Source organism: Etheostoma spectabile, chromosome 22 (genome assembly GCF_008692095.1).
Source record: "Etheostoma spectabile isolate EspeVRDwgs_2016 chromosome 22, UIUC_Espe_1.0, whole genome shotgun sequence".
NCBI lineage: Eukaryota > Metazoa > Chordata > Actinopteri > Perciformes > Percidae > Etheostoma > Etheostoma spectabile.
Genome location: NC_045754.1, coordinates 3,046,420 through 3,118,508, shown reverse-complemented (window position 1 = coordinate 3,118,508; position 72,089 = coordinate 3,046,420). Strand labels below are relative to the sequence as shown.

The 72,089-nt window shown below is 41.0% G+C and overlaps 3 protein-coding genes and 3 long non-coding RNA genes across 8 annotated transcripts in view; 4 read left to right on the top strand and 2 right to left on the bottom strand.

Moving 5' to 3' along the window:
- The window catches only part of LOC116671907 (glycogen debranching enzyme), a 51,618-nt gene extending 44,049 nt beyond the window's left edge, over positions 1 to 7,569 (top strand). For all 3 annotated transcript variants that reach the window (XM_032503390.1, XM_032503389.1, XM_032503391.1), the window contains 7 exons: positions 145 to 280; positions 2,115 to 2,227; positions 2,516 to 2,727; positions 5,404 to 5,501; positions 6,690 to 6,777; positions 6,864 to 6,997; positions 7,184 to 7,569. In XM_032503390.1, the coding sequence (XP_032359281.1) occupies positions 145 to 280; positions 2,115 to 2,227; positions 2,516 to 2,727; positions 5,404 to 5,501; positions 6,690 to 6,777; positions 6,864 to 6,997; positions 7,184 to 7,301 (899 nt within the window). In that variant the 3' untranslated portion in view covers positions 7,302 to 7,569. The remainder of the gene's footprint in view (positions 1 to 144; positions 281 to 2,114; positions 2,228 to 2,515; positions 2,728 to 5,403; positions 5,502 to 6,689; positions 6,778 to 6,863; positions 6,998 to 7,183) is intronic.
- Positions 7,570 to 9,571: 2,002 nt separating this feature from the next.
- Positions 9,572 to 37,224, top strand: LOC116671909 (putative ferric-chelate reductase 1). Its single transcript, XM_032503396.1, has 15 exons — positions 9,572 to 9,949; positions 20,271 to 20,407; positions 21,184 to 21,281; positions 21,401 to 21,536; positions 23,348 to 23,557; positions 24,727 to 24,828; positions 24,990 to 25,134; positions 26,391 to 26,498; positions 29,614 to 29,729; positions 30,418 to 30,504; positions 33,430 to 33,521; positions 34,704 to 34,762; positions 34,889 to 35,032; positions 36,877 to 36,896; positions 36,977 to 37,224. Exons 1-15 carry the CDS (start codon positions 9,757 to 9,759, stop codon positions 37,064 to 37,066), a joined length of 1,737 nt encoding a protein of 578 aa, XP_032359287.1. The 5' UTR covers positions 9,572 to 9,756; the 3' UTR covers positions 37,067 to 37,224.
- LOC116671919 (uncharacterized) lies at positions 12,359 to 12,721 on the top strand. Its single transcript, XR_004327407.1, has 2 exons — positions 12,359 to 12,432; positions 12,463 to 12,721. It is a non-coding gene; the product is annotated as an uncharacterized LOC116671919 (long non-coding RNA).
- On the bottom strand, positions 16,303 to 17,198 carry LOC116671917 (uncharacterized). Its single transcript, XR_004327405.1, has 3 exons — positions 17,121 to 17,198; positions 16,591 to 16,605; positions 16,303 to 16,315 (listed from the first exon to the last, which is right to left on the bottom strand). It is a non-coding gene; the product is annotated as an uncharacterized LOC116671917 (long non-coding RNA).
- Positions 37,225 to 49,690: 12,466 nt separating the features above from the next.
- On the bottom strand, positions 49,691 to 63,881 carry jcada (junctional cadherin 5 associated a). The gene is given in 4 exon segments (XM_032503400.1): positions 49,691 to 52,039; positions 55,206 to 56,022; positions 56,025 to 58,796; positions 63,726 to 63,881. Coding segments are annotated over 3 exon segments (3,327 nt in total). The 5' UTR covers positions 63,773 to 63,881; the 3' UTR covers positions 49,691 to 52,039; positions 55,206 to 55,514.
- On the top strand, positions 60,904 to 63,521 carry LOC116671918 (uncharacterized). Its single transcript, XR_004327406.1, has 2 exons — positions 60,904 to 60,972; positions 63,393 to 63,521. It is a non-coding gene; the product is annotated as an uncharacterized LOC116671918 (long non-coding RNA).
- Positions 63,882 to 72,089: the final 8,208 nt, after the last annotated feature.

Genomic DNA, 72,089 nt, shown 5'->3' with positions numbered 1-72,089 from the left:
CAAGCTGATGGAGGCATACACAGAGTGTGAGCGGATGTCTCAAATGGTACAGACATAGTTTGTATGTTTCTTTTGTGAGTATATGTCACCTGACTTGCTGCTTACTGTAACTCTGCTAATAGTAGAACATCTCACTACCACCAGGATTCAACATAGAGGTTGGAGTGGACCAGACCACTGGCTTCACCTATGGAGGAAATCGCTTCAACTGTGGAACTTGGATGAACAAGATGGGTGAGAGTGAGAAGGCGCACAACAAGGGAATACCTGCTACACCCAGGTACAGTTTCTCCATCTGTGTTTGTTTGGCAAACATCCATCATTATTCATGCAAGCACCATTGGTACAATGACTATTATTCGTCATACTTTATAGTCTTGTTCTTCATCTACCGCCGCATTTCACACATCTCACATCTAACAGATCTACAACTAGATTGTTTTTGAAAACTGTAACTAAGCTGGCTAGCTACTGCTAGCATTAGCTGGTAAATTAAGGAAAAATTTGCCAATTTCCTGTTCTGCTATACATGCAGATGAATCTCTCCAGTACCCAGAGGTCTGTGTTTATCCGCCGGTAAATCTCCCGCTAGATGACTCGCTTCAAAGGGTTGAAAATCGGCCACTTTCCCTCTTTGGCATTTAGCTTAGCATGGCGCAATAGCAACTGTCACTGCGCAATGTGAGGAGAGTGCAGATTTGAGTTGCGCATGCGTCACTTTGCGACAAGTAGCATATAAGATAACAACAACAGACTTCTGTAACGTCAATACAGTAAAAATGGACCTAAGTAACGAAGTTTATTCACTGCTGGCTACAAGTTAGCATCAAACACAGCAAAGGGCTGTCAGCTGAATGGCGTTTTGAGCTAACGTTAGCTATCAAACAACCCTAGATCTGCCGCACTTTCTCCTCCTGCACGGTCTTTATGTCTTTATCTCTCCTCAAGGCCATACTGACCTGAACTCTGTAACATCAACACAGACAGTCTGCCGCCTCACACCTCATCACACACGCACACACAAACCCCCATAAACACACAACCCACATACACACATACACACCCCGTCCCTATCCCTACCCCCCTCCGAACTGGCTGCCTCTGGGACCTTCTTTTTGTTCTCTCACCTCCCTGCCCCAGTCACCTAAAAAAATGCCTTCATGTGACCACATGTACTGTGTGTTGTTCTGTGCATCATCATTGTGTTTTGTGTTTTGTGTTTTGTTTTTCATTATTCTTGTTTTCTCCTTCTCATGCTGTATCGGATGCTGGTAACTTTAATTTCCTTGCGGGAGTCATTCCAAAGGGATTAATAAAGTCTAAGTCTAAGTCTAGATAGCCAAAACGCTTTTGAAATGACTGATAGCTTAGCTAGCTACAAGCTAGCCATCAAACACAACAAAGGCTGTCAGTTGAATGGCATTTTAAGCTTAGCAACCAAACAATCATAGATAGCTAAAACGTTTATGAAATGATTCCCCTCTTCTGTTGTTGTTTATAATGAGAAAAGTGTATTGTTTTATGGATTTCCCAATCAGTATGGCAGTCATGTCATAAACCGTTTACATCTGAGCATGCGTTACTCAAATTTGCACTCGACTCACATTGGGCAGTGACAACAACCATAAATAACACTGGCTCTAGCCGGTTTGCTATTTCCTGTTTGGTGCTGGAGGGAGCCTACCTTGGTTGTTGACAGTGTTCATGTGATTGAACTTCGCTACCATGACTTCAAACTTAGGATAATATCAAACACTTTTGATTTTGTCTGAACGGCCAGACGGGAGAAAGACTAACTGGGACTGAGTATAATAACCTTACACCAAACAATGGAGGGGGCGGGAGCACCCTGACTTAGCGAGACTCTCAGGATTTCATTCTGATAATATGATACAGTGTAATCTCTTGAAAAGTCGTTTTGGTGTAAGTTCGGCATAACATTAAAAGTAAAACTTACAACTTGCATGCTAGGTTTATAATATCAGTGAGATGGCCGGTAGGGGAGCAACCCACACAGATACATATTTTTACGTAGTTACAACTTTTTCAGCCTTGTTATTGGTAGCTTGCACCAACACTTTGTATATCTGTGTGTGTGTGTGCGTGTTATCCAGGGATGGCTCTGCAGTGGAGATAGTGGGCCTTTGTAAATCTACTGTACACTGGATTGTGAAGCTCCATAACGATGGGCACTTCCCCTATGCAGCAGTCAACATTCCCAGCGAAGGTACAGTTACTTATCCATCACAGTCTCATAGTGCAGAAAAAAGACTGACTAGTTTTTGTAGTCTTTACCATAGCCGTTCTAAATAGGCTTGCAGTGGTTGAAAGAATCTTCAAATGATCCCCTCCTGCTTAAACTATTGGTAATGACACTTAATCCCATTGTAGTAAATGAGCAGTTGCAGGAAGCATCTTCCTTCCTACTATTGTTTGTGTCAATTTAACTTTACAGATGAAGGGATTCTAAAGTCTCAACAACCATCTTTAAACCACGTCTTGTTCATCCTTTCAGGACAGACATATTCTGTGTCATATGTGGAGTGGGATTTTAAGATCCAAGAGAACTTTGAGAAGAAGTTCTACATTTCCCATGATCCCCAGGACCCTGAGGAGAAACAACCCGCGCTGGTCCACAAAAGAGGCATCTACAAGGACAGTTTAGGGGCTTCCAGCCCCTGGTGTGACTACCAGCTCCGGCCTAACTTCCTCATTGCCATGATGGTGGTAAGTAGCTACAGTCACTGTGCCACACTACTCTACATTTAGGAAACAAAAAACTAATTTTTTAGGGTTCCATCCAAGTATTGGGTATTATTAGCAACTTTCTATTTGGTAAGTACTAATCTCTACTTTATTAATTTTGGGGTGTCTTATTCAATAAAAAGCGTTAATTCTTAATTTTGGTGGGAAGACAACACAAGGGTTAATAGGCCTATCTGTCATGATTTAGAAAAAGGTCGGACCCAAAAATGCAGAGATGACAGGGCAGTGTTTAACGGAAAAAAAAAGGTTACAACAAAAAGAGTCCTGAAGTAAGCAGGCAAAAATTGTTCAGAAAAAGCCAAAAGACCAGGCATCAAAACTAAACAAGAACATCTGGACAAAGGGGGTAGAAATAAACACACAATGATCTGATAATGACAAAAGACTAAATGCACAATGTAACAAAAGTGAAAGAAGGGACAGGTGACACGAGGGCTCAGGAACTGGTGAAACACATCATGGTGGGGCAGGAAAACACAAGGCAGGAAGTAAAACAGGACATAACACAGGAGAAACAGACTACAAAATAAAACTGAAAACTGAAGTTTGAAACATACACAAGGATGAAAACAGAGTAAATGCAACAGAGAACACAAGAGACAGTAAACAACCATGAAATGGGGAATACATTAACACAATAAAACAGGAAGAACTACAACAGAAAATTGCAAATATGACACTATCTCATTGCTTTTAATTTGCGATGTTGAAAACATTTGATTTTCTTCACTCCTTTTTTTTCAGCTGTAACTTGCTATAAGGCCCAAAGGAAACGTGCTTTGTTATCTGTTCCATGTGCTGCCAGCCAGTGTATTGTCTGCAAAGAGTTTCTCATTTTAAATGTTTTTTTTTTTTTTATAAATGTTAAATCTGATGTGATAAATAAGCAGATTTGAAACTGGATGAATTGGAAATTGGAAAACATTTGATAAAATCACAATAGGCACCAGTGCAAGTCTTTCAGCCTAAACTGGGATTTGGTGAATGTGTTGCACTCATGTGTCACAATAATTAATGGGCGCAAATGATACATTAATACCATGAGACTTATTATTAAAACATGTTACACCTTGATTCCAAATGTAGTTTAGGGGATTTTCAATCCAGCTTGGAACTTTTGCCTTTTTCAGGGTCGTTGAGCATTAAATCCAAACTGTTACATCAAAGATTTATCCACTTGATGTCCATAATTTATCACGTTTTTGCTTGTTTCTGCTGCTAACTCCTTGATCCGTGTCTCCTCTCTGTCTGTGTGCCTTCGCTTTCGTTTGTTTAGGGAAGTGAAGGCAAGCATTATGCCCATATAAGGGCAACAGCGAGAGCAAAGAGTATAGAGTCAAAAAGAGATAGTAATCCTTCCAAGTCTGGAAAAAAAATGTATGTATTTTGTCAACTGTATAAGTTATAATGTTTATTTCTTCACAGTGTGACTCCCAAGACATATGAAAAGTATTTTAGAAGAGAACAATGACTTGTACTGCTCTGTGTGTGATATCAATGCATATCTGTAAGATTCATTTTCCGTTTTATTTATTTTTTACTTTAAGGTCCTACAACCATTTTTAATATTCAAGTGACCTCAATGCAGCAAAAATTCTAATAGCCTAATTTGTTCTGAATAAAATTATGTTCATATCTTGAGTGTGGACAACAGGGTTTATGTTTTACAAGCTTTTTTAGAAAAAAATAAAAATAAAAATAAAATAAAACCAGACGGACAATGAATTGTAAAAATGACCTTAGGTCTCTGATAGTTAAAGAAACTGGGATCCACTCGGTTTTCATCATCACTGTCTCAGCAGACCACAAGACATCTCTTGCAAATTTGTTAACCCTTTCTCATTGGATTGACACACTTTCCCCACCCTTTTGCAGAACAATTAACAAGGATGTCATTCAAACAGTCCAAACTCCATTGTTTTAGCTACGGTAACCAAAGAGAAACCATCTGTTCCTAACTATCAGAAACTACCTACATCAGTATGAAATCACTGAAGCACCTGTTTGACACTCCTTCAAACAAATCTGTGGAAGGGAGAGAAGTCCGAGTGTGAGGTGGCGATATAGTTGGAAGGGCTCAGGTTTCTGATGATATTCGGGCGACTGTCATTGATCACGTTATCAATCATAGCCTTTCACTTAGAGAGGCTGGACAAAGAGTCCAACGTGTTGTGAACAGAAACACTGTCGCATCCATTGTCAGAATTTTTCAGACAGAAAAACAGGTCATGTTTCTGTACAGTATATACAGAAATATCTTCAGTGATATACTTAATGTAATTGTTCCCTCATTCCAATTACATGTATTCTTTATAGAATCCAAAGGCTACCATTCTTTGGTGGTGTAGAAGGAGATTTTTTAGTGTTGAGCAGGAGGCAGCCGTTGTGAACATGGTTGTGGCAAACAATGCCATAAGGCTGCGTAAAATCATGGTAGGAGTGATTGCAGATCATGGGACGTTTAGGAACATCTACAACGTGAGCGTGACCACTAGTGACCGCAGGGTCGAAGAAAGAACCATATGGCCAAGAAGCAGCTCTAAAGAGTTCCATTTCCAATATGTGTGTGTGTGTGTGTGTGTGTGTGTGTGTGTGTGTGTGTGTGTGTGTGTTTGTGTGTGTGTGTGTGTTTTGCAGGCTCCTGAGCTGTTTACTGTGGAAAAAGCCTGGGAGGCTCTGGGTGTGGCTGAGAAGAAGCTGATGGGGCCCCTGGGGATGAAGACCTTGGACCCTGAGTTAGTTGTCTGCTTGAGGGCTGAAGGCTGTTTGGCTTTGGATGGTTAGGTGCAATAACAAAGTCAGGAAGTGCAGTCTAAAATGAGCCAAATAAGTAAATTAATTTTAAAAAAAAAGTAAATCTTACATAGTAAATCACCAATTAATCCCACATGTATTGATTCAAAATGTTCCTTAAAGGGATATTGGTCAAGTAGGTAATGTTCTTATTAACATAGTTGATAGGAGAAAGGCTTTTTGTAAGTGTACTGTATGTCTGTTTATTATTGGAAATCAATTAACACAAAACCATAATAAATATTGTCCAGTAACCCTAACAGCAGTTTTTACTAACAGATGAAGGTAACCTGGCTCGTTAAACAACAACGCCGCAGCTACAGGTTAACTCAGAGGTAATAGAAATGAAATAAAATCTGTAACAACCTGAAACAAAATAATAGCTCTCTTTTCAAATAAATAAAATAAATAAATATGAAATAATGTATATGACCCATTCTGTGTCAGCTTAAAAATTCAGCTTCAACTAAATATCTCTTGAAACCCTTTCAATGTAATAAGGTTTTTCGTGTCCATGTGAGCTCAGAGATCTCCAGCACCTTCATTAGACACTAAAACAAATGTGTTAGCATAACATATGATGAAATATAATATATATAAGGCAGCCTCTTGGGAATTACGTCACGCAACAAAGTACCGTAGTATTGTGTGCAAAGCGCCAGTCAATTTAGGTACACGCTTAATGCTAATCGTTCCATGAAAAACAGTGAAACCCCCCCCGGGCAGTACGTAAAAAGTGGACATGTCCAAACAAAGAGGACGTTTGGTCACCCTAGTCTAGTAGTTCTGGTTTTAAAAGGTGTACTTACATATGTTTGTTTTGTAATGGGAAAACAAGAAAGGCAAAGTCTTTTCCAACAGAAAGATAAGATAAGAAAAACTTTACTGTCAGTCACATGACACGAGACAATCCTCTGAGCTGAAGTTGCAAAAACACCCAAAACTCCAGTTCATCCTACAGAGCCTAAAAAGACTTTGCATTTGCGTTAACACTTTCTGCTCATGTTCAAAATCAACATTTAAGAGCAAGATCACTGTCAAGAACATGCTGTGTGCTTGAATACAAGATGCGACTGTAGGCGATCGATAGAAGACAGGTGATGTTCTCCTTCTACCTTGTTTTTCTGCAGTGACATGGTGTACTGTGGAGTCTACGACAATAACCTGGATGATGATAACTTCAACCGAGCCAAGGGCTTCAACTATCATCAAGGGCCAGTAAGCAAGTGTACAGTAACCCCCTCCACAACAGCAGTGAGTCAGGCTGCCATTTAGTAGCGCTGACACCTTTTTCCCCCTTCCAGGAATGGTTGTGGCCCGTCGGCTACTTCCTGCGAGCCAAACTGTACTTTGCCACAAAAATGGGAAAGCGGACGTATGACGAAACTGTAAACCTGGTGAAAAACATTGTGTCTCGTCACGCTGTGCACTTGGAAAGGTATTCACAATCAACATGTTATTGCTGTGACTGATCTTCTAACCTGGCGGTAGTATGTTAAAGCTAATGTATCTGGTAGGACCCACGAAGGTAGAAAATCAATAAAAAGTATTGATTCCCATGAAGGAATCTGTTTCAACCATGTTTGTGATAAATGGCCACTTTGCTCTCAACGTCTTCCACTAGGTCACCGTGGAAGGGTCTTCCTGAGCTGACCAACGAGAATGGCCAGCACTGCCCGTTCAGCTGTGAGTGCCAAGCCTCAGCCATGGCTACCATCCTGGAGGTTCTGTATGACCTTTGACCCAACAACCTTAACAGCACCATAAAGAGTGACCGCCACCAGCCTACAGCAACACAACATCTACTCTAAATCCTAAACAAGCTGCACAGTGTATGAAAGGCTCACTGACAATCAATCACAGGCTATTTGTCATTTCCTACTGCACAACTATGCACCATTTTTCCTGAGAGCATGGTGTAGAGTTGGGTATCAAAAACCACTTATGCATCTGAAATTAACACATTCATAAGAATTCAAGGATTCCGGAATAAACAGCATTTTCACTTGTGCTTATTGATTCCTGAAAGAAATCCTAAACCGACTTTTCCTCCTTCTACTGTAACAGTAATGAAAGTGCTTAACTACTCTGCATAATTTGTGTGTAAAAGTCCATCACCTCAGGGTTAGTGGAGGGCTGAAGCATTCCTGGAAAACATGGAAATATCCTCTATGAGAACTCAGTCTCCTGCTGACTAGATTATCTGAAGCCTGATTACAGAGCCAAGAGGAGGTGCATAAGTCTAATTTTCTCTTTGATGACTTGAATTACAATGTGTTGATAGATTATTATGGAATTTTATTCCACAACAATGCCAACAATAAAGACCTTTGATGCCTGAAAGTTTGGCCTCTCACCGGAAGAGTGGAAGCACTTGTCTACACATGCTGTTAAAAATGAACTAAGGAACTTATTATATTCAACATTTTATTTCATGTAATAAATAAAAAAAAATAACAATGCACAGGTGTCTACTTTACTATTATTGTTTTGTGTGTGTGTGTGTGGCGTGGCCTAGCATGCTTGGCAGTTAGCTAACAGTTTCCCCAAGACAAAGAATTAAGCTAGTGTATCTTTTCCAAACTTTAATTAGGAAGCACTGTAAAAACTGCAAAGAACAAATAATACATCTTAGTATTTCATTCAGTTACAGACGTTTAAGAACAATATTGATATATTGTCTGTTAAAAACGCATGAAACAAATGCGCTAGCTTAATGCTCACCTCCATGGGAAGTTCAATGACAATGCTAACGTTTAGCCTATGCAATCAAAATACACATATAAAATGGACTTAACTTCATAAACAATGGACATCAATACTAGTATTTTTAGTATTTAATATCAAGATAACTGTATGAGCTCGTACTTACGGGCAAAACCGCTCGTACAACATTAACATTGCATAATATCACATTAATCACAAACCTCGTTAATTAAACCTCAAGTTTAATTAACATGGTTTGAATTAAGTAGGCCTACCAAAAGTGTTTTGATTCTGCCTAGACCTTCATCAAGTCAAAATGACCGTAAATGATGCCGCTTGTTCATACGCCCAAGGCAATTCACATCGCGGTGACCAGTGGTGTGCCGTGTTCAGTCTTTTGCGTGCGAAATCAAACATCTACGTCAATCATTTGATAGTCCACGATGTTCCACTTCGGGGATTGCCCTCATCATGCCGGAAATTCCACCGGAAGTCACTGTTTTCAGATGTCCGTTTTCAGAGGTCCCATTACCTTCCGCTTTTCTCTGCAGGGTAAATCCAGAGCGCTAGCTAGACTATCTGTCCACTCAGAGTTTTCTGTTGCACGACCTTTGAACATACATATGTTCCACCAAAACAAGTTCGTTCCCGAGGCTAATTTGTAGCGGCACCGTAGCTCCACTCGGCGCTTATCCACCCAAGACAGTTGTGATTGGCTTAAAGGTCCAGTGCGTAACTTGTTTAGTTGTTTATTATCAACATCTGTGTTGCCTGTTCACAAACTTATTCTTCTTTTTCATGAATATTTACCACCATCATCAATTCCAAGTATTCCTTTTGGCTTGAAATTTTATTTTTGCATGAACCGGGGTAGACGCTCCATGTTCATGTTTTATTAACAACAACAAACACCTTAACACAATACGTTTAAGGTTACAATTACGCATGTAGCACTAGTTGCCCCCTTTACCTCATTTGGTAGAGCACGCACCCATATGTTAAGGTAAATTATGATTTGATAAAAATGTAATGGCTTTAACTGTTGGGTGTAGTTAATAAGAAATGATGTAAGGGACCTGCAACACAGCAAGGCATACCTGCTCTTTAAATGTGGATTGGTGGTGTCATGTTGAATCAACTAGCCTACCAACAAACAGCCATTGTCTAGCAACTGCAGTGACACACACAGCTCTCTCCTCTCTCTCTCTCTCTCTCTCTCTCTCTCTTCTCTCTCTCTCTCTCTCACACGCACACATATGACACACATAAACAAAATCTCAAACAAAGAGATACCTCTAAACTTTGCACCTCCTGTGTCACATTACGTGGAACTGGTTGCAAGTATTATAACCGGTCCTCCCCCCTAAGTCATTATTTCCTAAACAGACTCCACCTGGTCTCAGCTGAATAACAGCACCATAGGCTACTACATCGTCTCTGTTTTCCACCAGCTGTATTCACGGAATAGTGTTAACTGATCATTTCATCGCAATGGACCGTGTTGTGCTGCTGCTGCTGCTGCTGTGTGTTGCCCCCCTGGTTCGATGCTACTCTTCAGGTGAAGTTATGGACAGTTGTCTTACCTTGCTACCGGGACACTCTGGGCAGAGCCCGCAGACAAAACCAGCACCCTTCACTGTCACGATGAACTCCACCAGCTACAGACTCGGAGATAAGGTGAAAGGTAAGCCTGTATGCATGACGTATTAACATTTAATAGCTAGAATGGACACTTACTGCAGACATGCGTAAGTCAATTTTTCCTTGTCAAATGGAACATTTAAGATATCCTGAGCATCGTTCTTTCCAGGACAAATGGCATCGCTTTTGGTATTCATGTGCATTAGGCTTTCAATTTCAGATATCTAAAATGTCTTTCCTCCTATCCAGATTTAACATTCTAGAAATCTGCAATCGAATTATTACTAGGAAGAACTCTAACTCTAAGAATAGCTACAATCCATTTGTTACTAGTCATAATTTAAATTTCAGCTATCCAAAATGGAAACCGGCAATTCCGGCCATCCATAACGTAATTTAAAATATTGAAAATACATTTTGACTGGTAAAATATTATGGTAAATGGATATTTATAATTAGATTTCTGTGTAGAAACAATGCAATGACTGATACCCACCAACGTATCTGTATTTTCTTTTGTGGATATTTGATTTCCATTTTGAATATTTAAAGTTATGACTTGTACCAATTGGATTTTAGATATCTGAAATTGTTCTTTCATTATGAATTTTGTTCTTGAATTATGGATAAATGCAAAAAATATTCAGTTTAGCTGTTAAATGTTTAAATGGCCACTTGTACTTTTTACAGATTTAAAGATATCTTGCAATTCTTTTAGCTCTCTCTTCTTCAGTCTTCTTTGTTATGAAGTCATACTGAAGCACACAAAAAATAACATTAGAAGATAAATTTATAAAAAATAATAATACAGTGTTTATTACATTAACCAATCAGGACATTCATTTATCATCGAATAAGAAAATAAGCCAAGGCATCAGTTAGATCCCTAAATCAAAGCAGGTACAAACAAGAAGCAATGGTCCTGTGTTTTCAGATTGCTTCTCTGGTTGTTTTGTTAATAATATATTTTATATGTAACTTTCTGCCGCTAACTGTTGATGATGTTGCATGGAATTATGGGAGTTGTAGTTTTTAATGTTTAACACCGTCACTGATTAGAATGCATCTATTCACGGACAGTTTATTCTTGTTGAGTAACGTTTATTTGTGTCATTCTAATGAAATAGCTTCCCCAACATAATTATGTTTATCTTGATTTGAGTTGTATTAGCACCTGACCAGTTAGCTAGTGAACCAGCAAGCTAACATTAGCCAGCAGCTAAAACCACACTATCAAAATATATTTCACATATCAATGTCACCTTTTGGATGTTTTTAACTCTGGGGCGGAAGGGTTTTGTTGTAAAATTACTCAAGGAGGCTGAGAGACGGGATTGGGGATTTTGTCAGGTTTATTTAGCTAACTGTAAAGTAAGGTGACCAGATTCTCAGACAAAATCCGGGGACATTTTCAGCTCAGAAGTGTATTTACCTCCAAAACAAGTAATGTTTTTATTTTTTTTGTAAAACTTAAAACGGGGACACTAGACCTAGAGCTGTTCTTATTAGGGGCTGAGCCCCCCCCAAGGTATGATCCTAGACCCACCCCTGCTGCTACTTCCTACTCCACTCCACTACACCTCAAGATAGAAAGTCCTAATATTTCAAGATAAAAAATCCATCCTAATATTTCAAGATAGAAAGTCTTAATATTTCAAAATAGAAAGTCCTAATAGTCCTAATATTTCAAGATAGAAAGTCCTAATATTTCAAGATAGTAAGTCTTAATATTTCAAGATGAGAAAGTCTCAATGATGATGATTCATAATGTTGTAATGTTTACTGAACTGCTGACAGCTTTGCTTTCTGCTCCAAGGCTTGTTTCGCAACAGCTCATTGAGAATCAGATACAACAAAACTACTGAGGACATATTTCCTTTGACATTGATGCATATTAACGAGAATCGCTGCCAATGTAAGTTCATGGATAATTGTCCAGCTTGTATTAGTTCATAAAAGTGCTCGTTTAGCTGCTAACAGACTCAGATTAATAATCTAAGTGTCTGACAACATTATGGGAAGGATTTCTAAGGAGGTCAACCTTTCTGTTAAGATTAAGATCCTTTTTAAAACACAAAAGTCCGTGAAATTGCGTTCGCTAAACGCACCAGACTCCATGTAATAATCATGATTTTAGCATCGTAAAACACGGCTTCTAAAACCTCTCTGAGCAGCGCTGGCTCTGGCTGCCTGGAGCCCGCGTGTGTTGGGTGTGCGATAATCGGCTACGTTTTGTCCGTTTTTTCTTTCTTTCATTCCAATTTCGGGTCTTCCAGTCACAGTGAAAACCGGGGACATTTCTGGGGACAGATCCAGCCGGGGACAGGTAGCCAAAATCGGGGACTGTCCCCGAAATCGGGACGTCTGGTCACCCTACTGTAAAGACAGCTAAACGCGAAAGGGGAAGAAATTTTGCAGGGAGATTTTCGGCACGATCACGGTAGCACTAACTGAGACGTAGCTAACGTTACAGATGGATGCTGTTCTGACGCGGGTGCCTGGGTCAGATATGGTCTGTTTCCCTACGTTTCATTAAACTGCCGTTAGCGTCATAAGCACCGGGACCTGGAGTAAAGTGCTGGCCGGGTTCGGTTTGCTGTAATGATGGTGGCTGGCTGCTAGCTGGCTAGGGGCTAACAGTAACCACATGTCCCGTGGCTGCTGTAAGCTGTCATCCCGACTGAAGTCTTTCTGCACCGGGGGAGTGAGGCAGACGGACCGGGGTGTGCTATCTGGCTAAATTAGCATTACATTAGGCGTCTATCTAGACAGCTAACGTTACTGGTGAACTTATTTGTGGGTTAGCCCAGTGCTGTTAACCGTGGTCAAAACAATAATTCTAAAAATAACTTCATCAGTGTGTTTAACGATGTTGTCACCTTAAAATGTTACCCACCAAGCATTAACATTAACGTTAGCGATACTTTGACCAGCACATTGTAGTAACGTTAAGCTGGATCAATAAATAAGGTCTCTCTTGTATTACTGAGTTGCCAAGCGGCATAAAATTAATCACAAAATGATGACCTGTGGCAAAAAAAGTGTTATGGTCAAAAGTATTAATTTCTGTGATATTGTATGAATTGCAATTACTCACTAACGTATCATCCTCGGTGCCTGTGTTTTGATGGAGTAACTAGATTATGACGCCACTGAGAGGCGACTAAAGGAAATGTCCAAAGCACAGAGACATGTGCAATGTGACATATTGACTTTAAACAATGTACAATCTAGCATGATTCAAGAGCCCAAAGTATTACATCTCTGAGGCCATTCACATTGTAAGCTGCATGCGTTGCACTTGCTGCTAGGTTGCATCCTATTCCCAAAGTGCTTGCCTCCGGGCTCAGCACAAAATAGACAAGACTTCCTAAATTTACGTCATGCATGCGCCAATATTTGAATGCACATCATGTCTGCGTCCGATGTTAACTTCAGACGTGTAGTACACGCGACATTGTGTAGGATACACAGATTCCAGTAGCAATTTGGTGGCGAAGATGTTCCTGTCTCTCAGCCAAAAGAAAGCCTTGGCACTTGCCCTGGTTGTGAGGATATACTGAGGAAGGCAGCAGCAAGAGGGGTGTGGGTGAACGAGACTGTCAGGTCCAGAGAGCAGTTGGGGGAATTCCGGCTGGCTCCGCTTTCACTGGGACCGGTTCCAGGGGTTATTTTGGCTCAATAGGGAGCAATTTGACAGTCTGCCGACAAGAGTCGGGCCTACGATTTTGCAGATGGGTTATGAATGGGTTTAGTTTCTATAAAAATGTTGCATTTCAACATTGTGTCATTGCATGTTTACAATGCAGTCAGGTCCATAAATATTGGGACATCGACACAATTCTAATCTTTTGGCTCTATACACCACCACAATGGATTTGAAATGAAACTATGAAACAATGAAACAATATGTGCTTTGACTGCAGACTTTCAGCTTTAATTTGAGGATATTTACATCCGAATCAGGTGAACGGTGTAGGAATTACAACAGTTTGTATATGTTTTCCTCCCACTTTTTAAGGGACCAAAGTATGGACAATTGGGGTGCTCAACTGTTCCATGGCCAGGCGTGTGTTATTCCCTCATCATTATCCCATTTACAATGAGCAGATAAAAGGTCTAGAGTTCATTTCAAGTGTGCTATTTGCTATTGGAATCTGTTGCTGTCAACTCTCAAAATGAGATCCAAAGAGCTGTCACTATCAGTGAAGCAAGCCATCATTAGGCTGAAAAATCTAAACAAACCCATCAGAGAGATAGCAAGAACATTAGTTGTGGCCAATCATCAACTATCAACTACTGGAACAACACCGGTGAGCTCAGAAACACCAAAAGACCCGGAAGACCTCAGAAAACAACTGTGGTGGATTACCAAAGAACTCTTTCCCTGGTGAAGAAAACACCCTTCACAACAGTTAGCCAGATCAAGAGCACTTTCCATAAGGTAGGCGCATGTGTGTCAAAGTCAACAATCAAGAGAAGACTTCACCAGTGTGAATACAGAGGGTTCACCACAAGATGTAAACCATTGGTGAGCCTCAAAAATAGGAAGATCAGATTAGAGTTTACCAAACAACATCTAAAAAAGCAGGATGAATTCTGTAGTGTTTCGGGTAATATTATCTGCTCGTATTCAGCCAAGTGCTTCAGAACTTATTGGACGGCACTTCACAGTGCAGATGGAAAATGACCCGAAGCATACTGTGAAAGCAACCAAAGAGTTTTTTAAGGGAAAGAAGTGGAATGTTATGCAATGGCCAAGTCAATCACCTGACCTGAATTCGACTGAGCATGCATTTCACTTGCTGAAAACAAAACTGAAGGGAAAATGCCCCAAGAACAATCAGGAACTGAAGACCGTTGCAGTAGAGGCCTGGCAGAGCATCAGGGAGGAAACCCAGCGTCTGGTGATGTCTGTGCGTTCCACACTTCGGGTTGTAATTGACTGCAAAGGATTTGCAAACAAGTATTAAAAAGTGAAAGTTTCATTTATGATTGGTAATCTGTAGCATTACTTTTGGTCCCTTAAAAAGTGGGAGGCACATATACAGTACGAACTTTTGTAATTCCTACACCGTTCATACCTTTAAATTAAAGCTGAAAGTTGGCAGTTAAAGCACATTTTGTTTGTTTCATTTCAAATCCATTGCGGTGGTGTATAGAGCTAAAAAGATTAGAATTGTGTTGTCCCAATATTTACGGACCTGACTGTACATAAGTAAGAGGTCTGCAGTTATTGCAGATGGGTATAATAAAACTAAGAAAAACATATACACATCATATTAACATACAAATATATCCTATAAATATGGAGCTGTATAATCGTAAAAATGTGGCGAAAATTGATTTTTTTTTTGTGGCTGTTGACACCATATTCTGATTCATGCAGGGATGAAAGCAGATATCCAAAATCCCCTCTGTAAAACCTTTGACTCTAATATATCAACAAATTAAAAATAATGTTGAACCTGGCTATTCTCCAATGTTCACATTTCTCCTCTGGAAATGTATGCAAACTAGCGCATATTTAACAAGATAATGCATATTTTCTATATTTAAACATAAAATTCCAAAAAACTTGTAATACAAAAGATATTTGTCTTGATTTAAGTAATCTACTGGGGAGGTTTCATGGTCCTATCTATTAGTTGTTGTTTTTTTACCTATTCACCTGCTTCTTCCGTTAGCTGATTATTACAAACAACTAATGTGATGTAGTAATAAATATGGTTTTTACAGTGTACTGTAACTCACGTCAAATTTAATATGACAGTATATTTATTATAAATTTCATATGTAATTTCAAATATAAAAGCTTGATATCATGCATTAAAAGTTTAGCCGTGTAGAAAACAAAGAAATGCCAGAATTGTTTCACAATTAATTATGAACTCCGTATGGATAAGGTTTACATGTTATGCAGAGTGAATGCATGTGCCTCGGTACATCCAGCCCTAGCCTGGTCATGAGCACCTGTTACTCAACTCTGTACCGTTTGCAAATACCAAGTGGCTATGTGTGTGAGTGAGAAAGGAAAAAAGACGAGAAAGTACAAGGACTTGGCACTTTTCCCCTCAATGCAAAATGAAAAACCATAAAGTAACATAAGATAAAGACCTACTATGTAACAGAACACCACACCAGATTCCATTCTTGAATTAAACAAAGAAAATATGTAATATTATTTTAAAACAAAACACACAGCTCCCAACATGAACTCAACCCCTGTGACATAACATTGACATTTTCCAATGTGTTGCGGTGAGCTGCATGGTAAGATGCACTCATTAGACGGAGTTACTGATTTCCAAGCCATGTAATTGACATTGAGCCCACTCTAACCGCCCAGAGGTTATCAGTCCCCACCAGGGTCTCGGTCATGCTACAGCAATAAACGTAGATAAACATACTGGGGCGGCTGTGGCTCAGTGGTAGAGCGGTTGCCTGCCAATTGGAAGGTTGGTGGTTCGATCCCCATCAGTCATTGTCGAAGTGGCCTTGGGCAAGACACTGAACCCCGAGTTTACCCCGGTGCTGCGCATCGGAGTGTGAATGTGTGTGAATGTTTATCTGTACGGCAGCCTCGGCCACAGTGTATGAATCATGAATGTATCCTGTAGATGTAAAAGTGCTTTGAGTAGTTGTTAAGACTGGAAAAGCGCTATATAAATACAGCACATTTACATCAACTAAATCAACCTCACAAAGACCAAACCCAGATCACATAAATGCACACCCAAAACGTTAACAGAACGTTATTAACACACATTTTTAACTAGGACAGAAACTGTTCTAAACATCTTTTTTTCCACGGGCAACAGTTCAAATGACCCCATACAGACACTTAAGATCTTTAAGTTATCTCTGCTATACATGATCTGTGCACTGCATACTTAAGTTGATCAGTAAAAAAACAACTAATGTGATGACTATGGTTTTTAAAAAAAACATGAAAGAATAAGTATTGACCACTAAAAAGTAAAACTAAATCTGGGTGCAGTTCTGATTTAAACAAGCAAAGAAACATAATAACTAAAAAACAATAATCTACTTATCACTACTAACAAAGTATAGCTTTAAGAATATTCAATACATTTACTCCAAAAAAAATGATAAAGCAATATTGTAGTTTTCCAATGTAATGTACTGCATAGTTAGATTCACTCAGGGGACAGAGTTTGTGATTTCTAATTTGGGGTCTGCCTAAAAACAACCATACAAAACTAAAACCAAGATAACATAAATGCACACACGAATCATTAACAGAACATTATTAACACACACTTTAACTAGGACAGCTCCACAAACAACCAATGTGATGAGAATGGTTTTTAACAAAAGATGAAAGAATAAGTAGTGACCACTAAAAAGTTTAATAACTAAATTCAATTCAATTCAATTCAATTTTATTTATAGTATCAATTCATAACAAGAGTTATCTCAAGACACTATACAGATAGACCACACTCCAGAATTTACAAGGACCCAACAGTTCTAGTAGTTTCCTCCAGAGCCAGCAACAGTGCGACAGTGGCGAGGAAAAACTTCCTTTTAGGCAGAAACCTCGGTCAGACCCAGGTTCTTGGTAGGCGGTGTCTGACGGGCCGGTTGGGGTTAGAATGAAGAGTGGCAATAAAAATAGAAAAAATTAGTAGTTTGTAGCAGTTCTTTGTAGTAGTTCATGGCATAGCAGGACGCTGTGCGGCATTACAAGGCACAGCAGGACGTAGCAGGACGTAGCAGGACGTAGCAGGACGTAGCTGGACGTAGCTGGACGTAGCAGGACACTGCAGTGTAGCAGTTGAACATGGCATCACAAATCTAAATCTGGGCTAACAGTGTTATGTAAAAGGCATGAGCACTTATGATAAATAACAAACATCTAATAGTATACGTCTCTCCACTAGGCCTTCCAGAAAGCTCACACACTTGCAAACCACTTGTATGAGATTTTTTCAGACGCTGCTATTCGCCATCTCACAAGCCTAGACCTTGGCCACAAGGTGATGCCACAAGCCTAGAATTTCAAGATGTGCGCAATGCTAAGGGCAGCGCACTGCGTAGTTTGGCGGCACTGCTCTCCTCACCCCGTAGAAGAAAAAATGTACTATTTTCCAAATATGTATCATTATCTTTTTAAAAATCCACATGATTAGATCCAATATACAGCACTAATTTACTATTAGTTATTTCCTTCTTCCAAACTCATCACACCAGGGTTACATTCCATCAAACAATGAGAACATAACCGTATTGTTCTCTCTAACTCAATGTTTTGTCCTCAATTTTAACTGTGATGTTTGCCCACTGGATATTCTCTGGTCCAGCTTAGCTAAAAGTAAAACACCGAATCCATCAGAACGTTAGCAAGTTGTTCACTACGGGGCTTGTTTGCAACCGGTAGGCTATGCACAATATTATCTTCTAAAAAGTGTATTGACAGAGCACTGTACGTGCTTTTTCTCCCAGAGCGTCTTGCAGTGTGCACAGTGTCACCAAGTTCTCTGCACCCATCATGAATTTGGACTGTAATGTTGGGTCCAAGCAAACAAACAAACCAGATGATTTTTTTCACTTTCTACTGCATTGTGGTCATAGTTGGGAAAGGCTTTTAGCACAAGACGATTGATGTCTGCACTGTACATATCCAAACTTTTATCTTTTTCTCAAGGGCGAGCATTTACAACGGTTTGGAATAAAGGCAGGGAGTATTTTGGTCCAAAAACATCTATTTCAGTTTTCCCTTTACCAAACTATAGTCTCTATGGGTTAAATCTGACAAGCCTATTCTTGGATTGAAGCAGCAAAATCCTAGCACATTTGGTGCCCTATAGGCAAGGTGCAGCTTTTGGCAGCCTCAGCATCCACTAGATTGAGTGTTTGAACCACAAACAAAGCCCTTGTCATATGACTACCTTCTGCAGAGGAAGCTGTACAAAACATTGACCAATGTATTGTGGTGAGCTGTATGGAAAGATTCACTCAGGAGACTAAGTTCTTAATTTCCACACTATTTATTTGTCATTGAACATAAACGTAAGCAAAACGGTCTTGGTCAGAGACAACAATAAACACTAAATCAACCACGCAAAACTAAAACCCAGATAATTGAGTGTATCAACCCAACAGGTCACAAACAAAGCCCTTGGGTGTTTTGTGCAGTAGCCTAGTCTGTCCTTCCTTGTTTGTCGCTCTCATGTTCGCACCGTTGTCACAGAGTTTGACTGCCCTCTGCAGTCATCAAAGGGAATCTGTAAATCCTGTAGCGCTTTCAAATCTAGTATGGAAAAAACTTTCCCCAGTGGAGTCCTCTGCCACAGGGAATCGCATGAAGAGCTCTTTTACTTAAATGGTCTTCATTAAGTTTCACATTTTTGATTAACCCCCTGATTTCCACCGACTGCAGAACGGCTGCGGTTTTGGCTCCGCCGTCCCTCAGTACCCACCAGGTCCAGATTTGTCGCGGAACGGCTGTGGCCATGACTGACTGCTGAAGTCACAAGGACCCACAAATTCCCGTATGATCGTGCACTGGCTTATGTTCAAGGTCATGCCGTAAGAACTGAGCTTTTAACAACATAGACAGTCTGACGCTCACATTCACACAAACAACTCATTATCTTACACACACACCATACACTCCCCCCCCCCCCATCCCGCCCCGTTTCCGTCTGACTGCCTTGGTTTCGTGTTTCTCACACCCTCCCAAGCCACCTCAAAAAATTCCTTCCTGTGATCACATGAACTGTGTGTTGTCTTGTGCATTATGTTGTGATGTTGTATTGTATATTGTGTTGCTGTCTGCATTGTTTCCTTTCGAGAAACAAACAACCTTTCGAGCGTGTGGTGGCGCTGTTCCATAGCTGCCGCCCGGAGGCTTGCTCCAAGTTAAATTCCTCGTCTGTGTCTTTATACCTGACGAATAAAGATGATTCTTATTCTGATGTGCTTTCTAGACCACAAAACCTGTGGCCTGTTGACCTCAGGCCCCATTATGACATTTGTAAGGCGTAGTGCAGGGAAATATGATCCGCCGTGAGCACGGTGTATTTTATGTTGAAAATTAACAGGATGTTTTATTTTGTTTCTAATCTTAACTACTACTCAATGTGCTTTTACACACACATTCATATACTGTGGCAGAGGCTGCCAAACAAGTTGCCACATGCTCATCAGATGAACGCTCACACACATTTACACCCCGATGCGCGGGTGCAACTCGGGGTTCAGTGTCTTGCCCAAGGACATTTTGACATGGGACTGCCAGGGATTAAACCTGTGCCAACCTTCCGATTGGGAAGCGACCACTCTACCACTAAGCCACAACTGTGTAAATGTGCTGTTGTGTTTTTTTTATCCCCTAGTTACACTCCAGGCTCCAGTCAACTCAATATTCACTGGTTTCCTGTTAGTGGCTAGAGAGGTGGGGGGTTCCTCTCCGGTGGGCTCCTTCTCCCTGATACCAGCGAACGCTCAGACCCTACCCTGCATCAAGAAACCTGTAAGTTTTCTCCTAATCAGCAGGCTTTACTGTGAACAAAATGCAGGCCTACAGCAGCCAACATATTATACTATGAGAGATTTTCGAGATAATAGGCATCAAGAATGACTCCTGGCCAATGACTACATTTACTTTTATACTTTAAGTAAATTTCCAGGCTTGTTACTTTTACTTGAGTAAAGAAGTTAAATCAGTACTTCTACTTTTAACAGAGTAATTTTGGAACACAAGTATATGTACTTCTACTTAAGTATGAGTACTTTTGCCCTCTCTGGTATTCATAGTTGGTGATGAAGACCTGTATATATAAATATATATAGAACACCTTATATACTACCTTATCATAGTACACCTAACACCTGTGCCATTCAATGTAAACTGAAACTTAGATATTTCATCTGTCAGTGTCTATCTATCAGGTTGTTCTGGGCTGACCTTTCCCTTCTAATCAAATCCAAAAGTGCTAATCCAAACAAATGGGCGAAGAGATGGAGCCAAGGCACCCACCTGCACTCTGAATGGAATCCCCTTAATTATGCACAACTTTAAGTCTGAGTGTAATTGAAACTTGTGAGTTTTTGGCACCGCCGCGTTGGCTTCATGTTTCAGCAACAGGATTGGTGTCGCTTGGTGGCAACACAGGATCCTTTCAGGCACATTAGGTGATAAACGTTTATACACAACCTGTGATGACATCCTCTTCTCTCTCTCCTCCTCTCTCTCTCTCTCTCTCTGTGTGTGTGTGTGTGTGTGTGTGTGTGTGTGTGTGTGTGTAGAACTCAGCTGTAGCCCACAATTCAGCATCTCCTAAGAACTCCATTCAGGTGACATGGACACCAGATACACCAGGAAACGCAAAAAGCATCCAGTTCCAGTAAGGTTGAATTAAACTATTTTTGTTCTATTTCATTCTGTTCTTTTCTAAAGCCATGCTCAAGTGGGTAACCAAAGTGATTCATTAATTTGCATAATTGCCATATGTTTCATCTGCAGCGCATCCTTCGTGCGTAATTTCAATACATTCTGGGTTGGTGTTACAAGTCCTGCCATGACCTTCGATAATGGTGTTGCTGGTGAATCTACAACTCTCCTAACTACAACAACCACATCACAGCAGTTTGCACCACCTGTTAGTAATTGTTTATTTATTTTGGGATAAAGAAGTTAGAAGGTGTGAACATAGCTGTCTAACTACAAAACCACAAAGTAGGCTGACGGGTTGGCTACTATACACAACAGAAAAAGTCTGGAACATTGTTTTAGCATGTTGGGGTTGTGCACAACATTGTGCAGGAAAACAGGGCGCCATAAATGTAATGATGGAGCCAGGTGACCCGATGCCCAGAGAGCCGTGTCCAGTACAGCCCCAACTGGGGCTATACCAAGGAGACAGGATATTACTCCTCGCTTTTAAAAGGTATAGTGTTATGGTTGGCAATGGTATTTAATACAGGAAACATGACCATGCACAACTTTTTATTTATTCTTCAGCTGTCAGGAGACGGGCTGGAGAGGGGGTGGTCCAGTACGGGGGGTGGGGGGGGGTGACACGCGCTCTCCCTCACAGCTCACGATTGCCTAGCTTAAAAAAATGTATTTAAATATAGGAACTACATGTAGGCCTAAGAGATTGCAATACAAGTCTGTATATTACTATCAGGAGTATACATACTGTTTGTCAAGGATGTTGTATTAGTTAAATAAACTTCAGCTGGAGTCCGATTTACTACGGCAACACTGTTAACCACATCAGTAAACTCCTTCTATTCCGCATTGTTTCTACAGCCTTAAAAAACACTTTTTAGGCTGCCAAATAGTACAGTACACACGTTAGTGCAAGTGGACCTGAGATTTCAGGGTTTCAATCTCCACCGGATTACATCTCGCCATGTCATAAATTGTAGGGGTGAGGCCTCAAAATCGAGAAAATATTGGAGCATAATATTTAAATTACAATTCCTACGCTCTGATTGGTTTGATACGAACGTTTCATGAATCACACGTGAAGCCTGTGGTGAGATGATTTATGGCATCACATCTGCGCTTGTTTCTACGTTGATAAATTACGGCCAGTGTTGCTGGATTCTCTTTCCAGTCCCACAGCAATCCTTAAAGAGGGTCAAAGGGATGGATGTCTTGCCAAACCCAGACCCTTGGAGGGTTCACATACATTGTAGGTCTAACATGTTTTACATTTAGATTTGTATAAATATTTATATAGTTATCTACCCCTTCACCCTGGGACCCCCATGCAGATATAGTAGCCATGATGAGGAGTTGAAAGAACTTTGTATCCAAGATCTCATACCATCTGGGTTTACACCATTATCTAGAAATGTACTGTTAGCGTCATTAACCTTTGGTCTTTTAGCTCTTGCTATCATGCCTTCAAACTGCTGGTTTTACTAGACATGGCTTTGACAAATTTATATTTTTTAATATAGACTGCTAGATTTTCTACTCCTTTGAGAGCAATTAACAATTCACCAAAGCCATTAATGCTCTCTTTCTTGTTTGGTGCTAGCCTTAAATCCAGGGCTGGAAATTGAATTTTAACATTTTTTGGTGTCCATAGACTGATGTAGGCTACTGTGTCTATCTAAGTACCCAAAGCTCCCAATTCAACTGCTAGTTTAGAACGTTTATATATACCAAGCCCCAGAGAAGAACGTTGATATTAAATGATTTTGCAAAAGTCAATATTACATCCAATTAAATGATCTCGGGTCCAATGTCCCGATTATTTGTGTGGTTAAGGTTAGGAAAAGGCTGTAGTTATGGTTAAAAAAAACAAACATTAAATGCATGTCTTTGAAAGCCAACACAATACACTACATTTGACAGTATGCAAAGTGAATGCCTGTTGTATACTGTCATCATTCGTACCAGCTTGAGTTGTGTTCCTCTGGTTATATTAACATGATTATGTTTTTCTTTAAGTCTTCAGACCTGCAGAAGACTATCTCCAGTGCAAATTGCAGCGTCACCAAGGTGTGTTTCAGTCAGCCTTCAAACTGTGACCCAGCCAATGCTGACTGTTATTTCATGTCAGCCATGGTGGCGTCTCCCACCGGTGAAGCCATTCACTATGAGATGAAAGGGGCTTCTGATGGATACATCGCTTTTGGATTCTCAGATGATCAGAAAATGGTAATTTGAAGACAGCTTGATTCCATGAAATGTTTCCTGCTTTGTAGCAATACAGCTCTTGGGCAGCATACTTGCGTTCTTACTTTATGTATGCCTGGAGGATTAAAAAATATATCCATCAGAGGGCAGAGCAGGCAGAACACCAACATGTTGAGAATCTCAAACTCTCGAGTATCCTACTATGCAGTTAATACATGTTCAGTGACCTCTCCACACATCCTGGTAGATACTGCCCCCGCAGTTCATGTTCCTAAAATCATGTTGTGAATACATAGCGGCATGTCATGATCCTAACATGGTCAGTGAGCTCTGTAATACTGTAAATGGCCTATGTCCTAATGCCATGACCCATATTAAACCCTTGTGTGGTATTCGGGTCAAATTGACCCATTTCAAATTTTTGCAAGAAGGAAAATGGTATACATTTTTTCTACCTGAAAATCGATGGCCTTACCTTATTTTCTGTGATAAACATGTATTCTTGACTCAATTCAGAAAATTGTTCTGGATATGACCACTCGTGTTTTTTCCATAGTGGATTTTTAACATGAATTATAACCTTATGACCAAAAACAAATTAAACTTCCTTTTTTAATTGTGTGCTAGTAGAGACTGATTGCATTCCCTAAACTTATATCTCAACTGTTTGAAATTGAGATAAAGACAATATATTATATTAAATCTTTATTTCAGAATTGTTTTTATAACCCCAAATCAGTTACGGATTAATTTGACCCGAGGGATACGAGAGAGTCCCGAAAGTGAAGACAATACAAGGGTTAAAAAAATGCCCCATGGAAAATCAAGAATCAGCACGTTTTTGCCTTGCAAACAGAAAGGACAATGGATGATGATGATGGTTTGTCAGTTGATCAGTGTTTCCAACCATACCATATCTCAAATGTGATTAGCTTAACTAATTAACTTAACTTGTTGTACCAACTTCTTGCAACACAATTTCTAATTTGGACCCAAGCAATCTCAAAATCGAATGCAATGACTGAGCACATTGAAGAACCTCCAAAGATGACATTTGTGATTTCTCGCCCTGCCTGACAAACAATCCTGATTATGTTCTGTTGACTAGTTCCTAACTGGGCTTTATAGAATATCCAGCTGTATTGTTATTCCAACCAAACATGGGTTTTTATTCTTAACTCTCTCCGCAGGGAAATGATGATATTTATATTTGTGGCATCGCCAGCAACGGCATGGTGGGGGTGCAGCATGCCTATTCAACAGGACGAAGTTATCCAAATATTCTTCCTCTGGTATTTAAGTTCCTCTTATAGCACTGATTTATATCTTGACAAGGTGAAAGGCTAGACTGTGAAATATGTAATGCCCTGTCTTTGGCCTTACAATGACTGAGCTGCCTGTGTAACTGTGTGGATTCCACATGACGTTTAAATGATTTCTAACTGTCCACCAGGGGAACATTACTAATATAACAACATCAGTGCAGAATGGGGTGATCAGCTGTACCTTCACCTCCATGAACATTATTTCTCTTCAGAGGACCACTGGCTTCAACAAAGCCTACTATCTCATGTTTGTCCATGGACCCAGCAGCAATGGTAATAAAGACATTGTAGGAAGCTACTTATCTGTGTCTGGGATGACAATGTGTTGTTAGAACTAGAACAAGGGTCATCAAACATTTCATGCCACATTAAGAAAAACATATGGAGTCAGCAAGTCCATGGGTCTTTTAATGTAAGAGATTTATCTTAAATCTAATAAGAGTTTGAAGCAATCTGTGATGTACTACTGAATCGGTTGTATGATAGTTTTATCACTATTTAATTCACTCAGTAGTAAACATCACTCCCAATAGGGATGCTGGGCCTTGAACTGAAGAAACAGAAAAACTGCTATCAGCTCAAGTCTAGTAATGGAGATTCACAGTACATCACAGAAGTGACTTGGCCATTGGTCTGCTCTTGTAGAGTCTATAAACCAAATATGTAAAGCCAAACCAACTGAGCATCCTTTTTCCTTCATACTCTTCTTTAAAGAGTATCATCGGTGCCCAGGTAGCTCACCTGGTTGAGCTTGCACCCCATGTAGGTTCATCCCTTAGCGTAGTGGCTTGGGCTTGAGTCCGACTCATGGCCCTTTGCTGCATGTCGCCCCCCCCTTCTCCCCCTTTCCTGTCTTTAGCCGTCCTATGAAATTAAGGGAAAAAAATCTTTAAAAACAAATGAAATTATCATGACGTTGCATAAGCCCCGCTGCGCATCTTCTTTCTTCTTCTCCCTACAGAAAGGGAGAGAAAACATGTTAATGTCATTCAAGTTTTTCAGCAATAGTTATGTAAAATGAAAGAAATGGTGCATTTAATGGGGAATGTTTTCAGTGGCAGATTAATCCACATTTGGTCCTCTAGTGAGTATTTGGGGCAGGTCAAGGTTTACAGACTGAGGTTTTTGGACAGGTTCGACTGTGACCTACTGTTGTTGTGTGATTATTGGGCCACCTTTAGGACCTCCAAATAAAGTGATTTAAACAATAAACCATGGATCGTCTGCTCCTGCATCTTGTCTGAAAGAAACACAAGCATGCTGTAAGACTCTTCTGTCAGACATCTTTTTATTTATGTCACTGTTTTCCCAAATCTAAGCTAGTACAGCGTGTAACATAACCAATACATAAAGTAGCGTTTTCCCTAGGTTTGTGAAAGGCACATATTTTATGGGGCGGGTGTTAGTGGTTCTTCCTCAAGAACAATTAGGGTTACATTTTTCAATAAATCAAAATGATTTTCAATCATTTTGGTATTAGTACCTCACCTGTGTCTAAAATGCATTTGTTTTATGCATCTCTTCTCCAGGAAAAATCCAGTTCCATAGAGAAACCTTCATCAGCACTAAGAAGATAAACATTTCCAACCCTGAAGTTGTCCAAGATGCCAGTGTACCTACTGTCTTCAAAGCCCATGGTGAGATCCTGTCCTGAGGGATGTCCACAGTAGCACCAACTGAACCCACTGCTATCGGCAGTATGTAAGCATGGTGATGATTGTCACTAGGTTTGTCCAACACCTTGACAGCTACTGGATTGTGATAGCATTTGCTGTGAAGTGTCAAGGTCCTTGTAATTTTGACGCCCCCTGACCTTGACTTTAGCACTTGCATCCAGATAGCACTTCAACACATCTCTCAAAGATCTGGAGATTGACAAATAAAAAATAAAAAAAAGAGTGGGCGTCCTTCCTAAATAGTCATCACCAACTATTCAGTGGAAACAGGGAAAGCAATTTTAAGAGTATGCAGCTTTGCAAATAAGAAACCAAAACTAAAACCAATTTTGCACTGCCCGTAATCTTATGCATAATTTGAAAGCACCAGGACCCGATGGCTTCCCTGCAGAGATCCATGAACACTTCTCCTCCATTCTAACTCTTTAACAAAAAAAGAAACACAACTCAAGATCTCCATAAAACATGAACACAACCACAATTCCACTCTTCCTTATTCTATTTTTTTTTTATTTCAGCCCAGTCTCATGGTAGTTTGTAAAATGGTGACGTTATTTGATCTATTGATTTGTGTACAGGGACACGATTTTCACGTTTTTTTTCGCGGTGGTGAGCAAGAATTTTAAACTAATGTATTTTAATGGGAAGCATCTTTTGTGATAAAAGCATGACTACGGTAGCGAGTAGTATTTGCAAGCCGAAAATCCACTTAAGGAGGTTGGTTGGAGTGGTGGATGGGTCAAACAACACAGCCGTTGTTGTCACCGTCTACCGCATGTCAAGTTTCATTTCCTTGTTGTTGCGTCCCCCGGAGCAGCCCAGTGTCATGGCAGCTGTCGTCGGCATGTCGCGTTTCATTTCCCCTTTGTCGCATCACCCAGTGACCGTGGATCGTGTCCCGGTGGCCATTGTTCATTTTCTAGTGACCACCACGAAATAAACAAGAAAATCGTGTACCTGTCGACAAATCAATAGATAAAAATTACATGACCATTTCACAAACTGCGATTGTTAATTTTTTTTTTTATTTTACCTTTATCTAACCAGGAATATACTCATTAGGCCCTATTTTGCACCCGGCACAGCACAGCACAATGCCCAACAAAAAGTGTCTTTGCTAGTTTAAGACCCACACAGCTAAAACGTGCCTGTCTTTTAAAGGGGATAGGAGATGACACCCTGATTGGTTTATTGCATGTTACACCCAAAACACCCCTATGATTAATTAAGACACTAAGTACAACCCTTTTGAACTATGCGCGTGGCACACAGACCCTTTTTCCGCTGTTAAACTGGATTTGTACATGCCCTAAATGCATCTCTGCCAGGCACGTAACGCTGTGCGCTTAGATTGTTAAAATAGGGCCCTTTAAGATTAAGAATCACTTTTTACAAGAGTGTCCTAGAAAAGATATGAAGAGAGTTTCAGACATAAATCATAGAACAATTCACAATGAAAACACATAAGAAATTACAGGATCATAAAATGTCAAGATATTCAACAATGTTTGCCAGAAGTCAACTAATTCAGGGATCAAACAGATCAATCGGTCCAAAATGTTTCACTGTACAACCAGATGTGCTTGCCCCCATGTTGTTTAAAATTTCTTTAAAAACATCTAGTGAGACCAGCTCACGAATGTTCAGGTAATTTTGCAAATCGTTTCACGCAGAGGGAGCAGCATATTTAAATGCCGTTTTAACCAGTTCATTGCAGAAGTTAGGTACATATGACAGGAAGAAGCCCTTTTCTCATGGATATAGCACTGTAAGTTTGACAGAAGCAGAATAGCTTTTTTAGTAAATAATATGCCAATGTTTAAGTCTACAATGCAGTGGACCATGCAGACCAGTGTACAAGAAACAGTTGTGAGAAAGGGTTATAAGATTAGTAACCTAACCTAACAAAGACCCAATCAATCATCAGAAAGACGCTTGTTCACAGAATAAAAAAAAGCCACTCCATGCATAATTCACTGAGATCAAACTGCCTTGATCAAGGTAGATATTCATCCAAGCTAACTCTTTAATTTATTGCATAACTTATCATCAGCAACTTTATTTGGAGAAACAGCCTTTGGCAAAGTAAACTGGACATTCCTCTGTGCCAAATGACAATGTTTTGGCTTAGAGGAATAATTTATTACCTGGGTCAAGATTCTGTAAACCTCACCTTCAGCCACTGTTATCACCAATGGACATGTCTCACAAAGCTTCACACTCCCGCCTTCTATTTACCATGATATTGAACATTTAGCTACATCCATTCACCAGAATGTCTACATAAAAGGAATCCAAACAACCAACTCACATAAAAAAAAATCTCATTGGCTTCATATTTAACCACTGGAAGTTACCTTTTGATTAGGAGGCATATCAACAATCCACTTGACCAAAACAACAATAAATTACTCCTCGTTGCTGTTGTGACTGCCAAGAAAACTATCTTCACAAACTGAAAATAAAAAAAAACCCTATAGAGTACATCTCAACAACAACTAATATCTCATGTCCTGTATTCACTGTTTTTGCTTGTTTTGTTATTGTTGGTCATCTAAAGCTATAGTGCGTAGTTTTTGGGAATCTTTAAGTAATGACAACAAACCGCCCCTCCATCTCCTCTACACGGTTGCTAGTAGCCAAGGAGGACACGTAGGATAAAAAAAAAAAAAGATGGACTCTTCAAAAGAGATCATTACCTTCACAGGAGTTTCTGCGCGGGAAAGTCACTGGATGCCACAATCTTCTGAGAAATAAAGAGAGAGTTGTGTGGAGCTGATATTCTTAATTAGCTTTGTAGCAATTCATTTGGCAATGGATGCAATGTAACGGTAAATTCATTAACATCACATAATCCTCCATGTCCTCCTTGTAGATGCACAGACAGCGTTGTTGTTATTACTTAGAATTCCTGATGGGAGAGTCAGAAACTATGCACTAAAGCTTTAAAGTTTTGTCTTTTGTCTTGCAGTAAAAAAAAAACTAATAAACTATTAAATAAACTATCCATGGCCACCTTACAGAGAGAGGTTTTGTGTTGGGACAAGAAGAAGAAATTAATCAAATTGTGTTTCAGGGGCACTGATGCTGATATCCTGGATGACCCTCGGATCACTGGGAATGATGGTAGCTCGATATCTGAAAAAAACAACGAAAGGAAAGAAACCGTTAGGCAAAGATGTCTGGTTTGTGGTAAGACTTCATAGATACAACAATGCACCACAAAATATCTTTTTTAAATATCCCATTTTTCATCAGGTTGTCTTTTTCACTAAGATGCGAAAACAAAAAACATTTGAAAAAAAGCACACAAAGATATCCATCCATCCATCCATCTTCATCCGCTTATCCGGTATGGGGTCGTGGGGCAGTAGCTCCGAATACGCCGAGGTGGGTTTCCTCAGGAGGGTGGCTGGCGTCTCCCTTAGAGATAGGGTAAGAAGCACAGTAGAACCGCTGCTCCTTCACGTCGAAAGGAGCCAGTTGAGGTGGTTCGGGCATCTGGTAAGGATGCCTCCTGGGCGCCTCCCTAGGGAGGTGTTCCAGGCACGTCCAGCTGGGAGGAGGCCTCGGGGCAGAGCCAGGACTAGGTGGAGAGATTATATCTCCAACCAGACCTGGAAACGCCTCGGGATCCCACAGTTGGAGCTGGTTGATGTGGATCGGGAAAGGGAAGTTTGGGGTCCCCTGCTGGAGCTGCTGCCCCCACAACCTGATATCGGATAATCGATTTAAGATGGATGGATGGATGGATCGACCTTGAAAAAACAGTATCCCTAGTCCAAGCCTGTCCTCTCTTAGGTGCAGTTGATCTGCACGTCTCCTGAGCTCTGTACGTCTTCTCTGTATCAAATTGCATATTGCGTTTGTGTTTCCCAAGGTCCACGTTGGCGTGATGAGTTTGACGGTTGCAGCAACACTGATTGCCTTCATCATCATCTTCTCATACGAACAACAATGGTCCGGGGTCAGTACTCCAGCACTGCTGTGGGACTCTTTTTATTAATTATTTTTTTTAGCCCTTTTTTGTATTGTTGAGGCATTATCTTCGGAAGCAGTCTGCTTCTCATTAGTCTCGCATTCTCAGACATATTGCTGCCAAGGAAGGTCTGGACTCTCCACAGATACATTCTGAGGAAGGAGTAGAAAAATGCTCTAGGTTGTTTGCGTTTCTTTTAATAATTCACAATCGTCTTGGGATGCAGCTAAAGTGTCTGCTGCAAAATAGTCTTATTCAGTTCAATTTTATTTATAGTATCAATTCATAACTAGAGTTATCTTGAGACACTTTACAGATGGAGTAGGTCTAGAACATACTCCAGAATTTACAAGGACCCGATCGTTCTAGTAGTTCCCTCCAGAGCAAGCAACAGTGCAACAGTGGCGAGGAAAAACTCTCTTTTAGGAAGAAACCTTGGACAGACCCAGGCTCTTGGTAGGCGGTGTCTGACGACCGGTTGGGGTTAGAATTAAGGGGGGCAATCACAGTCACAAAAAATAGTAGAAATAATAGTAATCTAATAATAAGTAATAATAGTCTCTGGAAGGAACTTGTTTTGGTGGAACAGTTGCAACCCACAAAAGAAAATGCCACATACAATATTGAATGAAGTTAACTGTCGACACAATACAGTGCCGTAAGCTGGATACATGGTTAAACCTCATTTGCGCTTACCAGTGTATCTCAGTGTGTACTTTGTCCTGTCCCAAAAGTCCCAGTTAGAGAGGAAATGCTGTTAACATATTCTTTATAAATCTTTACAATCATTCAATCAAGAACTAAGCAGACCTACCTTGTTGCACCATCCAATTTGTGTAGCTTGCTAGCTCAAAGGTTAGGGATTTTGAGAACAGCAACAAACAGAGTGGAAGGTGAGAGCTGGCTCCAGGCTGTCAGGCTTTCTCCTGAAAATGTACTTTCAGACTAGCATCTCATTGAAGGGCATTGTATTATAGTTTTAATTGATTTATTTATTGTCATGTTCACAATGCATTACAGAGACAATTACAGAGAAGTAATGAAAATCAAGATCAGACAAGATCTCAGGCTCCCTTCAACACTGCTCATTAAATATGTTATAATTTTGCTTTGTTGAGATGGAGGTTGTTGTCCTGGTGTTAAGGTACCAAGGCTCTGACCTCCTCTCTGTAGGCCGTCTCATTGTTGGCAGTGATCCACCCAGAAGTCTTAACCCGGATGCTTTGCAACGACACATCTACTGCCGGTTACTGCGTTGCGCAACTCTGAACCTCCCGCCGGCTGCTGCGTGGCGCAGCATTTTGTATTCGTCGGTCTTTTCATGACGCGTGCAGCAGAGAACGCACTGTTATTGGTTCAAAATACACATGAGGCGGGTCTTGTTGGCTATTTAAAGCCATGTGACCACCAAAATGTACCGTAGTTTGCTGAAAATCATGTCAATCAACCAGACACACATGTGCGTTTGTTTATGAAGTTTTGAGAGACAAGCGAGAAAACGGCTCCGACAGAGGAAGTGGGAGATTATGATGAAGACATCCTCCCTCCCAAACTCCTCACCATCTTCCACCTCAATGTCACTGCCCTCGCTGTCTAACTCCTCCTCTGATTGCCTCGTAGCCGTTTTCTCGCTCGTCTCTCAAACATTCATAAACAAACGCACATGTATGTCTGGTTGATTGACGTGATTTTCAGCAAACTACGGTACATTTTGGTGGTCACATGGCCAACAAGACCCGCCTCATGTGTATTTGAACCAATGACAGTACGTTTTCTGCTGCACGCGTCATGAAAAGGCCGACGAATACAAAATGCTGCGCCACGCAGCAGCCGGCAGGAGGTTCAGAGTTGCGCAACGCAGTTACCGGCGGTAGATGTGTCGTTGCGAAGCATCCGACGCAAACGGGTTAAATGATGCACTTTAGTGTTACCTTTCTTTTGTCCTGACATTCCTTAAATACTCTCCACTGTGTACATGTGTAGCTCAGTTGGTAGAGGACTCACTTATGTGAAGAGTTTTATGCCTTGCAGCAGCGACCCAGGCTTCAAAACCGTCCTGCGGCTGTTAACTGCATGTCTTCCTCTCTCCCCTGGAAACCTGCATGTTTAATTCTCCTGCTGCAGATCACAATTTTGTGGAAACCAATCACAAACTGGCTTATCTACCTGGCGCGCTATTGGCGGGTTTAACGCAATGACAAAAGAGAAGCAACCAAGCAGCTTCTTAGTTACATTCAAAATAGCGGCCACCGAACGCCACCGAAATGCAGCAACCCGTTGATGCTGCTGACGCTTCTACGTCACCCAGATCGTTGGTCTGATTGGTTGAAAGACTATCCAATTGTGTACAGAGTCATTTGAACTTTGCTCGTTGTTCACGCCTCTTGTGTAAAAAAACTTCCCAAATCTATTGAGCTTGGCTTGGTCTGGTGAAAGCCAGACTATGACAAAGGCAGGAATGCCCCAAAAATAAGCTTCTAAGCTTGATATATGCTTCTGCGTGGAGACTCCGCCGTAGTGATACTTTGATCAGCCTATGAACCTTAACAAATATGTTAAGTCCTTGACCCGCGCTTGCTTTTTTTCCATTTCAGAAACATTGCAAAACTCAAGTATGATGTATGCTAAGCTGAATTAGAAATGATTATATATACCTTTGTGCCTGTGTTTGAATTTTTGTTTTGTTGTCTGATGATTTGCGCTATTTAAAGCAGCTAAGGACGCATCTTCATCAGACGTTTGATTAGCCCCCAATGCTGATTGTATTACTAAGTGATAATGTTCCTTGCCTTCGTGATGTATTGGGATTTTTATCGGTTATCGTTGGGTTTTAATGTATTTATTTGACTTGTGAAGCCCTTTGGGACTGACTGTGACACGTGCTGTATAGATAAACATTACACTTACTTTCAGGGAGTCCATCCCGTGTTAGGCTGCCTGGTTATGATCCTTTCGTTCCTCCAGCCCTTTATGGCTCTGCTGCGCTGTGCACCAGAACATCCACGGTAGGTACCCAACTCTGTGTGTGTGTGTGTGTGTGTGTGTGTGTGTGTGTGTGCGTGCATGGATGTGTGTTAAGGTCTGTTAAGACCTCCATTCACGTGGACGTGAACGTCTGTTTCTCCGGAACCACAACATCCTGTAAAATATCCCCAAGAGCTCTGTTCAGCTTGTGCACCCAACATTGTAGATTTGGCCAAGGAAATGGTTGCATCTGTGGCGGGAAAAACAGTTTGACAAGAGGTTTGTAAAAGAAGTAGAGGGTAAGGGCAGCACAACACTGGACTAATTAAAAAAAAACGTTCTGGTCTGTTGCTCTGTTGCAGTCCACTTCTCATCAGTGGGGGTGCGTGCCAGCTGCTCCGCTTCATTGACAAGCAAGCTATTATGCCAAACCCCTTTCAATTAATCTTCTTCACCCCTGCATAGGACTCTTCTTATGTCTGTCTTAATCAGTTTAGGGGTGCATGATATTGTGACTTAACATCATTACCGCAATATCACGATGCGCAATATTATATCGAAAGTGCCACAATAAGTATGCAATATTTGGTTTCTATTGTGGAGCGCTGCGTCCCGTCCGTTGACTGTGTGGCTTAGTTGTGTTTGATTTAGAGCCCGCCTGAAATGCTATAATAATCACATTTTATTGGCCATCAAAAACAAAAGACATGAAACAGCAGTTTTTGCAAGTTCCTGCAATTTCATCGCATAAAATTGCATAAATATCTTGCATATTCCATCAGTTTTTAACCCTTGTGTTGTCTTCCCGTAGACCGTGCAACTTTGTGTTTTTCTGGGTCTAAATTTCAACATTTTGTCGTTCTTTTTCTACACCTTTTCTCAATATTTTTGTCGTTTTAATTCCACTTATCTTGTCACTTTCCCCCCCAAATTTTGTCTCTTTTTTGGCGTTTTTATTTTTTAATTATATTTTTTGTCAGTTTTTTAACAAGTTTTCTAGGCTTTTTTTTTTTCAAAACAGTTTTTTGTCACCTTTGGCCGATGTTTTTGGTTACTTCTTTTACTGCAAAACCAACCATATTTGCCAAACCACTAGCCACAGTGGCTGGTGAGCACTGCTTCTAAACAGAACAATGCAACAACAACCAGTGATGCTGTTCTTCTACTGACGACTGGTTCCAGCAGCTGACCATTTGATGTTTTTCTTCTTCTTTCTTTGACAGGAGGTTTCTGTTCAACTGGTCACATGCTTTAAATGCCCTGGTTATAAAAGTATTAGCCGGTAAGCTCTCGTCTAACATGATGATCTGCCCTAAAAGTTGCCTGCTTTGTTACACTCTTTAACAAAAATGGATATTCTACTTCTCCTACCGTCTTAAAAAGATTGTTTTTTTGTGACATCACATAGTGGCAGCCATATTCACAGGCCTGCAGTACCTTGACAACACCACGGACCAATGGCTGGTGAAAGTGATGGGTGGTATGGTTGGCTGGGAGGCTCTCTTCTTCATTCTGTTGGATGTCCAATCCAGATGCATGGTTAACAGGACAGGTAAATCAACTTTTGTATCCTATTTAGTAATAATATATTGTGGCTCTCGATAATGGGTTAATTAAAGCTGAGATAAAGTAGATCTTAAACATATATTAACCTTCGTGAGCCTCATTTATAATGGTTGAAGCTTCATATTTTTTCATCTAAGGAACATAAAAAAATGTGTTTTAGCTTTTTAGCTACAACAAGCAAAGTGACTAATAACCAGTGGTAGAATGTAAGAAAGTACATTTACTCCAGTACTGTACTTAAGTCCAAATTTAGAGGTACTTTTACTTCACTTGAGTCTTTTCTTTTCATGCTACTTTCTACTTCTACTCTGCTGCATTTCAGAGAGAAATATTGTACATTCATCTGGCAGCTTTAGTTACTTTACAACCTAAGATTCTTGCAAACAAAACACATGTAGTTTATAAAAATCTGGTGTTTTATTACAAAGTAAACCAGTCAACAATTTTAAGGGCCTACAAGTCCAGCTGTATGAGCAGACCATTAAACACACAACTGGTTTGATCCTTTACACTTTCCACAACTGGGAAGATGTTTCTGCATTGAGAAACATTGTTTTTACTTTTTACTTTTAATTCTTTAAGTAAATTTTCCTGATGATAATGACGTACTTTTACTTAAGTAGCATTTTCAACGCAGGACATTTACTTGTATTTTTTATAGTGTGGTATTAGTACTTCTACTTAAGTAAAGGATCTGAATCCTTCTTCCACAGCTGCTAATACCACAGCTAATAACTGCCTTGGTGATGAGCTGGTAGTCAAAATACACAAATGCAGATTAAATTAAAAAGATTGAATTTGTTCGGATAGATGACGTAAATCCTCATTTAGCATATTCTATGTATACCGTCATTGGTGATCAAATTGATTTTGTTCATTTATTTTTATCAAGTTAGCAAGACGCACACCAGGTACAGTAGCTCACACACCTGAAACAAGTTTCTACGTCACAAAGCTTTTAGAAGCAAATAAAAAAATAAAATTGTTGCTGTTTTACTTTGTTCCATTTGTTGTTGCCATTGTATTTTTATCAATGGGTCTGTGTTAAGTTTGAGGAGGAAATTTGAGGGTCCTTTTTTAATTATAGCTTTTTTTGGGGGGGGGGGCATGTCAGCCTTTAGTGCTTCTGCACACGGCCTGTGTGGCGTGAGCGTGGCGTTTCTGTTTCATGTCAGTTGCATGGCGGCAGTATGGTATTTTTTATGCCTTTGCACACTAGCCTTGTCTGTACGCATGTATGTTTCCCAATGATAAAATGAAATGAAATTTGATTATTATTCGATAATTATAATTTTTTTAATTACATTTATATGTGCTTTTATGTCAAAACCTAGAGCCTTTCAAACATCAAAATGTCATTTATTAAAAGTATTCTTGTCAAAATGACATATAAACATCTTTTCCTATTCTATTTTGCCTGGAAACGATTCCAACACACTTGCGTGTCGCGTGAAACATAAGCGTCGGTCATATCTCTAGCATGTACACTCATTTGGCGTCAAGCCCCGCCCGAGACGTGCGTATCACACAGGCAGTGTGCAAGCTCAAACCTGTTAACATGGGAGCTGAAATAAAAACGAACACGCCACGCAGCTGCCACACTCACGCCATGCAGGCAGTGTGCCGAAGCCCTTAATCGTGGGGACAGCTTAGACATGAAAGGGCGGGGGGCATGCAGGAAATCTCCACAGGTTGGATTCAAACCCTGGGCCTATGCGTCTCCCTTAAGGGTCCTGTTTTGACCACACAAACAAAATATTACCTATGGATTTAATTCTCGTAATTGTTTCCTGCGGCAGCTTTAACTTTTTCCTTTTCTTTGAATTACAGATACTTTGGACGTAACAGTGGTAAGTTAAAAATGCTAAAAGCCAAAAAGGAAACAACAACACTGTGCTGATTGCTAACGTAAAGTGCGTTGTGTTGCCAGATGACAAATGAGAGCCTGCTGGTGGCTCTGTTCTTCCTGGGAAACTTTGCCTTTCTGGTGGCACTGCTGGTTGGAATCGGAAGTTCATAAGAGGAGCAAAAACAGAGCAAAGCAACCTGCTAAATCATAAACATTTTTAATATTGTTATTATATACCAGGACTCAAATTGATAGATCAGTCTTGTATTAAAACAATGTTTTAATAAAATGCTATATAGTTATGTTCCTACTTCCAAATATATAAAATAAGATTTATATTTTGTTTTGTTACATTATGCCTTAAAGATGTAATAAATAGTTGTACCCAGTAAAAGCAACAGTCGAGTCAGAACTCATGTGTTTAACAATGCACGTACATTTGTAATTATGTCAGCAGATAAGAATTATAATCTCAGAGATATGTAAAATCGCTCCTAATTTTTGTAATTTTATCGTTAAGTAACTTCATTTTTTCAACTCACCGCTAAAGTGTGTGTCACGCATCATGTTCTATAAGCTCATCATATGTTTGTAGCGACGCTGTCCTGGGAAAACCACGTATCTCTAAAGAGTCAACTTTTCATGGTGTCAGAAAAACGGCCTTGTTTTCAGCTTTTTGACGATACCTTTTTTTCCAGCTGATTTGTGAGCTTTTATTTGAATTTTTTTTTTCAGGCTGTAGTTTGACTTTTTAATGTTAGTACTCGGATACATGCACGCACATACCAGAATATTTCAACCCCCAGATCGTTACATGAAGGCATTTTCAGGTCTGATGTTTCTATAGTAAAATCTAATTTTAATATTTGGCTTAAAAGGCCACTGGCTTTTATTTTTAAATAACATGAAGTTGCTCTGGTAGGCTGATTGCCAGCATGTGATCATTAGCATTTGGTATTAAAATCCCAAAGTGAGCCCTAAAGACTCTCAGACTTAATTGATCTCAGGTGCTGAGTGAGTGTGTGAGGCCACATGGACTCAGATAGGTATAGAGTTGGGCTTGAATGTTTGGGCACCCTAGGTAAACATTTGTGTTAATGTGCATAAAGAAACCAAGAAAAAATGGAACAATTTCCAAAAGGCATCAAATGACAGATTAGACATTAGTATAATATGTCACAAAAAGTTAGATTTTATTTCCATCATTTACACTTTCAAAATAACAGAAAACAAAAACATGGCGTCTGCAAAAGTTTGGGCACCATGCAGAGTTTATAGCATGCACAACAATAGACAGAACAGCTCGCAGGATTGTGAGAAAAGCAAGTCAAAACCCACGTTTGAATACACATCCATCCAGAGAGACCTGGCAGACACTGGAGTTATGGTACACCAATTACGCTATAAAGAGATACTTGTATAAATATGGTTTTCATGGAAGAGTCATCAGAAGAAAACCTCTTCTATGTACTCACCACAAAAATCAGTGTTTGAAGTTTGCAAATGAACATATTATCCCGTGTGATACACGGGAAAGGGATCAGATATGGACACCAACGGTAGAGTGAATAGGCAGAGTTTATTTGAAAGCACATGGAGAGTCAACGGGTAGGAGGAGTGGTGAAGTCTAAGGGCCTGTTGCACGAAACCAGGATAAGGGATTAAGCCGGGATATTCAAGTTATCCTGGATGAATTTAGCTTTGACTCGGTTGCACGAAACCAGATTGAATTAAACCCAGCCAAGTAACCATGGAGATTTATTCTTCGCGGCTAGCCTGGTCCAGAGCAGGCTAACAGCCAGGCTAAAATTAATCCGCTCTGATCCAAAATAAACGTGTTTAACAGTTATTCTGTTGTCTTCTGCATGTGTTCTGCTTTACTTTTATTGGTAGACTTCTCAAAGACACTTTACAGTAAAACCAGCACATTTATCACATAAAAACAGAAACATGAAACTAGCATATGTACAAATGTAAATGTGGAGTGACTAACAGGCTAAGCAGACATTTGTCACCCTCACACATTCAGTCGGGTCCGCTATGTTGGGCTTTTTCTCTCCGTTTGATAAGAGCCGTATTTCCCTTTTTCCATATTCTTCCCTCCTCGTTGCTTTCCATTAGAAGCTGCTGCTCATTGGGTGAAACATATGGCGCATGCGTCTTCTCAATTCTGCAGCAGTAAATCTGTGAGCAATAACGTGGTCTGTTTGAGAAAGCCGTGAACGTGCACTTATCCCAGCTATCTCCACCTGGCCTGACATAGCTCCACCTGTTTATCCTGGCTCGGCAAACGTGCAACCGATTAAGCCACGATGAGCGGGTCAAGCTGCGCTTTTTCGCTCATCTTGGATATCTTTATTCTACTTTCGTGCAACAGGCCCCAGGTTAGAGGTGAACCAGACAATAGTGTGCCTGGGAGTAGTCAGGGTGGACAGAAGCAAACAGGCAGGAGAGTCTATGTGATGGCAGGCAGGCACGCAGCAAATACAAGCAAGGAGTGAACTATGGCAGACAGAGAACAGGAGCCTGTTGCACGAAACCAGAATAAGGGATTAAAGCTGGGATATTCAAGTTATCCTGGATGAATTTAGCTTTGACCATGTTGCACAAAACCAGGTTGAATTAAACCCAGCCAAGTAACCATTGAGATTTATTCTTTGCAGCTAGCCTGGTCTAGAGCAGACAGTACACTTCGTGCACTACGTACTGTCTTGCATAGTGCGTACATTTTGACAGAGGAGTGTTGTCTCAAATCGCACACTGCCATGTGCACTTACTGGAAATGACGATCACATGTCATCCCTTCTTCTTCTGTACAATTGGGAATTTCACCAAGGGAGAGCATTCCAGTCTGCCATTGTTTTTTGTGAAAAATAATTCACAATTTATATATATTATATATATTTGTTTTTGATTTTTTAACTGTATTGTATTATTCGTTCTTGTTCCTGCACTCTTAATTCATTAACTATACCTATTCTTAGCAGTCCACTCTTTTAAGTATATGCTTATGTTTCTGCTCTAAAAATAAGTAACATTAATATTCATTCATAATGTTACTGTTCATTTTAACGGTTTCATGAGAAAATCATTTTTGCCCATAGGTAAGACTGTTGTTGTAGAGCATTGCCCTTACAAGTTACCTAATAGACATAAACATCATTATATCTTTTATATAAGTTGTATTTTTGTTCTAAATTGTCTTCATACAATGACAATACAATAGGGAAAGCAGAGGTAACAGAATTGACATTTAAATAGATCCCATTCCTGTATTTGTATATGCACTAACATTAAATGTTTGCTACAGTCATGCAACGTGTAACACAAAAGATAACCAAGTTAAATACTTTTTAATATATTTTCATTTTAAAAATGTGCTTGTAGTTCTGCAGGCTCCCCCCCCCCCTGGCCATAGCTAGTTTGATGGGGATAGGGATATGAGGGGGGACTTCAGACTCTCCAGGGGATCCTGATGGCCATCGTCGCCCCTAAATGACGGCCCTCTGTTCCTCGTTTGTCCCTGAAAAGATGGATTATACAGTACATCAGTTGGAGGCAGTAACAGCGGATATGTTTTAACATTACGCTACTGTTAACGTTCCCGGCAGAAAATCAGCTGATCGCTATTTTTCTGAGCTAACTAACGCTCATTTCGGAATATGTACAACTTGTTAAGATCCCACATCTAACACTAAAATCTTTTACAGTGGGACAAAAGTTTAACACAAACAACAATATACTACAACACATGTAACGTTAGCTTATAACTTATTTGCCAATATGGTTAAACTGCCGCGGTTAGCTAGCTATGTTGGCTTGCTAGCACGTCAAATTACGGTACCAATAAAGGTTATAAATCGTGGTACAAAAATTATTACTGATTGGAAAATTAACCAAATATACATACAGGTGGCTTATATGTTATAAGTATAGCAAAAAGACTCACGTTCAACTTTGTATTGCTCCGTCGGTCTCGCTATCGCGTCTTCGGCCGCCATTATCAAAAGTTGTTAACTTCGCCCCTTCCGCTACGTAGCCAAGATGGCGACCGTTGAGTGTGGAAAGTGTCCATCGATCTACACTTTCTGACCGTTTTGAGTGCAACATCCGGGTACTCTAAGTGCACGGCATTTGACCGCACTTCGACAATGTGAACGCACTATGTACTCAAATAGTTAGTATTTAGTACAGAAGTGCGCGATTTGAGACACAGCCAAATACATTCATGATTTCATTTTCTTGTTGCTTGTGTTACTCCTAATATATTGGCCTAATTTTTTTGTATTATAGCTTACATTGGTTTTATAACCTTCTCAATAAGTCTCACATCCCTGGACCAATAACGTGGCCTACATACGTACTGTATATAGTGTAGTTTACATTCATCACTCCGGACACACCACAATGCTTCTTAATCTTTTTATATTGGTGCTTTCACTTGTCAGATTAAAAAAACATGAAAATTGTTTTACATATACACTCACAGTGTGTATAGAAGTCACTTACTTCTTTTTCTAGTTTTTGTCCCTTTCTGATTGTTATGTATGAACATTAATTGTACAAAGATCTTTAGAATTAGACATAGCTTATAGAGATTTGTGCACATGGTTGTAAAATATGTTCTCGCGTTGTAAATAAGGGTTTGAAATTAAGCCAAGAGTCCTTAGGGTACATTTCCTGAGGAACATAATCTCCTTCTGTTCACTTTTAAGATAAAGTAGGCTAAATACTAATACATTTCATTTATATTGTGCTTTACGTGTTAGACTACTCAAAAGACACTTTACACTAAAACCAGCAGATACAGCAATAAAACCAACACGTGAAACTAGCGTATTTAAAGCAACTAAAACACAGTGTAGAATACAACTTTGTAAAAATGTGGAGTGAGGCTAAGTAGACACATAGCTTCACCTGTTCATCCTGACTGGCAAATGTGCAACCAATTAAGCCGCAATGAGCAGGTCACACTAAGTAAAGCTGCACTTTTTCACTTATCCTGGATATATTTATACTACTCCCGTGCAACAGCCCCTAGGTCGTTAGAAGCAGAAGCAGCAACAACAACAGCAACAGACAAATACAACTGATTGGCCGGCGTAAAATACCAAGTGAGGTAAACTGAAAAACTGGCGACGAGTGAGAACTGAACCAGGGTATTTAACAGCGAGGGTGATGAGTGATGAGTCACAGGTGCAATGCACTGCAGGTGGTGATGAGCCACAATAAGACACACCCACACAACACACAGAGAGGACAACAGAAACAGCAGGGAGGGGAAAAACTGGGAAACACAAGGAAGGGATAAATAGCAAAGCTAAATCCTAACACATCAAGCCTGATGCATTTGGGAAACCAGTTCTGTGGACCAATGAGGTTAAAATAGAACTTTTTGGCCCGAATGAGCAAAGGTACGTTTGGAGAAGAAAGGGCACAGAATTTAATGAAAAGAACCTTTCACTGTCCAACTGTAAAGCATGGGGGTGGATCAATCATGGGTTGGGGTTTTATTGCAGCCAATGGCACAGGGAACATTTCACGAGTAGTAAAAAAAAAATGGATTCAATAAAATTTCAGGCATGGTCAGAAGGCATGGCCTTCACAATCTCTTGACCTCAATAGAATTGAAAATCTAAGAATGGTTCGATATTACCTGAGTGACACACTGGATAGGTGTTGTCTCACCAAGAGTTGGAATGAAGCTGGCTTAAAAAGAGGATTCCTTTTTAGAGTAGCCCAAAAGAATAAAAATATGGCTTTAACAGCCTGAAAAAGATTTCAAATATAGCTTTACTTGGATATTTAAGCCTTTAGATTTTGAATAATGCATCAGAATGGTCCGATATTACCTGAGTGGCACAGTGGATATGTGTTTTCTCACCAAGACTTGAAAAGAAGCTGGCTGAACAGAAGGTTACCTTTTTAGAGAAACCTGAAAAAGACTAACAATCTAGCTTTAACAGCCTGTAAAGATTTGAAAGATAGCTTTACTTAGACATTTAAGCCTATATTTGTAAAATCCTATATCGGAATGGTTCGATGTTACCTGAGTGACTCAAAGGATATCGTTGTCTCACCCAGAGTTGGAATGAAGCTGGATTAACAGGAGGATTTCTTTTTAGAGTAGCCTGAAAATGAGTAAAATGTAGCTTTAACACACTTAAAGAGATTTCAAATATACTGTAGATTTACTTGGACATTTTAGCTTTTACTTTTAAAATCCTACATTAAAAATGTCCGATATTACCTGAGTGAAACCATTGATTTGTGATGTCTCACCCAGACTTGGAATGAAGCTGGCTTAACAGGAGGATTTTACAATAGCCTGAAAAATAGTAAAATATGGCTTTCACAGCCTGAAACAAATTTCAATATAGCTTTACTTTTAAGCCCTCAATTTTAAATTCCTACATCGTAATGGACCGATTTTAGCTGAGAGACACACTGGATAAGTGATGTCTCACCCAGTCTTGAAATGAAGCTGGCTTAACAGGAGGATTCTGTTTTACAGTTTCCTGAAAAAGAATAAAATATGGCTTTAACAGCCTGAAAAAGATTTCAAATATACTGTAGATTTACTTGTACAATTTAGCCTTTACTTTTAAAATCCTACATCAGAATGGTCCGATATTACCTGAGTGACACCATGGATATGTGATGTCTCAACCAGACTTTGAATGAAGCCGACGTAACACGAGGATTCCGTTTTACAGTTATATGAAAAGATTTAAATATGGCTTTAACAGCCTGAAAAAGATTTCAAATATACTGTACATTCACTTGGACATTTTATCCTTTTATTTTAAAATCCTTAATCAGAAATGTCCGATATTACCTGAGATACACACTGGATATGTTATATCTCACCCAGACTTGGAATGAAGCTGTCTTAAGAGGAGGATTCTGTTTTGCAGTTGCCTGAAAAAGAGTAAAATATGGCTTTAACAGCCTGAAAACGATTTCAAATATAGCTGAAATAAGACATTAAAGCCTTTCATTTTAAAAATCCTACATCAGGATGGTCCAATAATTCCTTAGTGACACACTGCCTATGTGATGTCTCACACAGACTTGGATTAAAGATGGCTTACCAGGAGAATTCCGTTTTACAGTAGCCTGAAAAAGAATAAAACATGGCTTTAAGAGCCTGAAAACGATTTAACCCTTGTATTGGCCTTCATGTCACAGGGACTTGTTCAGTTTATTGACTTTTGAATTAATAATCCCCCCCCCCCCCCAAAAAAAAGAAATCACCCAAGTCACCGAAACAGAGAACAGAGAGGGATGCTTTTCGACCTGTTGTTGTGGTGAGCCCTTTTGGACAATGTTGTGATTGGATTTTAAAAGCACCCCCCTTTAAAAGCATGTTTCATCATCATCATTCAAACTTCTTGTCAACCCTTATATTGTCCTTCAAGTCACAGGGACTTGTCAGTTTATTGACTTTTCTACTACGCTCGAGTTGGTCCCTGGGACTTCATGTGTATAATCTCACATCAACTACCCTGGTTTATTTTATTGGCTCACTTACGTTGTATGCATTTTTCTACTCACATCTCACACAGCACAAGTATCCAAAAGGGTTTTTATTCAGAATAGAGTCAGAGTACATTTTCGTTTGTTTCAGTTAGTATTTTCCACATTTGTTGCCACTTATTAACCCTTGTATTGTACGGGGACAGTATATTGACTTTTCTACAACGCTCGCGTTGTGCTCCAGGTCCACAGGACCCTCATGTGGATAAATTCACGTCAACTGCCTTGCTGTATTTTTTTATTTTTTTTTCGCTAGCTTACCATGTGTGTGTATATATATATATATAATATATATATATATATATGTTTCTACTCACATCTCACACAGCTCAATTATCCCAAAGGGTTTATTTTATTCAAAATAGGATTCAATTCAATTAATTTCAGTTTCTTGTCGTCTTTGCGAGCTCAACTCCGGACACACGTCTGTTTGTCCGGCGCTCGTTCTTTTTTTTTTTTTGCAGCGTCACGACAACGCCCAACCCGGCACAGCTACCTGTGACCCAAGAGGCTACGGTCTCAGCGCAGTAGGCCTGCGTGCAGCTCCCGCATATCTATCTCTCGCAGCAGCCACACGCGGTGAGTGTTTTGCGGTCCGTGGGCTTTGGACAGAGCTGAAACCTCTTCCTCTTGCCGGGCACTCTCTGGGCTCTCGGTTGAGCTTTGGCACCCTCGTCGCCTGGCCGTCGTCATCGCAGGTTCTCTTGGCCTCGCCGTACGCCAGCTCCCACTGCTGCAGACCTCCTCTGCTGGAAGCCTCCGTGCGTGGCAGATGCCGTCATCTCTCGATGAGCCGAGTCACAAGCGCCCTAAGCAGCTGTTCGAGAAAAGCCCTCCTCCTGTTGAGCTTGCCGCACAGCCACTCGGGCCTGAGCTCTCGCCACAGCACAAAGGCGTTGTAGGCAGACACGTTGAGGATGTTGTGAAACAGGGCAAGAGGCCAGCGCTCCGTCTTCCTGCGGCAGCTGTACGTGCTGACGAGCTTGTCAGGGTTGTCCACGCCGCCCTTGGTGCGGTTGCAGTAGAGCAGGGGTCGGGAACGTATGGCTCGCAAGCCAGGTGTGGCTCTTTTGAGAATTTCATCTGGCTCGCAGAAAAAACATAATATATTCTTACTTTTTAATCCATCCATCGATTTTCCACTGCTCATGTCCTGTATGGCTGCAGTAGCAATTGTCCATTATAATTGGATGATAATAGTTTACATTTGCCGTTGCTAGGTAAACGCCCCCTTTTGAATCAGTCTGCTCAGTCATTAGCTCAAAGCTAACTCTTTGGCGAAGAATATGGCGAAAAGAAAAAAAGATGAGGAGTATCGTACAGAAGAAGAATTCGCCTTTGTGGAGAGAGCAGGTTCTGCGGTGTGTCTAATTTGCAATGACAAAATTGCATCGATGAAACGGTCGAATGTAAAGCGGCACTTCGACACGCACCATGCTACCTTTGCATCAAAATACCCCGCGGGAGACAGCAGAAAGAAAGCGTGCCAAGAGCTACTGAGCAGGGTGCAAGCTAGCCAGCAGCAACTCCGCCTGTGGACCCGGCAAGGTGACTATAATTCCGCTAGCTTTGCTGGATCTTTAGCAATAGTGAGGAACGGTAAACTATTCACAGATGGCGAGTATGCTAAAACGTTCATGCTGGATGTAGCAATGAACTTTTTGATGATTTTCCGAACAAAGACAAGATAATCAAACAGATACAAGACATGCCTCTGTCGGCAAGAACTGTGCATGATCGTACCATCATGATGGCAAACCAAGTGGAGGAAATGCAAGTGAAGGACATATATGCAGCGCCGTTCTTTTCTCTGGCTTTGGATGAGTCAACAGACGTAAGCCATTTGGCGCAGTTCAGTGTGATTGCAAGATATGCTGCTGGTGACAAACTGTGCGAAGAAAGTCCTGCTGTTCTGCCAATAAAAGGGTCCACAAGAGGTGAGGATTTATTCAAGTCTTTCATTTAGTTTGCTCAAGACAAAAAACTACCTATGGATAAACTTCTCTCAGTGTGTACTGATGGTGCTCCGTGTATGGTGGGGAAAAAGAAAGGCTTTGTGGCACTTCTCCGTGAACATGAAAAATGACCCATCCTAAGTTTCCACTGCATTCTACACCAGGAGGCACTTTGTGCTCAGATGTGTGACGGGCAGCTTGGCGAAGTGATGTCGCTGGTCATTCGTGTGATCAACTTTATTGTTGCCCGAGCCTTAAATGATCGCCAGTTTAAAACACTGCTGGATGAAGTTGGAAGTAACTATTACGGGTTACTTTTGCACAGCAATGTGCGTTGGTTATCAAGAGGGAAGGTGCTTAGCCGTTTTGCGGCTTGTCTGAACGAAATCCGAACTTTCCTTGAGATGAAAGGCATCGAGCATCCTGAGCTAGGCGAAACTGAGTGGCTCCTCAAGTTTTACTATCTCGTGGATATGACTGAACATCTGAACCACCTCAACGTTAAAATGTAAGGTATTGGAAATACAGTGTTATCCCTTCAACAAGCCGTGTTTGCTTTTGAAAACAAGCTGGAGCTCTTTTGAACAACTGAGACAATTTAAAGATGCATGCACAGCAAGTGAGCCCACTCAAAACTTTAATCTCCAGCAGCTAGCTGGCTTCACATCCAGTCTCCTACAGTCGTTCAAAGCACGCTTTGGAGAATTTCGTGAGCACACTCGTCTTTTTAAGTTCATCACCCATCCAAACGAGTGTTCACTGAACACAGCCGACCTGAGTTACATTCCTGGTGTCTCCGTCAGAGATTTTGAAGCAGAAGTGGCCGACCTGAAGGCCTCAGACATGTGGGTGAATAAGTTCAAGTCACTGAATGAAGATTTGGAAAGAATTGCACGACAGAAAGCTGAGTTGGCGAGCAAGCACATGTGGACGGAAATGAAAAATCTTCAACCCGAAGACCGTGATTATCAAAACTTGGAACGCGCTTCCTGTCACATACCACACACTGCAGCGTGGTGAGTATTGCTGTGTTGACCATGTTTGCCTCTACGTATGCATGTGAGCAGTCATTCTCACATCTTAAAAACATTAAGTCCAACCTTCGATCACGTTTAACGGATGAAAGCCTCAACGCTTGCATGAAGCTCAACCTCACCAAGTACCAACCAGACTACAAAGCCATCAGCAAATCCATGCAGCACCAGAAGTCGCATTAATGGTAATTAATGCGACGGTTCCCTTCCCCTGATTTAAAAGAATAAATCCAGAGGCTTATTATACTCACATTTAGTTGAATTCAGTCTTAAAATATGTTTTATGGCTCTTACTGAAATAAATTTTGAAATAATTTGCTTTCATGGCTCTCTGAGTCAAAAAGGTTCCTGACCCCTGCAGTAGTGGATGATGTCAGGTTTGGCTTGCCTGCCGACTCTGACCCGCTCATTCCCCTTGTGCAGCGGGCTCAGCAGCACCACGTTCCTGTTCCTCTTGGGCACATAGGACACCAGAGCGGCGGTGGGCCTACCTGCATCCAAAAAAAATGCAGGTAGATTTGTTTTATTTCAAACCATGCACGTCTTTGAACATCTGAATGAGTATTTTTGCTACAAAACAATGCAGACTGATGTAAAAGATTGTTTTATTTGGAGAAGTTTGGCAAGCAAGCCCTGACTGCAGTACACAGATCAAGGAGTGGCTCAACATGGCTAAACGTTCTTCGCACACTTGCCCCATAGTACAGTTTTTTTTCCCTTCAACCTGGACCCTATTGTCCTATGTTTTTGTGTCTAAGTGACTGATGGGCAACATTCTTTGACATTGGTCCAGTATTAAGAGAGATCACTGCAGTGGAGAGAAAAAAGAAGTTACAATGCAGGACTGTGCAGCTTGTATTTACCTTCACAAAAGTGCTCGTTTTGACTGGCTCAAATTCAGGCTTGTCCATTTTGTTTCTTTTAACATGTAAATGGTCACCTGCCAGCAACTAACAATTGAAATAATAACTAAAATATATTGGCCGACCATAATAACTTAGATAATTACAATTTGGCATATCTAAACAAAGTCAAAAATTAGTATCAACAGTCTTAAGATCTTAGCTAATGTTGGCAATTAAATGCAGCCAAAAAAAGAAGCCGTGATTATTCAGAAAAAAAGTTGACAATTAAGACAGTTACGTAATAATTGTCACAGGCCTAGTCCTTTTAAAGAATCATTATGTCTCCTCTCTGTGAGTACTCACCTGTGCTGTTGAGTGAACTTGATATCAAACCAAAATACTGTTTTGTGTCAACCGAAATGCAAGACTACTTCCCAGCAAATGTAGCTCAGCGGAAATTCTTTTAGGAAGACCTAACTTTCAATCAGTGCCTCCTAAATTAATTTAGCTGTTATCTTAATGTACTTTTTTTGCTGTATATAACTGTCTCATATATGCAACTGGTCTCTCCTGATTTAAATAAAGCTCAGTGTAAATTCTTTCAGGAAGACCTAATTTAATCAATGCTCTCTTACTAAATGGAATCAGCTGGTGGAGGCGTTCAACATCCCGCTAAACCAATCAGAATCATACACAAAATTGCCAGGGCCAATCACAGAGTCACAACCCTGTTTTTAAAACTCTGTTTCACCCTGTGCCATTCAGCGTCGTTGCAGGCAAAGAGTGCAACCCTCCACCTCCCCTTCCACCTCCAGTCATCTACTCCAGCTGACCGGTCCGGAGCTTCCTTCGGTCCAGTCTTCGGGCTCCTTTTTTGCCACCACCTATGTCTAGATTCCATCGGGGGGGTCTGATGGTTCTCTACCCCTATACAGTGTGTAGATATACAAAATATTCGTATAGCGATGGAGTCTAATCGCCAAAGACCTTTTATTGAGCTGTACAAAAGACCTCATTTGCATATCTGCAAACTTGTCTCTTCTGATTGAAATACAGTTATTCCGTATTTGTCAATGTTATTACTATCATTATTATAGTTACACTAGGGAACCTTTCCCGCTTCGGTCCCCCTACAGGTTGGAAACTGAGTTGTCCCATTATGTCTCATTAGAACTACAGAACCGCTACCTGATCTGGCAAACCAGCATAGTGCGGTTATAGCATGGAGCTGCAAAGCTAGTGCAGATGTGCTGTTCCCCCTGTAACGAGTTGAGGAACCACTGAAACGGTTTCGGAAACATTATTTTAAGGTACAAAAAAATTTCTCTGGTATTCCTTTAAATACATGCATCACTTTAAACTTTCTCTTTGCATCAAATAATGTATAACATTCATGTATGTAACAAAATCAGAGGCAACATGTTTCATGCAAAGACTTTTATTTATTTGTTTATGAACAGTCTGCAGTACTGTACAATAGCACACACTTGTCTCTATTTCTGATCATCAACACTCAATGATCATTTCAAATATAGACCAACGATGTGCCTTCAAAACAGTTCCCTTTTCACAATAATCTAAAAATACCTGGTTCTGTTTTAAATATGTAGAATACTTTTTTTTGGGAAAATAAAGTATACATTTTATGAAATATAACAGTTGTTTATTGGATAAACTATATAGTACCAAATGCAAATATATCCAAATATGCCTTCTCTTTGTGACTTCTTACGCATTACATGCACAACAAAACGGAGAAAAAAAAAAGAAAAGAAAAAAAGATGCTGCGCATACAAAAGAAGCTGTACATACTTCTGTATGAAAATAGAAAATATCAAAGCAAGATGTGCACCAATAGTCTATATCATATCATATATGTTACAAAGAACTTGCAGTACAAAAAGACCTACAAATGGCCAGATAACACTTTACCTGGAACACAGAGGTACGGGTACTGGGTTGGTAACAGGACAGAGACAAAACCTTGCACTGAGCTTCCACTAGCCCCGTCTATGCAAGTCTACAACCACGTCCAACTAGGTTCAACATCAAATACTGGAACAAAGAGTGACACTGTCAAACAAGCAAAGCAGAAGTTGACGTTTTTCAGCTTTGAATTTTGATACTAAGCCCAGTAAATGTAGGTGTCCAATGCATAGCATAAAGTTTGGTTTGGTATGTTTTTAATCTTCTTGTATTGCTACCCCATACGTGAAGTGAGTGTAAACCAATTGCCAGTTATGCCCACAACACAACACACCTGATATGTCAACACGAAATGATTGAATATGTTCAGATACTGTGAGTATTCCAACAGCAATTTTCTGTACAGCATCAACATTAAGCTTCAACAGCTAAATATTATTATTATTAGTAGCAGTATTATTATTGCCAAAAACACCTCCCAAATGTTTTCATTAAAGTCAAAATGAATCACTGTCCAGTTGAAATTAAGATTCGTAAAAACTGACAATACTGGATGTGTTACACACAAATGAATTTCTTCACAGAAACAGTGTGTACAAGGCACACTGAGATCAATATAGCTACATCTGTTATTTCCCATCAAAAAAAGCACTTCTGAAATCACACATGAACTAAGATGTGGACGAATGAAAACCATGGTTAAATATAGACTTCTGGTAACGCCACAAAATATACATTTTCATCGTTAACAGGATGAGAATGAACAAAAAAATAACACTTAAATCAGACGCTTCTGATAAAACGTTACTGGTGCTGAGACTGACGGCGGTGGAGAATGTGGAGGGTGCCAACCGGGAATCCCTCCAAGTGTAATCTCGGAGCATTTGAAGAGATTAACAGGTGCTCACTGGTAACATAAAGCCAATAATCTCAGCAGTGCAAGCCTAACACTTGTACCAAAAGGTGGAGCTTTAAAGAAAGCCGTTTAAATGAGATCAGCTCCTTGAAATGGAGATTTATTCTCAAATCATGTCACAAATGTCCCGCGTACTGCGACTAAATTGCTCTTATAGTGAAACTATTCAAAGACCCCCCGGGGTTTCAAATTCCCCGGGCCCTCTCTGATACATTCTCAACCCCCCAATTATAAAAATAAACGGGGTTTTTCATTTTTAAATTCCACCCCGGCCCAAAACTTTTAAAAACCCCCAGTCTTTTTTTAAACCCTAGAAAAGAAAATATACATTTCTTCAGCAATTAAATGATTTAAATTGATGTTTTTATATTCTTAATAAAATCTTATAACTCTTTCTTATTTACATTTGGTGTAGGTTAATACTGATTGTAATGCAATACTGTTGCTTTCTTTCTTTTTTTTTCTTTCTTTTTTTTTTACATGTTACATTTCTTATGTTTGTTGAGCAGAAGCACTTTTACATTCATTTTTCAACACCGAAGCTCAAGAAAGAGCCCAAGTGCATACGGGAATAATGACATGCATTTTTCCGAAAATCAAATTTAAAAAACAAAAAGACAACTTCAAGAGGAGGAAGTCCGCTTGCTTGAGCAACTGAACTTTTAGAGAATGGAAGGACAAGGACGTTGAGGTTGAAAAGGCCTGAAGAATTAGGACCGGCGGGGGGCCTTTATTTGGCTGTAAAAATGCTCTTGCAGCACCAGGATAGTCAGTTCAGTGTAATGCGTAACAATATTGGAGGGGTCACGGCTGACTAAGCGGTGAGGTGGGATGTACGCCTTTAATGCTGGGGAAAAAGCTGTTAACTTGAGAACAGACAGATTTCCACTGAGGTTACACTCTCTCCACTCGACTGGGGTCATACGAGTCTGATGAGGAAAAGAGAGGAAAGAAAGGATGAGACAACACAATCAAAACAAGTCAGAACAGTATTACTTGCTCTTATAAAGGTCCGATCCCTAACCCGATTTAATAAAATGTTACCAGACCCATACATCACCTTGTTTACAGTCTCCAGTTATTTTTGTTAAGACAGAGTAGCTGTCAAAATTCTCTCCATGTGATCTGTTTATGATGTTAATAAACACCAGACTATCAGCCACACAACATGTGGTTTGTACAGAATAAGCCTTTAAATCAGACACATAGCTATTAAAATCCCTCCAATTCAAAAACAATACAAAGTTTATATAAAACGTCATCATTTTGAGTCAATTCTGAACCTATCAGCTGTTAGATCAGCTGAGAGTCTGGCGTTTCCCAGCATGCTCTGGTTACACCTGGGTCTTGCGTCTCAAACCTGCGGCCGCCTCGATCTCGTGAGATTATAGTTGCCTAGAAATTTGCGTGGAAACCTATTAGCTCAGACTGTTTAAGTTTGTACAAAGGTGAAACTTAACAAGTCAATTTGTATCAAAGGTCCCATGGCATGAAAATTTGACTTCATGAGGTTTATTTAACATTAATATGCGTTCCCCCAGCCTGCCTATGGTCCCCCAGTGACCCTCTCTCTCCTCCTCAAAAGCTATGTACACCAAAATTGCCCATGCTAAGGAAAGCTCATCCTGGGACTGGGACTTCAGATACAGTATTAGGGGACCACTAAGGTCTATATAAAAGAGACTTCAGATACAGTATTAGGGACCACTAAGGTCTATATAAAAGAGACTTCAGATACAGTATTAGAGGACCACTAAGGTCTATATAAAAGAGACTTCAGATACAGTATTAGGGGACCACTAAGGTCTATATAAAAGAGACTTCAGATACAGTATTAGGGGACCACTAAGGTCTATAAAAGAGACTTCAGATACAGTATTAGGGGACCACTAAGGTCTATATAAAAGAGACTTCAGATACAGTATTAGGGGACCACTAAGGTCTATAAAAGAGACTTCAGATACAGTATTAGGGGACCACTAAGGTCTATATATAAGAGACTTCAGATACAGTATTAGGGGACCACTAAGGTCTATATAAAAGAGACTTCAGATACAATATTAGGGGACCACTACAGTCTATATAAAAGCATCCAAAAAGCACCATGTCATGGGACTTTTAACACAGAGCAGTAAGTTCATGCAGTAGATGGATCAAGTTTACATTATTATTTACTATTAAAACTCATTAGCAAACTTAACTTACTTATGTTAAATTATAGTACATACAAAACACTAGGCTCCACAAAGCGTTTAGTCTTATAGATACATTTTTTTTTAATACCATATAGTTTTGAGAATAATGTATCTAATACATCAGTTCCAGTAAATCAGAAAGAGAAACAACATAAAGATCGTAATTTCCAAGTTACCCTGCTTAGATCTCACTGCCCAGACCAATCAGTCTGCATCCGGGCCTTGGTCATGGTGCAACAATAAATGTAAATCAACAACTAACACTAAATCAACCAAAACTAAAACCCAGATCCTGTAATATAAATGAACACCCCAAACAACAACAGAACATTATTAAAACACACTTAAACTAGGACAGAAACCATTCAGAACATATATTTTTTTCCCTTGAGCCTTTGGACCTGCTTGAGCTCAGAACAGTTAAAATGACCCCATACCCTCCCTACATATTTATCCTTTAGTTATCTCTGCTATACATGATCTGTGTACTACATACTTAAGCTGATTAATATAAACAACTAATGTGATTTAGTTGTGAAGATGTTTTTAAACAAAACATGAAAGAATAAGTGACCACTAAAAAGTTTAATTACAACTAAATTTGGGTTTACAGTGTGATGAGATGGATATCAGTTAGCGATGTAGTAATACACTTAACTCATGATTCAATACTAATCACGATTTTAAGTTCACAATGCGATTTTCTCACTATTTGTTTTAACAGAATGAAATGACTGACATATAATCTTTATTTGTATAAACTGTGCCAAATAGCATGTGTGTCCTCTTATCAGAAGTGCAACTGAAATAGTATTTTAACTTAAATAATAAAAAAATTAAGATTAAGGAAATGATGGTTTATTGATGAGGCCATATGGTTACATTACTTGTTTACACACACACACCATACACTCCCCCCCCATCCCGCCCCAAATCCGTCTGTCTGCCTCGATTTCTCGTGTTTCTCGCACCCTCTGGATGCCACCTCAAAAAATTCCGTGTCCACATAAACTGTGTGTTGTCTTGTGCATCAGGTGTTATGTTGTGTACTGTATACCATGTTTCTTTGTATATTATGTTGCTGTCTGCATTGTTTCTTTTCGAGATAAGCGTGTGGTGGCGCTGTTCCATAGCTGCCGCCCGGAGGCTTGCTCCAACCTAAGTCAAATTCCTCGTATGTATACTTGTATGTCATACCTGGCGAATAAAGCTGATTCTGATTCTGATTCTGATTAAAATGGAATAATGACATGTAACCACAACGACTTTTTCACCAGTTATTTGCTGTTAAATGACAAAAAGAAGAAATAATACGTGGCAGAAGGGTATTTTACAACAACATTGACACAACAAAAGCTTACGGAGAAAACACCAAAACGGACAGTCTCCTCTGTGTCTTTAGCTGCAGACTGTTGTAAGTCCTTCTGTTGGAATTCTTTCCAGTAAAATATCAAACTTTACGCCGTTTAGCTGTCAGCATTTTGACAGTGTTTAGGCCAGCTAATGTTGCTAGCTAATGGTAGGCTTACATTACCTGCTGTATGTTAACGTAGCGTCACACCCTAGGCTGTTATATCGCGATTCTTTAAAAAAAAATCTTTACATATTTAAATTGATTTTTAATCGATTCGCGATGCATCTTTACATCGTCTCAACTGACACTCAGAAGAAAAGCTAATAATATTTCCCAAAACATTGAACTATCCCTTTAACTATAGATTCACAATCACGTGTATACACATTTGTACATAGCTAATATCCTTATTATATCCTAATATAAGCTGAAGCTTCTGACCCTACCATTTGGTTATGACCAATAAATTAATTCATAGAATGACGCTGCTTCACTTTGAAGGCCAAAAAATGCCAATGATTATTCTGTTAATTCCTCTGTACCCACCTGAGACAGAGAGCATCTCCTCATCCTCCATATTCGAGGGACCACAGGTCCCAGTGCTAAAGCTCAGAGGCAGTGTTATTTCTCTCTTGGGAACACTGCGAGGTTTAGGAAGCAAAGGAGGCTTCTGCAGCCTGGTGCGCTGCTTTGGTTTGGGCAACTTTTCTCTGCCAGCGTCTTGTGTCGCCTCAGCTCTGCTAATCTCGACTGTATGATGTCCATCTTTTATCTCCTCCAAAGGCTTTTCTTTGCCATCCTCCACAATTTTCTGCTCCACCTCTCCTTCTGATTCCTCTGTTTTCAATTTGCCGTCTACTTTTTTACTCCTTCATTTCCTGCTTTTAGTGCAATCTCAACATGCATCTCTTCTGCCTCCTCTTCTTGTCTTTGCTCTTCCTCACATATCCCTTTATTTCCCTTTACTTCTTCTTTAGGTTTACAGTCTTCTTCAGGATCTCCCAGCTTGTCATGTGCTTCTGGGTTATCCTCCCCCTTCCCTCCTTCTTCCTCCAGTTTCTTATCCTCTTCCTCTTCTCGTTGCTCCACAACTTCCTCCTTTGTCGCTTCCTGAACTTGACTCTCCCCTCTGTCACCATCCCTATCCTCAGAGTCAACTTCTCCTCCAGACTCTGAACCTTTGAGGCTGAGGCGTCTTATTCGAGACACTGAGTCCAGCTCTTTCAGACGGGCCATTCTGTCTGGGGTTGACCTGCCCAGAGATGAAGCAGACGAAGAAGCGGAGGAGTTTAGCTTTTCTTGCAAAGATTCGATTAGTTTGCATGGTCCACCTCGCCCCCTCCTCTCCACATTGCACATGCTAAGTGCTAGCTCGTCATCAGAAGGGGCCGGGAGGGATAGGGGAAGCTTATGAGGTGGGAACTCGGGCAGATCCAGTACCAGCAGGGACTGAATCTCAGTATCCTCTTTATTTTCACTATCACTGTGGTTGCTGCTGTGCTTTTGTCTGTCCCTTTTTCGTGTTCCACTACAGATTCTGTCCCCTTGACCTCCTCGGTCTCTGCTCCCTGGACAAGGGACTTATCTTTGACTTGCTCACCCTCTCGTATCACCTGCTGTGTCCCTTCCCCAGGACTTTGTAGTTTCTCAACTACGGTGGTATCCATATTGTCCTGGTTGTCCTCGGACTGTTTGTCAGCCACACCCAAGGCCTCCACTGGAACAGCAATACCCAGAATTCTGGCAGCCCTCTGTTCGATGGACTCATTTTCAGGTATACCTTTTGCGTATTTAACCTCATACAGGTTGCTGAGGTCCTCTGCAGGTAAAGAATTGGCTTTCTCCAGAATCAGTAAGTTTTCTAGATGCTTATCTGCAATGGTTGACTCATTCTTGTAGATCAGAGGCTCAGAGATGGCGTATCTCCCATTGCCGCCATCATCTTCATCCTTCAACGCAAAAGAAACCCCCCTCGTCAGCCTGGTGATATGAGAAGTACCCTCTTTTTGAGGTGATCTGCTGCCTTCACTCCTGGTTCTACAGATGCTTAAATTCACCTCACCCCTGAATGGTGGAACATTGTCTGTCTTAGCCTTTCTCTCAGTCTCGACCTCAGCTTGAAGCTCTTTATTTGAATTGTGCTCGGGGCTACCACTATTTTTAACAAGTGCTGTCCTGCTCTCCCACGAGATCTGCACTGACTGACTAAGCTCCTTATGATTGAGCAGAGGGGGGACTGAGAGTGAGCGCTGCATTGGCTCCCCAGGACCACCAGGAGTCTCTGTGTAAACGGTTAACCCTACATCCCTCAGCAAGGACTCTTGAGGCACTGGGATGTCCTGTCTATAGAGCTGGTTTGACTCATTGTGTAGGGGTAGTGAGGGCAGGAGGCAACTGTCTTTGGGGCCTGGTTTAGAAAGTATGGATAGCTCATTTGTTGGTGTTATGTTGTTAGCCTGAATTCTGGAGAAAGCACTCTTCGTGTCCATAGAGTCTAGATCAGCGGTAGAAGCAAAGGACTTTGATCTGACTTTTAGGTTGTTGGGTTTTTCTATGTGCATTGGTGGAAGACTGATTGCTTCCCTGCCTGATTCTGGACCAGCAGTGAAATGTGCTCCTGATTTGAACCGAGCTAATCTTTTATTCATCCCATCTAGATCGTCAATGCAGTGACCAACATTGGGTCTCTTGCTGATTGTGTCTTCCATCTCCTTATTAATGGTCTCCAGTTCACCAATGGCATCACAGGGTCGTCGGTTCACTGGCTTTAAGAGAAACTGGCCAAAGCTCACTTGCTCTGTACTCTCCGGGGGACTGGAGTTGCTCTTCCTGGGGGAGCAAGGCTGCTCTCCCTGTTCCTGGGCCTTTGATGGAGAGAACGGGTCTTGTTGAGAGGGTAGAAGGGATGCCGGTTGTGTTGGGCTGAGGCTAAGACGGGAGAAGGCGCTATTGCTGGAGGGATGAAGGTCTTTCTGGCCTGCCATGGGGTAACCATAAGAAGAGCTACTGTCTGTCCCCACACCACTGTCTGTGGTTGTGTCTGAAACCGACTGAGCAGGCTCTTGTCTGCCAGGAGGACTCTGAGGCTCTTGAATTTTCACCACTGTCAAAGGTGAGCCAGTCTGTGTTTCCTGGTTTCGGTACTGGTTTCCAGGCCAGGACCCAGCAGAGCACAACTCTTTGTCTTCACTGGCTTGAAGTGCCCAAGCATCTATTATCTCCTTCCTTAGAGGAGCCCTCTTGTAGTTCCTCATTGAGGACGTGCTGCTGGTGTGAAAGTGAGAGTATTGGTGTTGGATGGGCATCTCATTCACTGACTTGCTCCGTATGTTGGGGCTCTCTTTGAGACCTACAGCGAAAGTGTTTGTGTTGGTGACAGTCAGACTTGCCATTGTCTCATTGTTGTTCTGATCTGCTGCTAAGTCTTTGCTAATGTTAGTCGGTGTGTGAACAGGGACGGACACAAGGCAGAAGATGGTCTCGCTCACTCTTCTCTTAGTGTTCTCTGGCCCTGAATCTGGGACAATTTTCTTCACTTGTGTGATGGTTTCTGCAAAGACCTGATATGAGCTGGACCCCTGGCGAGAAGAACTTCTTGGTAATGGGGCCTGGAAGGCTGAAGAGGGAGATGAAGGAGAACGATGGTTTTTGGGATATCTGTTGTTGCAGTTTTGGTCAGTTGCTGGGAAGTTATCGACAGCCTCTTTGTGCAAATCACTGTGCCACCTGTTATTGTCATTGTCGAAGTCGCTAGAAGACGTCTGGTTAACATCATCGGCCAGTTTGGCAGCGATGAAAGGCCCCAATGGTGGGGGCAAAAAGGCACTGACGTTGGATACAGGCTCCGACACGGTGACGCTGGGAAGCTCGTTGCGGATGTGCCGGATCTTGTCAGCATCCGTCAGGGAGTTGCCACCCAAGGCTGAGGATATATGGCGGATGCGGGGGTCGTCAAAGGGGATATATTGGATCCCTCCACCGGGGCGCTCCTTGGTAGTATACACAGGGTAAAGCTGTTTCTGGCTGGACATGCTCCTTTCTCTCTGGGGATCCGGCCAGGAACCACCTGGATGTCTGGTGAACCAGTGAGATCCATCTGGAGCCACTTGTATCTGCTGGTACAAATCCCCTCTGTACCTAGGAGTAAAAACAAAACACAGTTGTACTTAATCTAAGCAACAAGGACTTCAACAAGACAAAAGGAAATAAACAGAGTTAAATTAATTAAAGTGATGGTAACCTAATTATATTGCTCTACACCAGTATCTGTTTAGCAAGTTAAGAACTACTTGCCACTCAATTTCAGAATACAACATAGAAATCCTCTCATTGCACCGGAGAGATACATTTATCAACGAATATCACAAGAGATCTTAAGTCTGTTGTCATTGCATACCGTGAACCCATTCAAAGAGATCTGTCACAATCTGGCTTGGGCCTTACATCTAAAAAATAGAGTAGTCCTGTGCTTTGTCATACTTGAAAATTGATTATTATTATATATATCTCCCTATCTATTTATATATATATATAAATAGGTAGGTATAGGTATATAAATAGGTGTGACATTGCATATAGGATTAAGGGGCTGTTTTGAACATTGAGTACATTTTCCTACAAGCAAACTTTTATTTAAAAGGCTCAAATTCAGTGATAATGCCCTTTAAAACATTGTTACAAAATACTACCTAATACTAACTAATAATTGTATTAAAAAATCATTAAATGTTTAGTATATGTGGAGGATCTGTACTTTCAGCAACTTATAGCTTCACATTTCTTACATTAAAATAAAGATTTATTTTAGTGTCATGTTTACACTACAGAACATTGCAACCTCTTGAAGACGTCCAACCAGAAAATAACGATTAGAGCCCGACCAATCGGAGGGCTGATATAATTGGCCGATATTAGGCATTTCAGTGTCAGCATTTATAATAGCCGATAAAAAATATACATACACTACCGGTCAAAAGTTTGGGGTCACTTAGAAATTTCTATTGCACTCCATTATAGACAGAATACCAGCTGAGATCAGCTGAGATCAGTTGCATTGTTTTTTTTAACCAGGGCAGTAATCAGATTACATTATGTGCTCACATAATTGCAAAAGGGTTTGCCAGTGTTTTTCTAGTTAGTTTTTTTAAATGATATCAGATTAGTAAACATAATGTGCCTTTGGATGATTAAATGAACGGTTGCTGATAATGGGTAATGTAGATATTGTATTAAAGATCAGCCCCCCTACTCAGATCAGCTGGTATTCTGTCTATAATGGAGTGGAATAGAAATTTGTAAGTGACCCCAAACTTTTGACCAGTAGTGTATATTTTTTATATTCATTAATCAGAATCATTTATAATGACAAATAAATGATTAATGGTTGATGATTAATATTTAAAAACAAATAATAAAAACGGACGGTCAACCATGTTATGAGTGCTTGTCCATCAGAGGGCACACTAAATGTCACTGTTGGCGACACTGATTATTTTTTTGTTATTGTTTTTTTTTAATAAGGACTATAAGTTTCATATCTATAAGTTTGTATTTTTATTTATCAGAACTTTAATATATTCTGATGTTCCTCTGTTCTGTTGTGACATCAAAACAAATTATTATCATATTATTTTAGTGAGAACTCATAAATAACTACAAATAACTAATGTTAGGGAAATCTGTTTAAGTTTTTTAACGTGTTTCTGGATTTGTTTTTGACTATATATTGGCCGATATATTGGAATATCAGATTTTTTATTAACCAAATATTTGTATTTGTATCAGCCTTAAAAATCCTTTATCGGTCGGGCTCTAATAATGATAATGTAAAACCAAGGGTTGGCTCTTAAACACTTAGATGTACGTACATTTGCAAATGTAGCGTTATCAGCACCAAGGCCAACCCGCAGAAAGCGCAAGCTGTGATACATCAGCTTACATCGTATTTACCAAACCTCCAGTTCATCGGGTAATCAGCGCTGTAGCAAAACGTTAAGTACTTGTGCTATGATACGGCCGAGTACTGTATTCCCACTGCTGATGCTATGACTGGTGGAAACGATCCTGATGCCAATATTTGTAATGCAGAGAGGAGTTTAACTACTGTTGGAGTCAAATGTGAACGCTGAGTCGGAGATTCAATGTCATCTTTTTCAACTGTAATATTGCATGGCTGCTTAATCTGTAACGCTTAATGATTTTGTGTTCACTCTACTGAAAAAAGTGGGATCCTAGCAACAAAAATCTTTTCAGCTCGACAGCTATGTCTTTGTCTTGCTTGGATTACAGCTGCCATTTCACCAGGAGGCATACAGTTGGGCTCGAAAGTTTGGGCACCCCAGGTAAAAATTTGTATTATTGTTCATAAAGAAGTCAAGAAAAGATTTAAATATCCAAAAGGCATCAAATGACAGATTAGACATTTGTTTAATATGTCACAAGATAGGGTTAGATTTTATTTCCATCATTTACACTTTTGAAATAACCGAAAACAAAAAAATGCCGTCTGCAAAAGTTTGGGCACCCTGCAGAGTTTCTGGCAAACACCGCCCCCTTCGGAAAGCTGAGACCTGACAATAGGCTCGTTCGAGATGAGCCAGGTCTGCGCAGAATCGATCACCGGCGATCGGCGCCCGTTGCATGCCGGTTAGATTTGTGTCCGACTTGATCCCGACTTGCTCTGACGTCATGCACACGTGGGCAACGGAAATCTCACGAGAGCAAGGCGGCCGCAGTTCTGAGACGCAGGCGGCGCAGTTGCTTTTCACCGACTGCAAGAGCCAGGCGCACCCAGGCGGACCCAGAGCATGCTGGGAAACGCCGGCTTCTCAGCTGATTTAACACCTGATAGGTTTACAACATGATGACGTTTTATATAAACTTTGTATTGTTTTTGAATCGGAGGGATTTTAATTGCTATTTGTCTGATTTAAAGACTTATTCTGTCCAGAACACATGCTGTGTGGCTGATAGAGACGTTTAGAAGTCAAAGAGACTAAATCCGTTCAGATCACGGATCATCTACAGTGTGTTGTTAATTAAAATCAGCAACATATCGCATGTAGAGCACTTTGACAGCTACTCTGTCATAACTAAAACAACTGGAGACTGTGTACCAGCTGGTATGTGGGTCTGATTATATTTTATTAAATCGGAATCGCACCACAGTGTTTTCATCACTTCCTGTCCAGCCTGAAGGCGGCTGGAATCGGCTGGAAACTGTCCGACTTTACCGCGGCTTTTTGTCACCGCCCCCCGCTGCTGCCGCCTGCTCTCGTCCACTTTACAGGCAAGGCGCAGTTCATCTCGAACGAGCCTACTGTTATGGATTGTTCTCAATCATCGTCTGGAAGGACCAGGTGATGTCAATCTTAAGGTTTTAAATGCCCAGACTCATCTGACTCATCAGACTCATCTCGCCCCAACAATCAGCACCATGGCATCTTCTAAGCAGTCTAGAAAACTGAAACTGAAAATAGTTGCCCCCCCCCCCCCCATGCAGGAGAAGGCTATAAGAAGATAGCAAAGCGTTTTCAGATGCCAATATCCTCTGTTCGGAATGTAATTAGGAAATGGCAGTCATCAGGAACACTGGAAGTTAAAGCAAGATTTGAAAGACCAAGAAAAATATCAAGCAGAACAGCTCGCAGGATTGTGAGAAAGCAAGTCCAAACCCACGTTTGACTGCACGATCCATCCAGAAAGACCTGGCAGACACTGGAGTTGTGCTACACCATTCCACTATAAAGAGATACTTGGACAAATATGGTCTTCATGGAAGAGTCATCAGAAGAAAACCTTTTCTACGTCCTCACCACAAAAATCAGCATTTGAAGTTTGCAAATGAACATATAGACCAGCCTGATGCATTGTGGGAACAAGTTCTGTGGACCAATGAGGTTAAAATAGAACTTTTTGGCCGGAATGAGCAAAGGTATGTTTGGAGAAGAAAGGGCACAGAATTGAATGAAAAGAACCTCTGTCCAACTGTTAAGCATGGGGGAGGATCAGTCATGCTTTGGGGGTGTATGCAGCCAGTGGCACAGGGAACATTTTCCGAGTAGAAGGAAAAATGGATTCAATAAAATTTCAGCAAATTTTGGACGCTAACTTGATGCCATCTGTAAAGTTAAAGAGAGGATGGCTTCTACAATTGGATAATGATCCTAAACACACCTCAAATTCCACAGTGGATTACATCAAGATGCGTAAATTGAAGGTTTTGCCATGGCCTTTACCATCTCCACCTCTAAAAGAGCAGTGCGTGACAGCCCAGAAATCTCCAAAGAACTGGAAGACTTTTGGAAGGACGAATATATGGGCGACAATACCTCAAACAACAATTGAAAAACTCTTGGCTGGCTACAAGAAGCGTTTCCAAGCTGTTATACTTGCCAAAGGGGGAAGTACAAGGTATTAACTCTGCAGGGTGCCCAAACTTTTGCAGACGCCATTTTTTTTTTCTGTTATTTTGAAATTGTAAATGATGGAAATAAAATCTAACTTTTTGTGACATATTATACAAATGTCTAATCTGTCATTTGATGCCTTTTGGTGATTTTTCCATCTTTTCTTCGCTTCATTTATGCACATTAATACAAATTCTTACCTGGGGTGTCCAAACTTTTGAAACCCATTGTATGCGATGTAACCCGCTTCAAGGTTTACACCTATTTTTCTAGAGGCGCGCTTCCATGGGAGGTTTTTGTACATACCACGGAATACATAATTAAGTGCACTTTACGCTTCCCTTCCATCTCTTTATGGAAAACTCCCACTTTCCCCTTCACCCTCCCATGAATGCATATGCATGACACGGAAAAGTACAATTTGCCATTTTCAGCTCCCGCGACAGGCAGTTTGCGCTTTTACCTCAGTGCTTCCTGTTTGTACATACCTCGCCATGCTTTTACGTGCACGTTGCACAACAAATATGCCTGAAGTGGGCGCAAAAGCGTTCATCGGGCCCTCTTAGTGTTGAATTTAAAGTGTAAATGTAAATTCACAGCTAATTAATGTGAAAGGGAAAACTGTCTAATTTAGGACAAAGAAAGAAAAAGGATTTACCTGTAGTCAACAGCAATTTCACCATATCCTCGGCGCCCTATTCCCATTATAGGAGCTCTTTTATATGATGGGGGAGGGATGTATCCTGGAGGTCCAGAGTCCTGTGCAAATAGTCCAGTTGAGGGTCACCTGTCCTTGATATTGGAAGTGGTTCTGGGAGGATCACGATCTCCGAAATTCAGTCTGATGTGGGCATAGAGGGGGCGGGGGTGGGTGAGGGGGCTTTGGTTCTTAAGAGTTGGTGGCACTGGTCGCTGCCCATTCATCGCCAGCGGTTGCCCTGAAGGTCGTGTGCAGAGGGTGCCATTGACCGCTAAAGTCAGGCCGGAGAGGTCTATGCACATATGCAGGCTTGGTGGCATCTGGAGGAGTTGGTTGGCTCTGGTCCTGGATGACTCCATCCTCGTGTCCTGGCTGGAGCGCTGCCTCTTGTCCAAGTCCCTCCTGTGTGACAGCGGGGCAAGCACAGTGACGCCATCATCTTCCAGGCTCTGGCATTCATCTATCGCTCCCCAATGATGGAGGTCAGGCTCCTCCTGGAGGACGGGCTGAGCTTGGTACTGGTGGCCTGAGCCTACCTGGCTGGGTCCTGGCTGCAGCTGCTCTGGCTGCCTTGCCCCTCGCAACCCCAACTCTTGGCCTTGTGTGGAACCACCTGGACCCGTAACTCATGGCTTCCCCATGGGTCTCATTCCTAGGTCACTCCATCCGCCACAGGAAGTCCGCCTCTCCTCTTAGTAGGGACACAGCCTGGATCTGGGCCTGAGCCTGTCCACCAGAACCTGTGAGGAACCTGCAACATAACAGCTGTCAAATGCTTTAAGTTCCATCGAGTGCTTTGAACTGTTGAATTGCGTTTTGAACCCCTCTCTCCTACTCATGTTCCTCCAATAGATGGTTTTTGTAACATGCTCAAGCAGCCGTAACAGCGATCTGGTCAGTCTGCAGAGGCAGACATTAGCTCTTTGTCCATCTTACTGAGTATCCGTCCTTTTGTGCTTCACACGAATCCTTCATAAAACTGAACCAAAGTGTCATATGCTTACTGGTTTGTCGAGGCTGGCAGGTTATGCTTGGAAAGCTACCACTTTTCTCCAGACTGCAGATATTGGGGTCCAAATTAACACTAGCAGTTTTGTACTTGCACAAGGAGCCTGTTAGCACACGATGCGCGGTGTGAGAGCACACTAAGTTCAAGCTCTTTTTTTCATCATTAACAGACTTTTCCCTTTTTTGCTTCAACACTATAACTTCCTTCCATAAAAGACTGAACCAAAGTGTCTACTTGTATCCCTGTTTGTGGTCGAGGATGGCAGGCTATACTTGGAACAGCTATAAACACTTTTGCCTCCAGACATTGGCAGACTATTGGTGGGTCTCAAATTTACACACTATGCAGGTCAGTACGTAGTGCACGAAGTGTACTGCCTGTTAGTGCACTAAAGTAAGTGCGCGGTTGGAGACACACTATATGTGTCATGCAAACTACTTTGTTTTAAGCACAACCCGATCTTTAAGATCCTTTGGTTTGTATCTGATTTAGAGATGCAATCTGGTAAGCTACTCACAATGGAAATGTGTGAGCAAAGTTATGAGCACTAAAATAGCATTAAAGCATTAAAATAATCAAACCCCTGAAATACAATAATGTAGCATCCTCAAATGCCAACAAATAGATAAAATATATATAACAAAGATAAAATTATGAGAGGAAAATAACCACCAACAGCCTACAATAAAAAAAAAACTTCTACCACTAGATGGAGACAGATGACCATGAGTAGAGGTGCAGTGTCTGGTAATTGGGATTTTCTATGGGGCATCATGAGCAAATTACACAATGATACACTGTGGCTGTTAGACGCCGATGTCCTCCAAGACAGATCAACAATTTAGAGGACGTTTCATTGACAATCTTTGTATTGTACTGTTCTCGCACTACTAATCTGAGAAAATTAGCAGAATTTCTCTCAACCAGTGTAAGGAAAACTCCCACCATATCTTGGAGAGGATGTTTGATGGCAGACCTGATGGGCAACAACAAGATGCAATGGGTCTCTGCATACAGTCTGATCATTTTAGGCTATTTGTGGAGTGACTGACTGACTGAATGAAAACGCAAACCAGACGCAAGCACATGTGTACAGCCCCTCGAGGCCCAGGCCACTGAGTGTCCTTGACATTTCCATCCATGATCATCACTGTCCAGAGATGTTTGCTGGGGGAAGGGGGGAAGGGGGGAAGGGGGGGGGGGGGGGGTAGCTATGCCAATCTGCTGAATTTGCGGGCATCTTATGTAAGATCATTAGCCTAATTGGGTCTAAGTAGCACTGCTAATGGGAGTGCCAAGATAGGCCTGTTCCTATCTAAACTAAAGCTGCCAGGCAAAAAGGATTTCGATGAGAGGAAAAAAAGAAGGATGAACAAATAACAGACTGAAATCGCAGAACATATGTCTTAGCAATTCCCACAGTCCCAATAGAATGCTCTGATAGCGCTGGCAAAGAAGCAGCACGAAAATGCGGATTAATCGTCTCAAAGAATATAACGGAAAAGAGAAGGGAAAAAAACACAAGCACTGGCATTATTCAAGGTCATTGGACTATTTTCAGATGCTATGTCACTGGCTGGTGGCAAAAAGGATTAGGAGGGAAAAAAGAAAGTCAGATTAACAAAATGTAAGAAAAAAAGGGAAAAAATCTGCCTAATTGTGTGGACATTGGAACAGCTGTATTGACTTTGTCTCAGTTACAGCACACTAACCCTCCAGAACTGGTGCAAATAGGCAAATTAAACAATCCTGTTTTTTTCAAGAAAAAAACAGATTGGCTGCAGCCAGGCGATTTCTCTGGAAATATGATACGTTCTAGCAGTCCCTACCCAAGAGGCTTTCAATTGCATAACTCCACTAAGCTAAATATAGCCTATTCTTCATATACATATTTAAATACACCCTATATGAATCCTGTATTATTGATGAGGCATGTGTTATATAAGCAGGTAAAATACTTAAAAATCAATGGAAGCCGGTTACATTAGTTATGATTGGGAGTAGAAAGGGGAAAACTCACTAACCTGGCAACCTGTGTGTGTAAGATTGGGCATGCTCAAATGGGGCACATAGATTTACCCCAAAGCTGTTTTGATTACAACTCCAAGATCCCATGTGGCAGATTAACACTCCAGCACACACTTTCCCTCCTCCCCTGCCCACGACTTGATTGGGAAGAAGAGGAGAAAAAGGGAATAGAGATGAACTGAGAGGAAGTTACACACCAGGGGAAATACAGACGCAGCAGAGAGATGGCAGGAGGGACTGAGCAGCAATGTTAGGCAGTTCCATTTAAGATTGCCAAGCAAAATCCTACTACTTGATGGGGTATTTAATTTCATTAATCTGCTCCATCAAAGCACAATAACAATGAATGACTGTGTCATTTATCAATAAAGATTGAGGACAACCATAAGCAGGATAGCGCATGCAAACAGGTCACTCAGACAGAAGCGCATCACCTGATCTCCAGATACAGCACAGACTATGTCTTACCCGCTGTCCGAGGTCAGCGACTCTCCCAAGGAGTGGGTGTCAATTTGGCCCCGGCCCTCGCCATCCCGCCTGCACAAGCTTCTGTCCCTGGGTTCGTTGTGTTGTTGGGACAGCTGCTGCCATACGCTTGAGGCTGCCTGGATCCGCCACCGTTCCCATAGGGCATTCCAGGACCTCTTTCATACCCGTTCACGGTCCTGGGGCCGGGCCTGTTCTCCAGGATTTCATGGTGTTTGCTGTAGGACGGCGGCGAGGACGAGGGAGCCTGGCGGGACGAGGACACGGGGGCTGGGGTAGGGGTGGAGGAGGACGAGGAGGCGGTATGCTTGGGCAGCTTGTATCCATGAGAGATGAGGAGGTCCTCCACGCTGTACATGGTCGCATTTGTTTATGCTGGTGTGTTTTCTTTTTTTTCCTCTCCACGCTTTTTTTTGTTGTTTTTATTTTGACAGAAAGAGAGAGGAAGGTAGGTCGGTTGTCAAGGCGTCTCTGTTTCTTTCCCTACGTGCAGCGGCAGGATCACCGGCACAGCTGCGCAGCTGAGGCCATCACTGGGAAAAAAAGAGAGAGAGGGGGACGACATAAGGAGACAGAGAAAAGAAGGTGACGCTAAAACCATTACACCCAGTACCCGTGTCCAGTTTTTTGTCAAGGGTCCCAACCCATATGGACAGTTGGGAGGACAAAAACAAACAAAGAAGACCCCCGAAAACCCACAACATAATCGAGATCACCCGCCTTTCGAGCAGCCTGTCCCTCCCTTCTCTCTTCTTCAGTCCTCCTAGCAACAACACTCTTTCCATCTCACTCGGAGATCACCGGCGCCAAACACAACCATGTCTAGAATTGAGGAGGACGGGGAGATAAACAAACACCCTCAAAAGGAAACCCTAAATAGCAAGATGTTCAATGGCAACAAGAGTTTCAGAAGGCTTCTGGTGCTGCAGTGAAATGTCACTGTTAACAGTGGGCTTCCTGTACACTTCCATTCAGTAGGCTGGAAGGGAGCTGTTAGCAGCCAACCACTGCTCATGTATTGCATCAAATAGGCAACTGGGGGATTGTATTCCTCTCTGCTCCCTTTCGCATCCTTTCTCTTGACATCTTTTCTTCATCTCAAAGATATTTTCTGGGTTTGCTATTTGACCTTAAACAAATTTAGCCTTGGATGAGGGTTTGTATATTCAGTACTACCTTAATTTCTGAATCCTTAAACATGCACAGTTTAAATGAATATAAAAAGTACAGACTAATCAATATCAAAAGGACTAAGCAAATGATTCAACATGTTCCATGCCCCCTCTTCTCGTGGTGTGTGTGTGTGTGGTGTGTGTGTGTGTGTGTGTGTGTGTGTGTGTGTGTGTGTGTGTGTGTGTGTGGTGTTGTGTGTGTGTAGAGCTCCAATGATTAGCAGATGAATCAATCAACAGAAAATCAATCCGTTATTAAATTTTTCTTAGGCAAAAATGTCAACGATGTGATAGTTCCTGCTCTTCAAATGGAATTTTTGTTTCCTTAGTCCTCTGTTATGAATACAAGAATATAATCAGTTTTTTTTCTCTAGGGATAACACAAGCCACAAAATGATGGTATGGAAATCCTCCACGATTTGCTTGCATTTTATAGACGTCACAATACTTAAAGCTATAGTGCGTAGTTTCTGTCGCCCCCATGAGGAATTCTAAGTAATGATAAAACTGTCAGTGCGTCCACATGATAAAAGCCCTCCGTAATCGCGAACGAGCCCCCACCCCTCCTCCACACAGTTGCTGGTAGCCAAGGAGGACACGGAGGATTAAACAAACATGATGCACTCTTCAGAAGAGGTAATTATCTACATAGCCATACTGAGAAATCCAGAGAGAGTTGTGTGGAGCTGATAGTCTTAATTAGCTTTGTAGCAACTCATTTGGCAATGGATGGAATATAAAAGACGTTCATTGATATCAAAAAAGTTACTCACTAAAACTTTAAACAGAGAGACAGACACACACACACAGAATGAAATAATTTCCAAACTAATCAATAATAGAGAATCTGTGTTTTCCTTGACAAGCATTAATGCTGTACGTGTTTCATTAAGCTTAAAAATGGAATAGTTGTTGAGGGACAACCGCAAAAACAACTCAAGTAACATTTTCAATGCAGGACTTTTTCTTGTAACAGAGTATTTTTACAGTGTGGTAGTAGTACTTATACTTAAGTAAAGGATCTGAATATTCTTTCATGGCTGATTGTCTGCCACCCATGCTGTCCCTCTGCTCCCCTTCCTTCAAGTGACACTGACTTAACTCTTATAATCTACAAAGATTGTAAAGGTAAAATCGATGACATTTTGCGTTCTGCAGAAAGAAAGAAAAATGACCTTAAGTATTAGTATCAAGGACTGATGAAGAATTGCATTGACGATACCCAGGGTGCATCTGCTCATGATGTAACGCCATTGATGAAGTCATGCTTGCTGCCTTGTCAACAGGACAGATGCTGCTGCAGCCCACTTATTCAATACTCTCCACTGGAGCAGACTGCCAACAACCTGGCTGTCCTTAATAAGAAATGGCTTTCCGGAACAGCAGTGTGAGACTCCTAGCCAGAATCAAATGCTGTTCAGACAGTTTAAAAGCCAATCACACTACGATTGTTTATTGGCATGGCCAAATTGCTTGTTTTCAGTTCTGAAAATCCGACGGCCTGACACAGCCTCGCCGAAATGTATTCAGCTGCAAACAGATTAGCATTTGTTTTGCTTGGCATTTGTTTAGCCATGGTAGTCCCATAGAAATGACAAAATCCATCTATGAAAGGGGTCCTGACTCAGAGGGCAGCATCACTACCCCACTCTGTCTCCCCCCGTACCTGAACCCTAGGATAGCCTACTAGGTGATTAACAGGATCCGAGACCGTGAAATGCCGCTCTCTTTGTATGTCTGGCTCTCTAATAAGATTATCTTCTTCATTTAAAACCTTAAACCTGTTAGTTTTGGAGGATTGACTCTTGGCGCTTACCCAGTTAATACTTTTGTCGAGTTTAACTCTTTCCATTTGGGTATTTCTGAGTAATCCCCTCAAGTAGAGGCTAGTTCTCAGTTTGGTAGGGACGTTCATGTGAACAATGTTCCAACAAAAAATGTTTTTTTGTTTTTTTTTCTCATTTGCTTCCAAATGAGAATGCGGACCTGAGAGGGACATAGTTATTTCATGAACTGTAGTTGAACTTAATGGGCAACGGGCCAGCGACTGTGTTAAAAAAGTCACAGAGTTCTGTAAAGCAATAGAACACAAGATGGTAATATTTGTAGTCATTTGTCACTAAAGAGTCTTAAAACTCACAAGAATGATGCTCCACAGTGTTTCTTCCACACTTTAAATGAAGTCTCCCTACAGCGTTGGAGAAGCCCATATCAGACTCTGAGATCGGAGTCTGATTGGTATCACCACCCTTTTCTTACTGTAGATAAAGCTTATCCCTCCAACCAGGCAAAGGCTTACTGTAATTGAGTGAGCCTTAGGTCAAGGGCTATGTTCATTAATATTATAATTCACTTTTGTTATGATTGCTGCACATGAACCTGTTTTTACTACACATCCATATGCCGTCTAATCTAGCTAAACCTTTAATCTGAGGCAATTTCTCTTGGTGTCGTCACTAAATTAGGATAATCTCCATCATAAATAAAAGTGAGGATTTCCTCCTGTAAAGTGACCTGCTTGCTTTCAGTGGTACCCACCGCTACCCCACCCCCACTCCTTCCTTTCCCATGACAAGCTCTGTTTAAATACCGCTAATGCTGTTACGCAATGGAATTACCCATTTTATATCAAATCAAACCTCGGATTCAAGCAGCGGTATGCAACAATGGCCGGCTTTCATCCCCCTAAACACAACAACATTGTGTTTTGCAACAATGCCTTGTTGTGTGGAAACGACTGGCATTACAGGCTCTTGAATTTGGCAAAATGGTGGGGGGGGGGGGGGGGGGGGGGGGGCGGCTGTATTTTAATGACATGGCTCACTCAAAAGAGGGAAATAATGATACAGTTTATGGATAACATGTGCTGCGAAGTAAGCTAAAAATAAAATAAAGAGCCACATGGGGGCTGGCGTTTCCCTACAGACGACCCTCAAACCAGCCTCCACATTTTCTCTAATCAGCCAGTTCTCTACAGTACACTACTACTGAAACATCATGTACATTTACTACACAGTGAAAGATGTATGACCGCTGCTTTTGAGCTCAATGAACTTTTGTCAAGGCCAGGCCAGAGTTTGTTAGTTAAAAACTGATACAAGCATTATTTTTTTTACTTTTTTTTTAAGATTTTCTTTTTTTGGCATCTATTGGGTAAATTTAGACATGGAATGGGGGAGAGAGGGGGGGAATGACATGCAGGATAGCGCCACAGATCAAAATTGAACACACCACTTCTGCATCAAGGACTGAGACTCTATATATGGGCATGCGCTCTACCACTAAGCCACCTAGGCTCCCAGATACAAGCATTTTAAAGCAGTGTGTGTGTGTGTGTGATTATTGAAAACATGATCAGAATTATTTTGGTTGTTGTTGTTGAAAATTGCATTATTTTTTATCATTAGGAGCCAAACTCGCGATGAAAATTGCGATTAATTGCACAGCTTTAGTCTGTGCCCTTACTGGTGGCTACACCAGCTGCAGGCTGCAGGGGCATGACGGCCTGCGGGCTGACAGTTTGGTGTCAGCTCCTTATTCATGGCCCAACTGAGATGGGTGCATAGCAGGAAGGTGTGGAGGAAAGGGAGCAGAGGGACAGCATGGGTGGCAGACAATCAGCCATGG

Bases quoted from the DNA above. Each gene is read 5' to 3' on its own strand.
- LOC116671909 (XM_032503396.1), top strand. From the start codon at position 9,757: ATGGACCGTGTTGTGCTGCTGCTGCTGCTGCTGTGTGTTGCCCCCCTG. The intron at 23,558-24,726 runs GTAATTTGAAGA...CTCTCTCCGCAG, and splicing joins TCTCAGATGATCAGAAAATG to GGAAATGATGATATTTATAT. The intron at 26,499-29,613 runs GTGAGATCCTGT...ATTGTGTTTCAG, and splicing joins TACTGTCTTCAAAGCCCATG to GGGCACTGATGCTGATATCC.